This window comes from Miscanthus floridulus, chromosome 6 (assembly GCF_019320115.1).
Source record: "Miscanthus floridulus cultivar M001 chromosome 6, ASM1932011v1, whole genome shotgun sequence".
In the NCBI taxonomy this organism is placed as follows: domain Eukaryota; kingdom Viridiplantae; phylum Streptophyta; class Magnoliopsida; order Poales; family Poaceae; genus Miscanthus; species Miscanthus floridulus.
The window spans coordinates 79,820,503-79,892,591 of NC_089585.1; the positions used below are offsets into that span (position 1 = coordinate 79,820,503).

General features: G+C 43.3%; 2 protein-coding genes across 3 annotated transcripts; both read left to right on the forward strand.

Moving 5' to 3' along the window:
* The first annotated feature begins 9,323 nt into the window (after positions 1–9,323).
* Positions 9,324–40,265, forward strand: LOC136456203 (uncharacterized). 2 transcript variants are annotated; one of them, XM_066455988.1, is made up of 35 exons: positions 9,324–10,244; positions 10,686–10,830; positions 11,222–11,494; positions 11,603–11,770; positions 11,855–12,070; positions 12,327–12,421; positions 12,827–13,001; positions 15,337–15,740; positions 16,730–16,853; positions 17,755–17,850; positions 17,940–18,011; positions 22,692–22,829; positions 24,065–24,215; positions 24,296–24,657; positions 26,442–26,908; positions 26,980–27,276; positions 27,721–28,036; positions 28,288–28,365; positions 28,486–28,776; positions 28,854–29,051; positions 29,226–29,708; positions 31,103–31,264; positions 31,346–31,675; positions 31,759–31,841; positions 33,394–33,498; positions 34,181–34,412; positions 34,754–35,095; positions 35,187–35,288; positions 35,650–35,793; positions 36,570–36,658; positions 37,685–37,767; positions 37,895–38,010; positions 38,299–38,384; positions 38,594–38,693; positions 39,808–40,265. In XM_066455988.1, the coding sequence occupies exons 1-35, from the start codon at positions 9,532–9,534 to the stop codon at positions 39,871–39,873; spliced, it is 7,302 nt and encodes a 2,433-aa protein (XP_066312085.1). In that variant the 5' UTR covers positions 9,324–9,531; the 3' UTR covers positions 39,874–40,265. The 2 variants fall into 2 exon arrangements, with proteins under 2 accessions (XP_066312085.1, XP_066312086.1); XM_066455989.1 differs by lacking the exons at positions 9,324–10,244; positions 10,686–10,830 and having other exon boundaries at positions 11,355–11,494; positions 11,590–11,770.
* Positions 40,266–55,557: 15,292 nt separating this feature from the next.
* On the forward strand, positions 55,558–57,582 carry LOC136460743 (uncharacterized). The gene is made up of 3 exons (XM_066460326.1): positions 55,558–57,006; positions 57,091–57,320; positions 57,381–57,582. Exons 1-3 carry the CDS (start codon positions 55,558–55,560, stop codon positions 57,580–57,582), a joined length of 1,881 nt encoding a protein of 626 aa, XP_066316423.1.
* The last annotated feature ends 14,507 nt before the right edge of the window (positions 57,583–72,089 follow it).

A 72,089-nucleotide genomic window follows, 5' to 3' on the forward strand; every position in this document is an offset into this window, starting at 1 on the left:
CTATAAGTCATCCCCCTCGCTCACCCCCTCTCTCACTTAGGAACCGTCGGGGCATACAGGCACTCTTAGAGAGGAAGAGGAAAGAGGAGAGACAATAGTTGGAGAACAGGCAAAGGACTACAACGGAGAGCCCTCTCCCTCCCCCTATTTAAGGAAGAAACATGACAATCGAAGAGGGGCAAAAGATCAGAGCAAAAAACTCTCTCCCTTCCCCCATTCAATGTGGATGGGAAACGATGGGACACACCCTAACCGATGGGACGCACGCTGGCCGACGGAATGACACCGGGTTAGACGGAATGCCGCTAGGTGAGACAAAATGTGGACTAGGTATGGCCCACCACTATCGCATGATCGGGCATGAAAACTGAAATGTCACCACACACTGGCAGCTCTCCACATCCCTAGGCGGGACTTGGAAAACCCAAAGCGGGATCTCCATCGGGAGAGACAATTGGGCTTCCTAAGTCGATTGAATGGCTCAGAAAAATACACAGAGAGACAGGTAGGAAGCGAAGGGACACCCCATGTAGGCCATGCTGACTCCGTCATGAACAACGAGCATGGGTCCTAGTCGGACATTTCTGACTGAAGCTTTCCAAACCCCGTCACTTAAGTCATCAAGGTAAACACTACCAACCCCCTCTATTTCTTTATAATCATTTCATACATCCACACACGCATTCATTCCATACGCCCATGCCTCTCGGATGATTCGAGCCCTGAACCGCCGGGGGGCTCAGGAACTAAGCATCGCACGTGCAACGAAATACATCACAACGCTCCGTGTTGCGTCACGAAGCGGTAGTTGCCTCATTCGACATGAGCAACCAACAGAGCCAGGGGAGAAAAACATAGAAGAGCCCCATGTGGCCCTCGCCCAGTCTGACAGACAGGGTCATCTCAACCTTCTCGTTCGATCCTGAACCTCTTGCCAAACCCACAGAATCTCCATCGAGGGGAGGCCGTTAGGCCACCCAGGTCGGTCTCCAGAATGACCCAGATATCTGCTGGGTTGCAGGTAAAGGAGCAGTGGAATGTTACAAGAGGGCTATGCCAACCCTATCACAAACGATGGACCTGGATTCCACTTGATCATACCCGTTAGCGAACTCACCGAGCGCGTCACTCGAGCCCAAGCGATCGGGATAAGTGACAAAACTTAGCTCCTCTGGTTGTGAGGAACTGAGGACGGGGTAATGCACACAAACTCACATCGACCCCTACTAACGCCCGATAGGGCTCGAGGGCTTAAGACACAAAAATGCCTAGTTCTACGATCCTAAACTCGCCCCATCTAGCTACGCTCCAACTACGCACCAAAAACACCCGGGTCTGCGACCCCGAACTTGCCCCATCAGGACCCACGAGCTCTGGCTCGCCCAATCCCAAACTAACTAACTGACTACCTCAGATTGCACAGGTCACATCGAGGCCAGGATCCATGACTTTGACCCACCCAATCCCATGGCGCGCACCAATGCTAGGGTCTGCAAGCTTTGTCTCGTCCGATCCCTAAAAAAACTAACTACCTCGCCCGATCCCATGGCACACATCAACGCCAGGATCCATGAGCTCTGTCTCACCCGATCCCTAAAAACAACTAACCACCTCAGCTACATAATGACACCTTGATTAAAAAAACTCCATCTTGACTAAAAAACACGCACACACGCCCGCTAAAAAACACCCCCGGATGGTTCTGCCCGAACCACCCGGGGGCTCAGGGGCTACACCCACGGGTCCGCTCGCGCGCACCCACCAACGAAAACCTCCACCACTGGCAACACAGAAACCCCCCAGATGGTTCTACCTAAACCGCCCGGGGGCTCGAGGGCAACACCCATAGGTGCGCTCGCGCACACCGACCATCAAAACAAAAATCCCCTAGACGATTCCCTCCGAATCGCCTAGGGGCTCAGGGGCTCCTATCGGGTTCATAAACCTAGGGTCCCTCATGGACCGGCTTTCCCACAAAGGCTCGGCCCAAGCAGACAGCACGCAACTCATGGGCCAGCCCAAATACCTAAGCGACAGGCCGGGAGAGTGATCCAATCTCCGATCGGAAGGCCAGGCCGATGAGGAACAATGCCCGTTTTTTGACTCTAGCCCACCTCTTCGACCGGAGCGCTCGCTTCGGTCTCCAGCCCACCTCTAGACGGTCTCTTCGACCAGAAGGCCAGGCCAAAAGCACTGCTTTTGACTCCGATCCCGCACTCTTCGACCGGGGATACACAACGACCCTGCTCACTACTCTTCTCCAACTAGCACAATCAGAGGCTGGCTGGGACTAACTGACCGGGGACGCCCACCCGGAAAGGACCAAGGAACAAACAAAGAAAGCAAGACAAGGCGCTCAAGTCAAACCACGATACCAAGGACCGTACCCTGCCACCTATAGGAACAGTACTCTACAACCGCCTTGACACAAACAGTATTGTAGGCGCTGACATTTTCCTCTATAGTATTGTGGGCGCCATAAACTCCCATATGGTAAGCCCCCCACATGTCACTGGGCATCAATAGTGTTGTGGGCGCCAAGATTTACTGTACCGGGTGAACCCGGTGAAACTCCTCACATGTCTCTAAGCATCAACAGTATATGTAGGTACCAACGTCTGCCATACCCAAAGAAGATAACACTACCTCCCACATGCATCTGACACTCAACAATAGCATCAATAGTGTTATGGGTGCCTACCATTATCTCGTACCCGTCGGCGTGGGTAACAAGGCTCAGTAGCATATGTACCATCTCCCTCTCACTTGTAAAGCCATCCCCTTCATCTATAAAAGAGGATGCGCTCCCTCTAACATAGGCAGTTCCAAAAAAGGTCAATCCAGGCTCTCCAAGCCATCCCAGATTCATTAGATCAACTAAGTTCACTAGCTCACAACTACAAAACCGTCAGGTTCGGACCTTAAGCACATGCTTGAACACTTAGCTCGTAGCGGAGCTCCTATCACTCTCAGCCCTTCCGACCGGAGTCTGACCAGACCTCTTGTACACCCCATCTTTCTCCTTCTTGTTTGTAACCCCACTGCAAACTTCAAGCACCTAGACTCAAGAATAAAGTCACCGACCGACTCAAACTAGACATAGGGCACGTTGCCTGAACCAGTATAAACCCTGTGTCATTGAGTGCTAGGCCACCTCCGATCACAACGTACAGCAAAACTATAAATATTTACGTGTTAGTCACTTTCTGCACCAACACAAGATGCTTATGACATGTTTTAGTAAGTGATTTACAGCGTAACACCGATGGTGTTACATAAGCATACTTGAGATATGGTCTTTATATTTAATCCTAATTACTTGATAGTTTCTACTGAAATTAATTGGGGTAAAAATACATAACATATGATCATACAATTTTTTACATAGTATTCTTATGTTAGGAGGAAAGTAAAAAAATAGTAAATCTATTGTTTGGCACTTTTCACTATGCTAAACTATTTTTGTTAAAATAAGCCTATATAATTTGTTATTTTTGTAGAGGTAGATACACTTATCTAAATGGTATAAAATTTATACAATAGACTACTAAGATCATTTGTAGGCTACTATAATTTTCTTAGAATTTATTAAGCAATAAAAATATTTATCCTTTAAACCACCTTATTATCTAAGGAAATTAATAAATGAATATAAAGAAATTAGTTATGTTTCATCATGATATTTTCTATGGTGTTTGTGATACATATGGTCTATTGATGTTATTAGTTAAGCTTAGAAGTAATTGGTTTTATGCAACTAGTTAATTATCGCTTTATAATTCAACTAGATGGCTGCATGTATAGCTTCTATTTAGTGATGATTTCATGATGATAGTGATCTTTTCTATAAAAATGGTTACTAATAAAGTTGTAGATAACTTACTGATCTACCTTTTGTTCAATTTTCATCATCATAGGCCTTATGGTTTAAGAATTATGGTTGTTAGAAGTCTGCTGTCAGAAATGCTTGCTCTCTGGATAGATCTGAAAGATTGAATTGTTTGACTTAGATAACTGCTGAATCACATTAAAATGATTAAAATAAAGTTGTAAGAAATTTAATAAGCTTTCCAGAATATCCACAACCATATTATTTTGATGTGTATAACTCTAATTATGGTCAAAACAAGTGGTTGATATCTTGTAGTCCCGAAAATAATTTACATAAGTGTTTGTTTAAGTTACTAGAGATGAGATATGCACCTACTCAGTAAAAGTAAATGTAACTTGTTATCACGTTAATGTAATGCTATTGAAAACACTTATGAGGATGTATTCATCACATCATATCATATTATACATGTTATCATATATGCATTCGTGATATCTTATTTCATGCTCATATATATAGGATCGTCCAAAGGGATAACCCTTTTAGAGTACAACAAAGAAGAGGAGGAGGATCAACAGGAGATGCCTCAAGCCATAGCTCCAGGAGAAGAGGAGCAAACTCTTGAGGACCTCCCTAAGTGCCCGGATCATCGGCCAACCTCTTTTCTCAAAGGCAAGTCCTGGAGCATTCTAAGTCTCCTATGTTTTATAAAATATCACTTGAGTCCTTTATGTTTAATGCATTAGGTTATAAGAGTTGATTGGAAACACTTGATGCATAGAACTGCCTTATCTAGTTACATATACCTTTAAACATATGTAGGTCTAGGATCGAATATATGCTTAGCCATGCTTAGACCGGTAGAAGTCGGGTGATTTCCTATCATCTATGAGATATAGGTGGATATCGAAGCATGGTTGGTTATATTTGCTATCGTGGAAAAGAATCATGGGGTAATATAAATGGAGGCCGGGCAGAGTCTATATGTAGGTTGACTCATGTGATTCCGTTTATGCCGATTAAGGATTGTACTGTTGTTGGCACTTCTGACAAGATTGAACGCATGCCTCTCACTTAGCTAACCGGATAACTCATTCTGACCACGAAGCCGAGTAGCTCAACTTAGGCTAGGGGCCTCGTTCTATAAAAGTGCACACTCTGGATAGTAGTAAGGATGTGCGGGGAGGCAGACGTGAGCCCAAGGGCAGGCCGGGCCTAAACGTCCTGACAGCTAGTTGTCCCTGATTGTACGGCATTGATCGACCCCGTGAAATGTGGACCTAAGTTGTACCAAAGGTGACCTAAGGTGACTGTTGATCTAGTCTGTCTAGGTTTGTGTTAGGAATAAATTTCCAGCTGGTTGAAATTGATTCGAATCGCCGTCTCTTCCGGACAGTGAGAAACTTGGCTAGCTTCAACATTGTAGTAACTATGTTATGAAATATGATAGTTCGGTTGAACATGGAATTACTACACCGGCTATGATTACTATTGTATGCTACTAAATGATACACCACATGTTTGGCATATGTTAGTTGCTAATCTAGAGATGAATAGCTATAATTAACTTGATGACCGAATTATAATTGTACAACTAAATTAGTCGTTTTTATGCAAAATATTGTCAAGCTACCTCCACTTATAAAGCCTTGCATAATCCTTGGAGTCACCTTATTTTTGGTTTATGACGGGTAAGTCTAGCTGAGTACTTTCTCGTACTCACGGTTTTATTTCCATTGTTGCAGATGGTATAGTTTATCCTGGCTATTGCAAGAATTGTTTCTATCCTATCGTGGACGAGGAGTGAGCCCTCGGCAGACATCTCTTATTAATCCTTCTCATATGCTTTTGTGGGTGTGATCATGAGCTGGCACTGTATTTGAACTATGATGGTAGATGTTAGTTTCAAACTTTAATTTGCTTCTGCTACTATTTTACTTAAACTTGGTTTGTAATAACCTTAATTTGTACTCTGATGGATGAACTATGTTTGTGAACCTTATATAACGTGTGACATGTATGTTGAATCATGTACAATCTTGGTTGTATGTTGATGGTTAATCGAGACCCTTCATGGTACTCGACGGACTACCGGGTTTATATAGGCTCAAGTTTGACAGTGTGACCGTTTGCGGGCTGCCATTATTCTTGTGCTCTTATAAATTGGTCGGTTCTGCTACAGGTTCTGCCACAGTCGAGACCCTTGTCATGGATCCCATCCCATAGTGGGCGGGATCATACCCGCGTCCCATCGGTCCGTGTTCGGACGGTGGGTTTCGTACCTGTTGCTACCGTTGTGCGGTGCTGTCTCGTTGGTGTGGCACAGGGATGGAGTCTGACTAGACCATGGTGACCGCCATCCCCTCGGTTTTTGTGAGGTCAGTGTGGTGTGCTTGCTCTTGTCAGAGCAAGCGTACTTAGCCACGCTCGATCTCTCCCCGTCCTGCCCAGGGCTCATGACGGGGGAGAGGTCGAGCGTCTTCCGTGTGGTTAAGGCAGGAGAAAGGGTCGTGACCGACCCTGGCCTAGGCGTTGGCTTGGCGTGCTTGTCCTAGCTGGCCTTGGTCGTTCGGACCATTGTTAACCTGATGAGTTGCGAGCCTCATGGCCTGCCAACTAATCAACGCCTTGAGACATCCCGAGTTCATAAGCCCGACAGTTTTCTAATTCTAAATTTCAGTTATATTCATCCAATTTTTTTCCTCTTATCTAAACCATTGTCAATGTATATTTGTAGGTCAAGAAGTGGGTCAAATCAGCTCGAAGCACTTTCTATTGCTTCACGCGAAGATCGACCTACTCAAGCGAAAAGGAAGCGGACACCCATCAAGAAGAAGTTAGGCCTTCCAAAGAAGAAAGGCGTAGACATTCCAAAGGTGCCACTTGACAGCCCATCGATAGGTATAAGAAGCAAAATAGTACTTCCTAGCAGCTCTGCCATGAGCATGCGAAGCAAAAGAATGATCAGTCTTTGATTTGTGATATGCCTATTGAATTTGCTAGTTGTATGTGAGACCAATGCATGTTTGAATTTGTACTTTTGTGAGGCCTTATTTATGTGAGACTGAAACTATGGTGGATTTATGTGAGACCTATGGTTAATTGCAATGCATTTGTGAAATTTTAAAGCACATAATGTACTGTTATGTGTCCTATTTTCTTAATATTACTCCAAATATGTATTGTTATGTGTACTTGATGAAATACTCCAAATATGCCATACTGTTATGTGTGAATTTATTTGCTTAATATTACTCCAAATATACAACAAACAAGCAAAACTCTGTAATTTATTTTTTTCGCCAGGGGCAAAATGATCTTTTTACCCTTGACTTAACACCGTCAAGTGGCAAAAACGGATGGAAGGCCATAGAAGGAATGAAAGTTCGTTTCAGAGTCATACAGATAAGTTCAAAAAAAGGATCATACAAAAAAGAGCCATTTTTTATGGGGGCCATAGAGGTAAAAAGCTCTTTAAAATATCCTGTCCTAGTTTGGAGAGGTTGTCAAAGTTGTTTCATCCATTTTTTTTTGTAAGTATCTGATATCTCAACAAGGGCATGCTTGGAAAACGGGATTTTTTTTTAGAAATAGAGCTAATTCCTGTGAAATTTCTGCTCAAATCCTGTGAAATTTATGCTTGTTTGTGATGTGGAGGAGGTTTTTAAAAATCGCATTCTTTTCCTACCCAATAAAGATAGGTTCATTCTCTGTTAAGAGCCATAAGGATGAATAAATCGCTATAGGCGTTTCGGTAGTCAAAGTCGATGTCAATTTTATGTTTACTCTGTGGGGAGGCGTTGGACGAGGTATCCATAACCTCCATGTTTCGAAGGCAATAATCCACCACCAAGCCATGTTGTTGGTTGTGATTTAGGAATATATTTTGTTGTATTTAAACCGGAACGAGACGGCGGTTCAACATTTGACCCAATCAAACCACGAACCGAGAGGTTTACCGGTTCAGTTCCCGGTCCGGCCCCATAACTATGCTTGAGAAAGGATGACGTCCATGCTACACTGGAATGCCCTCACGACGTGACTTGAGAACAACAATGAGGGAGTACTTGGGTCTCCCTAACGAAGAATTGTTAGTCTGCTCATGGACAGGCCGGTCGCTATTGATTTTGGATAGAATTTCCTCTGAGTTTATTCCTGCCCCGCTAATGCTTTATGGAATTGTTGGAATGTCGATAATGATGTTTTCCAAGTAGGTGACCGTATCTCCGTTGAGAGATTGATTGCTTTTTTGAAAGGCTATGGGAAGAATGGTCGTCAATTCGACAACAGACAACCAGGGACTCGCATAAGAGGAAGCAGGTTGCATCGTCAACTGCTCTTGTTGCTATGCCTACGATAAGAGTGGAGGCAAGGAAGAAATGAACTAGGCCTTAAGTGCAACTATGAAGATTAATGCGGATGGTGATTTCCTTGTGCAAACATGGCAAGTGGCATGGACACCATTATCAGAGATGGCAACGGTGTCTCACTCTTACAGCATGGAGAATCTTGCACCACTGCATGAGACCAACGTTCTAGCTTGTCTGGAGGGTGTCCATTTGTCGGTGAGGTGACCCAAATGCGATTTTGTTTAGAGAGTACTCCATCCGTCTAAAAAAGAATGTATTGCTTTACGAGGAGTCAAAGAATCTTAAGTCTGACTAAGTTTATGAAAGATAATGAGGGTGTTCGGCTGGTACAGGTTTTCACTGTAGTTCGATTGATTTTGGATGATTTAATAGTGTTCTGTGAGAGAGAATAAGCTGAAACAAGCTGAAACAATCTAAGACCAGATCAGCCGAACAAGCTGATTATCTACATTTGGATCTTCAATTAGATTTATTATAAAATATATTCCATAATTAATCTAGAGATACTTGTTGCGCATCATACACATCAATACTTTTTATCATATATACTCGAGAAGCGAGATTTACGTTCTTTTTAGGACGGAGAGGGAGTAGTGCTCCAATATGGGGAGGATAGGTCATTGGTGACTTCAATTGTCGCCGAGACATGCCAAAAGAGAGGCCGAATCTTTATAAACCAGTTTTTGAGAAAACAAAGACCAAAATAAAGTAGCCCATGAGCTTGTGCATCTATCTATCTATTACTCTATTCATTTCAAACTATGAGATGTTTTAGTTTTACAAGATACATGATTTTATAATTTGGGAGAAAGAGAGTAGACTCTAAAGAGTTGTGTTTTCTTAGTGTTCCGGTGTGTGAACTTAAATACTTGTTAATTAAATAAATTTCACTATGGCCTCCTTAGTTAAAACTAAAAAAGCTGACTTAAAAAGGTAAAATAACATATACTTTTTATTTTTTTAAGAGGGAATGTATCCAGATTGTTTAGTGTACCTGGTCGAGTAATGGAATTTAAATTCCTATAAAAATGAATTTTGAGAATTCTTTTGACAGACTCTTGCTCGCCAAAACGGGAAAAAGAGAAAAGAAAGCGAGAGGTTTTCGCTGGCGTGGATCGCAATCGCCTTCTTCCTTCGTCTCCCCCCAAAACGCCCGGCACAACCGCACAAGCAAGCAAGCCCTGCAAGTCCTGAAATCGAACACTCCGGTACTTCCCCACACCGCGAAACCACTGCGGCTCCTATCCCCGCGCGCGCACCGCCATGCCCACCATCGCCTCGTGATCCCCAACCCACTGGCCGGCTAGCCGCTCGCCGACGTTCCTCGACATGGCGGCGTCGGAGCGGGAGGCCGCGCTCCTCACGCGCGTGGCAGCGAACCACCTATTCCTCGCGCAGTTCGAGCCCCTGCGCGCGGTGCTCCTCAGCCTTCGCCACCGCGCCGACCCGGGGCTCTCTGCGGACTTCCTCCGCGCGGTCGTCGCCGCGGGCGGCCGCGTCCCGGGCGTGCTCTGGTCCGCTCCCCCTGTCTGTCCGTCCCCGTCCCACCTCGCCTGGCTTGCCGCGCTCGAGCTCGCCGCCCTCCCCTCCACTCCCAATCCAGAGGCGCTTCGCCTCAAGGCAGAGTTCCTCGTCCTCCTCCAGCCCATCGCTGACGACCCCGCCATTGGCGCCGAGGCCAGCGAAATCCTCAGGAGGCTGCTGGATTTGGGGGTGACGAGGTTGAAGCGCGAGGTCGAAGGTGGAGGGGAGGCAGGTGCTGGTGCCGAGGAGGCCAACGTCTCCGAGAAGGATCTGAGAGGGCTGTGGGGAGTGTTCCTCGACAACGCCCTTGTGTTTGACGCATTGTGCATAGGCGTCTCGAGGCAGATCGCCTTGGACGGGGGTTTCGGCGTGGATGTGCTCCTATGGCTGCGGTGGAACGTGCAGCTTGCCCATCTGGATGCCGTGAAGACTCTTGTCGTGGAAGGTGATCTGGATGCTGCTGCTGGCCATCTTCGGTTTCTTTGCCTTGATCATGGACTGGAGGAGGATGAGTACAGGTAAGGGTTTAGTGGACTGCACATCTTTGTTTAGTACTATTTCATCATCTGATAGCCAGGGACATTAGCTAGAGCTGCAACCTGAGCCATTTAAACAAGTTGATCGTTTGTGGAATAGTAAGGCCAGTAGTAGCATTCAGTTACAGTCAGTGCCGTATAATTGAGTTGGCCAGGATTTAATGTAGCTTTACGGTCAATAGTAGCAGCATACATAAACTGCTAACGGCTAGCGCTTTGCAGAGCAGGATTATGTGATCAATTGTATGTTTTGAGATAGCACCATCATATTCAAGTTCCTGATTTCAGATCTAACATTTTCAATTGATTCCGGATTAACACATGCAAACAGTCAACTAATTCTTATATTATGCATATTGGTCTCAGTTTGGTTCTGGACCAATATGAATACATGCAATAATTACTGAAATTGATTCCTTACAGGGTTGTCATAGCAGAGCTTCTCAGAAAAGGATGGGCAAAAGCATCCAATTATGGTGGAACATGGTCTGAGTTGCAGGATAGAATAACTAAATTGTATGGAGCTGCTCTTCAATCTACTAGTCCCCAGCTCGTGCAACTCGTTCAGGTAATTACAAAATTCTCTGTTTCTTGCTGGCATTCTTCTTTCATTGAAGTGCTTAACTATGAACCTCTCAGCCTGTTCAATTTGTTTCCAGCTTTTCCTTTCCTGGTTGAGAACCTGCACCTTGTGTCAGAAAACCATGCTGTTCTCTCTTTTGTTATGGAAATTTGACTCAGCATTTTCATACAATATATACACAGAAACTTTAGTCCTTGAATGTCACATACCTGTATTTATTTGCATTTTAGACCAAAGATTTAGATGTAGATGGCCACAGTTTGAATTTATTCATTGAACATCACAGCACCTGACATAATTACAATGTTTACCTTCTGGATTACATTTTTTTGCATGCTTAATCTTGGATAGTGCTAATTCTTTGTATTGTTTCTAGCTCATTCTGGATAACATTCTTTCTGAAGAAATTGAAGATCATGATGTCTCTGATGCTAATGGGATGCCTCTTCCTTTCAAAAAATTTCTTGAAACATTGTTGTTGGAGAGGGATACTGACTCAGATGACAAGATCTTGTTGGACGCAGCTATAACATCCTGCAAGAAAGATCTGTACCATTATTGCCGATTGTCTGGAAAGCATATGCTTGAAGTAGTCTTGGAAACTGCTCTATCATCAATTAAGAGGGAGCAGCTTCTAGAGGCTGTTGATGTATGTCAATTTTCAAGGATAACCCTGTGTTTTTTCCCTGGTGGTATGAGCAAATTCCACTAGTTTGTTGACTCATTGATTTATCTTCTGGCAAGTGGCTTTCTGCAGGTTGTTTCGTTGTTCCCCCTTCTCCACCCACTTGTTGCTGTCTTGGGATGGGATATTTTGAAGGGTAAAACAGCTCTGCGGAGAAAGCTAATGCAGCTGTTCTGGACAAGCAAATCCCAAGGTCTACGACTACAGGAATATTCACATTACCGTAGCCCGACAGATGAGGTACCCCTTCTGTTGCTGAATTTTCTTCTTCGGTGGTAGTGTGCATAAAAAATATATGTGGACCGTGACAGTTTCTTTTGGCAGACATCCTGTGAGGAGTACTTGTGTGATCTTCTATGCTTCCATCTGGACCTTGCACGTTTTGTTTCAAGTGTTAATTCTGGCCGCCTGTGGAATTTGAGGAATTCATTGTTGTTTACCCAACAAGAGCAAGGTTCAGAAGTTAACAATGCAGAAATATTAGACCCTTTTGTCGAGAACTTGATACTTGAGCGGTTAGCTGTTCAGAGTCCCATGAGAGTGAGTCCTGGTCTCTCTCTCTTTCTCTCTCTCTCTCTCATCTAGCACGGTAGCAGTAGTGGGCAGAAAAATGCAGTGCAGGTCATGCATGTGTCCTCGTCTCAGGGGAACAAGTGGATCTCATACTTGTGCTCCACGTGTTTTGCACATGTTTGCATATATGACAATCACTACCATTGTGCTCAAAAGGAACCTTTCTCTTTCTAGCTGACGTCTTGATGTTCCTTCGAAATCACTTTCCTTCAATTTCATACAGGTGCTATTTGACGTAGTCCCAGGAATAAAATTTCAAGATGCGATTGAGCTTGTTGGTATGCAGCCACTTCCTTCAACGACTGCCGCTTGGAAGAGGTTCATAACCATCTCTGCTGTGACATTCTGTTTGCTACTAATGTTATATTCTCTCTATTTTTTGGTTTATTCTTTGATCCTATAATATCAATTATTATGATGCATATATATCTTCTATATTGTCTCCATGCTGAATAGTGAAGCTGCCTTTTGTCTTGCTAATGTTTTAAGACATGTTAGAAGATTTCATAATGTTAAGGTATAATAGTCAAGGGTATTAGTGTAATCTCCTAGTCTAGGTTTTACCTCTTTGTGTCACTCATGTACAATCATTCAATTCAGTCCCTAATATTTGTAACACATAATATATTACTATACAGGACAAAAGAAAAAAAGGATACTTTATGTATTCATAACTTATGCCGGACATCATGTTCTAATGCTTAGTTTGTTTCATGTTTACAGGATGCATGATATTGAACTGATGCACATGCGATATTCTCTTCAGTCAGTTGTGCTTGCTCTAGGAGAGATGGAAAAGTGTACAGGTGATGGGAATGATTGTTATTATCATAAAGCATTGTCATATCTCAGGGAGATGCAAAATTTTATGGAGGCTATCAAAAGTTCTCCAAGAAAGGTTGGCTCTTCTGTGATATGTTCTTATTCAGGTGCACTTTTTTTTAGCAAAGGCATTTTTTTGTTCCTCAAAGTAGCAAAATTGTGGAGCTATCAGTTCAATATACTATTAGGAGCAACCTAATACTTACTACTCCCTCCATCCCTAAACTGTTGTTCTCGCTTCCCGAGAAATAACTTTGACTAATTTTATATAAAAAATATTAATATTTATGGTACATAATTAATATCATTAGATAGATCATTGAATCTATTTTCATAATAAATTTATTTGGAGATACAAATGTTGCACGTATTTTCTACAAATCTAGTCAAACTTACGGCACGGAAACAAAAAAGTGAAAAACGACAGTTATTTAGGGATGGAGGGAGTATGTTTCTTTTTACAATGAGTGTATGCTTGTCAAGATTCAGATTTCATCATTTTTTTATTAATAACTAGTAATTGAATAATATGCCGACCTTGTGATACAGAATTTTTATCATAGAATGCGTACGTGAAAGAACTTCATGATTTATCTTCATATATGAACAATATGCTATATGAGGAATTGATAGTAAAATTTTAGTTTTAAAGACTGCCCATTCAAAACTGTGCCTTATATTTGGAAACCAACAAGATAGATTAGACTAAAATGAAAGCAAACTAGATATGTATTATTTATATAACTTAAAAAAAAACTAAACCTACCTAAGAGGAATTACGTGGCTTTATAGTAAGAAGACAATAGGCACCCATATTCGCCTTGGCGAGAACTTGAACCTAGGTAGTTTGGGGGTACAGCGAAACCCTCAACTAACTGAGCCAGGCTCATCTTCCTTCCCTACATAATTTAATATCCAGAAGATGATTCATGCTTTGTGTGATTTATCATTGATGTAAAGAGCTACCAAATTTAAGAACGTACACTTGTTTGGAAAAGGCAAATTATGAGATCTTAATATTCTCTGACCTTCATTGGCAGCTATGTTGTGAACGGATTGAGCTATTAATATTTATTAATTTATCAAGAGTAGCATAACTTTTATAACAACAACAACAACAACAACAACAACAAAGCCTTTAAGTCCCAAACAAGTTGGGGTAGGCTAGAGTTGAAACCCAGCTGAAGCAATCAAGGTTCAGGCACGTGAATAGCTGTTTTCCAAGCACTCCTATCTAAGGCTAAGTCTTTGGGTATATTCCATCCTTTCAAGTCTCCTTTTATTGCCTCTACCCAAGTTAACTTCGGTTTTCCTCTGCCTCTCTTCACGTTACTATCCTGACTTAGGATTCCACTACGCACTGGTGCCTCTGGAGGTCTCTGTTGGACATGTCCAAACCATCTCAACCGGTGTTGGACAAGCTTTTCTTCAATTGGTGCTACCCCTAATCGATCACATATATCATCGTTCCGAACTCGATCCCTTCTTGTATGACCGCAAATCCAACGCAACATATGCATTTCCGCGACACTTATCTGTTGAACATGTCGTCTTTTCGTAGGTCAACATTTTACACCATACAACATAGCAGGTCTAATCGTCGTCCCATAAAACTTGCCTTTTAGCTTCTGTGGTATCTTTTTGTCATATAGGACACCAGATGCTTGGCGCCACTTCATCTACCCTGCTTTGATTCTATGGCTAACATCTTCATCAATATCCCCGTCTCTCTGTAGCATTGATCCTAAATATCGAAATGTATCCTTTCTAGGCACTACTTGACCTTCCAAACTAATATCTTCCTCCTCCCGAGTAGTAGTGCCGAAGTCACATCTCATAAACTCAGTTTTAGTTCTACTGAGTAAAACCTTTGGACTCCAAAGTCTCCCGCCATAACTCCAGTTTCTGATTCACTCCTGTCCGGCTTTCATCAACTAGCACTACATCGTCCGCGAAAAGCATACGCCAAGGGATGTTCCCTTGTATGTCCCTTGTGACCTCATCCATCACTAAGGCAAACAGATAAGGGCTCAAAGCTGACCCTTGATGTAGTCCTATCCTAATCGGGAAGTCATCCGTGTCTCCATCACTTGTTCGAACACTAGTCACAACATTTTAAATTGTGCCTGATCATCTTGGTTTTACACAGCATAACTTTTACAATGTTTAAATCATCTTGGTTTTTTGTGCCGGATCATAAATATTAAAATATTAAATGGATTTTATTAATGTGAGATTAAACTTTTTGAAGCTTCTTTTTTGGTAGTGTTACAACTGATTTAAATTGTTAATGCAAGTTATTCCTGTATGATATCACATTCAATATTTTAAAATATTGTACAGATACAGATTCATCGGGGTTCCTTACTTCCTTATGCTATTAAGCTTCATTTTTCTATGTTACTTTGCAGATTTTCATGGTTAGCATTATATTATCCTTGATACACATGGATGACTGTGCCAAATTGTCTCAATCAGTTCCTTCTGAGTGCTATGTTACTCATGAATGCCATGATATTAATATCGAATCTGAGGGAAAGAACATGGTGGTATATTTTGTTGGGCTTTTACTTGATATACTTCGTCATAATCTCCAATTAAAAGGCTCTGATCAGGATCACCTTTCAAGTACTGGTCTGTCACCTGCTGGTAGACAAGCATTAGAATGGAGGCTCAAACATGCCAAACATTCCATTGAAGACTTGGATTGGCGTCTATCTGTTCTAAAACGTCTTCCACCTCTGTCTGAGCGGCAATGGAGTTGGAAGGAAGCATTAGTTCTTCTATGTGCTGCTCCTTCGAAGTTACTGAATCTGTGAGTTTTCTATGATGCAATTTGTTCTCCTGCTATATTCTGTTGTATTTACATTTTATGCTTTACCAAAGTTTCTAGTATTTCCCATGGGGAGGGGACTCTTCTCCCTCCTTTGTACTGTTCCTCTTTTCTCTCTTAATGAAATGATGCTCAACTCTCTTGTGTGTTCGAGAAAAAAAATGCTTTACCAAAGGATTGTCTTTTGATCTCATTGGTTGAAATTCTTTTGGGGCTACAAGTATCTACATGGTTTATCTTAAAACTTATAAGGTCAGTGAGTTCCACGGAGCTAGACATCACTGGCTGTTTTGTGGCCCTGCCTTGTCGTTTTTACCATTCCGAAATAGTTTCCTTTTTACGTACACATCAGTTGAAGTTCGTGTAATATTTGCAGAAATGTCATGGGAATGACTTCTCCCTGCACAGTTGACTGTCACTTATTTTCTCAGACATGTATAATCTCAGCTGAAACGCAATAACTTTTTGAACGTTATATGAAACACAAGAACTGTTATGCCTCATCTCCAATTTGACATGTTTGCTCATCTGTACCCTAAACAATGGGCTATTGTGCTCAATTCTGTGACTAGCTTACATTCCATTGGTCAATGCTACTGAGACCCTCTCAATGTAGCAAGAATAGTTCATATACTGATATGATTGAAGCATTATCCCATTGAAAAACAAACTGGATGAATATTATATTGATCTCCAGAATTTGTGAGTTTTCGTCTCGTTTTTTTGACATCATTAAATGTTTAATCCTTTAATATATCTTTACTTATCATGTAACTTACTCTTGTACAGTTGTAATTTTGTGAAATTTTATTAGTATTTTCTGAATCACGTTCTCTGTGTGTGTGTGTGCTTGTGTGCGCCCACACTCATATCGTGTGAGCATGCATGCTTCTGTGTGGCATATATCAGTATGTTATAGAACATGGTTGTTATGATATATACTTACTGTTCACCATTCAAATTATTGACAGATGCATGCAAAGGGAAAACTATGATATAGGAGAAGAAGCTGTACAACGATTTTCTTTACCTGCCGAGGATAAAGCTTCCCTTGAACTAGCTGAATGGGTAGCTGGCGCATATAAAAGAGCATTGGTATGCTTACTCATGCAGTCATGCCAAGTGCTTGATTTTTGTTTTCCTCGATGTACATCGCACGTAGAATTCTGCTGTTACTTATCAGCCTTGCTTGCTGGAAGTTTCTCTTTCAAACGGTCAGAGGTTAAGTATGGGGAAGATGACATATGCTACCTTGGTTTCAATCTAAAAAAGTGACATTTTGGACATCTACATAGTCTCCAGAATGCACACTGACCACTAATCTCTATCATAGTATGCTTAAAACCTACTAAGGGCCTTGGATACCATGTATTTTTGGGGTCCCCCCCTCCCCCTTCTCAAACACATAGGAGAGCTGCATATTCTTTATATTAAAGAGAGAAAACGGGAAGAGCCCCGTACATTCATGATTCATCCATCTTACCTCATCTAGGAGGTAAGAAGAGGTTGTAAGATTAAAATATAAGTTGACCACCTGCTTACATAACAGCCTGTTTCTTCTTAAGAATGACAAAACTAACCACTAGCTTGAATGCTTGATATTCATCTGTTCGATGCATGCCATGTTCAGTACTTCTTCATCCATCATGGCATGCAAATATTTCTTGTGGTGTTCATGCCATCATGGCATGTAAATCTTTCTTGTGGTATTCATGCATGCATCATGCTATACACACGTGTGCTGTAGATAATGCCTTAGTTCTCTTTTTTTACTGAGCTATACTATGGATATGTGGTGCTATGCTTTGGAAACTTGATCTGCAATAGTTAATATTAGATTAAAATGTATGAATTTCAATTTCCAGGTGCTCAGTTGATATTTCAAAAACAACTGTAGAAAAGTTGAATGTGATAAATTTATGGCAAACATATGTGAATTTGGTATCTAGGCCATATGCTTCTTAGTTTCTTAATGTTGTTGTCTATTTTTTTTCAGGTTGAAGATGCTGTGAATCGTGCCACAGATAATACGAATGCGGCACATGAATTGGATATTTTGTCATTACGCACACAGCTTGGTTCTTTAACTACAGTTAGGAGTTTACGCTTTTGTCTCCATTGAGTATTATTAATGATACCCATTCTTGATATTTGACCTGAAGAGTTTGTTTGAACTTTCAGATTCTGCTTTGTGTTGATGTTGCTGCAACTTCTGCTAAGTCAGGTGATATGTGCCGATTTCTTCTTGATGAGGTAAGCATTATCAGTTGTGCATTCTGTATCTCCATACTCTTGCATGCTTCATTAGTGCAGTATACTGCCTTGTCTCTTTCTTTTTGTCAAACAAGGTATTTGTAGTCTGTGGTACATGACCAAAAGGCCACTGATGCATGGTGTCTTATATACAACAACAACAACAACAACAAAGCCTTTAAGTCCCAAACAAGTTGGGGTAGGCTAGAGTTGAAACCCAACAGAAGCAATCAAGGTTCAGGCACGTGAATAGCTATCTTTCAAGCACTCCTATCTAAGGCTAAGTCTTTGGGTATATTCCATCCTTTCAAGTCTCCTTTTATTGCCTCTACCCAAGTCAACTTCGGTCTTCCTCTGCCTCTCTTCACGTTACTATCCTGACTTAGGATTCCACTACGCACCGGTGCATCTGGAGGTCTCCGTTGCACATGTCCAAACCATCTCAATCGGTGTTGGACAAGCTTTTCTTCAATTGGCGCTACCCCTAATCTCTCACGTATATCATCGTTCCGAACTCGATCCCTTCTTGTATGACCGCAAATCCAACGCAACATACGCATTTCCGCGACACTTAGCTGTTGAATATGTCGTCTTTTCGTAGGCCAACATTCTGCACCATACAACATAGCAGGTCTAATCGCCGTCGTATAAAACTTGCCTTTTAGCTTCTGTGGTACCCTTTTGTCACATAGGACACCAGACGCTTGCCGCCACTTCATCCACCCTGCTTTGATTCTATGGCTAACATCTTCATCAATATCCCCGTCCCTCTGTAGCATTGATCCTAAATATCGAAAGGTATCCTTCCTAGGCACTACTTGACCTTCCAAACTAACATCTTCCTCCTCCCGAGTAGTAGTGCCGAAGTCACATCTCATATACTTAGTTTTAGTTCTACTAAGTCTAAAACCTTTGGACTCCAAAGTCTCCCGCCATAACTCCAGTTTCTGATTCACTCCTGTCCGGCTTTCATCAACTAGCACTACATCGTCCGCGAAAAGCATACACCAAGGGATGTCCCCTTGTATGTCCCTTGTGACCTCATCCATCTCTAAAGCAAACAAATAAGGGCTCAAAGCTGACCCTTGATGTAGTCCTATCCTAATCGGGAAGTCATCCGTGTCTCCATCACTTGTTTGAACTCTAGTCACAACATTGCTGTACATGTCCTTAATGAGCCCGACGTACTTCGTTGGGACTTTATGTTTGTCCAAAGCCCATCACATAACATTCCTTGGTATTTTATCATAAGCCTTCTCCAAGTCAATAAAAACCATGTGTAGGTCCTTCTTCTTCTCCCTATACCGCTCCATAACTTGTCTTATTAAGAAAATGACTTCCATGGTTGACCTTCCGGGCATGAAACCAAATTGGTTCATAGAGACCCGCGTTATTGCTCTCAAGCGATACTCGATAACTCTCTCCCATAGCTTCATAGTATGGCTCATCAACTTAATTCCCCGGTAATTTGTACAACTTTGAATATCCCCTTTATTCTTGTAGATCGGTACCAATATACTTCTCCTCCACTCATCAGGCATCTTGTTCGATCGAAAAATATGGTTGAACAGCTTGGTTAACCATACTACAGCTATGTCCCCGAGGCATCTCCACACCTCGATTGGGATACCATCCGGTTCCATCACCTTACCTCCTTTCATCCTTTTCAACGCCTCTCTGACCTCAGATTCTTGGATTCTCCGCACAAAGCGCCTATTGGTGTCATCAAAAGAGTCATCCAACTGAAAGGTTGTGTCCATATTCTCACCATTGAACAATTTGTCAAAATACTCTTGCCATCGATGTCGGATCTCATCCTCCTTTATCAAGAGATGCTCCCTTTCATCCTTAATGCACTTAACTTGATTGAAGTCCCGTGTCTTTCTCTCACGAACCCTAGCCATCCTATAAATGTCCTTCTCTCCTTCCTTCGTACTTAAATGTTGGTAAAGATCCTCGTACGCTCTACCCTTTGCCACACTTACAGCTCGCTTTGCAGTCTTCTTTGCCACCTTATACTTCTCTATGTTGTCCACACTCCTGTCATGGTACAAGCGTCTATAGCATTCTTTCTTCTCCTTAATAGCCCTTTGGACTTCCTCGTTCCACCACCAAGTATCTTTAGCCTCGTGTCCCCTTCCTTTGGTTACTCCACACACCTCTGAGGCTACCTTCCGAATGTTGGTTGCCATCTTGTCCCACATATTGTTTATGTCGTCTTCTTCCTTCCAAGAGCCCTCTTTGATAGCCCTTTCCCTAAATACATCTGACGTCCCCCCTTTCAGTTTCCACCACTTTGTTCTTTCAATCTTAGCTTGTTTATCCCTACGGGCACGCACCTGAAAACGAAAATCTACCACCAAAAGCTTATGTTGAGAAACAACACACTCCCCTGGTATCACCTTGCAATCCAAGCATGCTCGTTTGTCCTTTCTTCTTGCGAGGACAAAGTCAATCTGGCTACAGTGTTGTCCGCTACTGAAGGTCACTAGATGAGATTCTCTCTTTCTAAAGAAAGTGTTGGCTATCATCAGGTCAAAAGCTACCGCGAAGTCCAGAACTTCCTCCCCCTCCTGATTCCTACTACCATACCCAAAACCTCCATGAACTGCCTCGAAACCTGCGCTTGTAGTACCTACATGCCCATTAAGATCTCCTCCTATAAAAAGCTTCTCACTACTAGGTATAGCTCTAACCAGGCCATCTAAGTCTTCCCAGAACTGTCTCTTAGCACTCTCGTCGAGGCCTACTTGGGGGGCATACGTACTAATTACGTTCAAGACCATATCACCCACGACAAGCTTGACTAAGATAATCCTATCTCCTTGCCTTCTCACTCCCACCACACCATTCTTGAGGCTCTTATCAATCAAAACTCCTACTCCATTTCTATTCGCGACTGTCCCTGTGTACCAAAGCTTGAAACCTGTATTGTCCACCTCCTTCGCCTTCTGACCCTTCCATTTAGTCTCTTGAACGCATAATATATTTACACGCCTCCTAGTCGCGGTATCAACTAATTCTCTTAACTTACCTGTAAGTGACCCTATATTCCAACTACCTAAACGGATCCTAGTTGGTTCGACTAGCTTCCTTACCCTTCGCACCCGTCGACTCTGATGCAAAGACCCTTGCTCATTTTTCACTACACCCGGGCGCCGATATAGCGCGCCACTAAGGAAGCGACGACCCGATCCTTGGTTACTTGACACCATGCCCAGATCACGACACGGCGCGTCACGGGGGTGACGACCCGGCCCTTGCCCATTTAACACCATACCCGGGTTCCGATATGGCGCGTCGCTAAGAGGGTTACGCCCCAACGATTTTCTTTCGGGTTTCATCTCCATTTAAGTGGCTAAGTTTTTACATTGGCTCGCCACGCCTAACACAACCCTCCTCCTTTACCAGGGCTTGGGACCTGCTATGCTAGGACACCAAAGGCGCCCCACCATAGGCGGAGTTGCATGGTGTCTTATATAAGTTTATAAAAAAATAGGAAAGCTATAAATTAGAGGTATATCCATATATGCTTGTTCAGTCATATACCCATATCTAAGTTTTGTTTTATTGGAAGATTGAACATATAGATGATTGAATGTGCCATTAAACAGGGATAATCACTCCCCTATCAGTTGTGCATTTGATTTTTTGATGATACCATCTACAGGATTATATTTAACACCTTACCTCATTGATACATGGTTTTGCAAGTCATAGTCCCTGTTTGGCATGGCTTCTCAGCCAGCTTTTGCTTAAAAACAAGTCAACCATATGCCGAACGGGTGGAGCCTATCCTGGCAGTGCTTCTCCAAAATTTGCTGGAGGTCGTTTTTTTCTGGCAGTGGAAATACCAGCTTCTCGCAGCTTTTCATCGCTCTCTACCAATATGCAGCGCCCCTCAGCCTGCCACACTGTCCTCCGCTGGTTGAGCTGCCTGCCGCGCCCGAGGTGCCCACCCCTGGTCGAGATTCCTCCACATGCCATGCCACCCTTAGCCCTCTGCCTGCTTCGCCATCCTCTGCTGGCCGAGATCCCCTCCACAAGCTGACCTCCATAGCAGTGGCGGAAGGAGCCAAGCAGCAGCGATAGCGAAAGGGTGGCATGGCACTGCGGCGGTGATGACTAAGGGTGGCATGGTGCTGTGGAGAAGATGACAGGGAGGTGTGACAGACGGAGGCAGCTCGGATTACAGTCACTGACATGTGGGTCCCACATGTCAGCATGAAAAAGCAGTAGAGAAGTCAAGAGTGCCAAACATCTGGCTTTTCATAATCAGCTTCTCCAACAAGCAGTTTCTGTGGGTAGCTGGCAAAAAGCTGGCTTGAAAATAATCTAAACTCGCCATGCTAAACAGGGGCCGAAATCCTACACAATGAAGTTGCCTGATTGTGAATGGTTTCAGCTGTTAGCAATGAAACCTACTGCGAGCGTTTTCTGCTGAAGGGCATTCTAACTATCAATTTGAATTGAATATATCCTTTGATTTATTGGATATTGCTTAAACTTGATCCCATGTTTGTTTTCTTTTTTAGTTTGGTGCTTGAATTCCTTTTGCACAATTTTGCCCTTTGTCAGTGATCCCAATTGGGGTGTTGTACAATATGGTCAATTTCAGTTATATGGCTTCATTGCTTTTGGCACGATATACATAAGTTGACATTATTTTTCCTCATACAGGCAACAAGCTTGTTATCTGAAATATTTCCAGGAAGCTCCCCAAAAGTAGGACCAACTTACTGGGATCAGATCCAAGAACTTGCTACCATATCAGTGATAAAGCGCGTCCTTCAGCGTCTGCATGACATCTTGGATCTGGTAAGCTTTTATTTTGTAAGTAACAAACTAGACATCTGTAAACCGTGCTTGGATCATTTTGCTTGACTTCTTCCCCTTGTTTAGTTTTTCTCTGTTGCGCCTCTGGAAAAAGTAGTAACTGATGTTATTTGCCATTTTGTCACCCAACCATATATTAAGGGCCTCTGACTTCTTTACATGGTTATTAGTAGCATAATCCCATGATAGTTTCTATATAAGCAGATAATTAATTATTGTCGGTGTTTTGAGTTACCACCGACGAGTAAATTTCTAGTATTACGCGTCTGGCTCGGATGGTGTTCTTAGAGGACATGAGGTTTATACTGGTTCAGGCAGAAAGTCCCTATGTCCAGTTCGTCGCTGCTGCTCGTGTTACTAGCACTGAAAGTTTGTAGTAGGGGTTCCAAACGAGCGAGAGAGGGAAAGGATCCTAAGTCTCTGGTGAAAGGAGTGAGTGGGTGCTGAGAGCTCGATCGCTGCTTGGCTGTGCGTTCGTGTCGTGCTCTTGTGCGGATCTGTATCGGATCTTGATGGGTCGATCGGTTCGGGATCCCCTTCATGGGGTGCCCTGCTTTCCCTTTTATAGGCCAAGGGAAAGCGCGCGTCATAGCGGAGGAAAAGGAGAAGAACAAGAGAGAGGAAGGCATCCAGGATCGCCGGGTCCTTCTCCTTCATGCGGGTCCCGCCGACCCTGTAGATGTCAACAGGGACGGCTCCACGTCGCGGTCCTATCCATCACTGGCGCCATGCGCAGGCGTTATCCGCCGGTCATGGCGCTCCACTCCGTCCTGGCGGACGTTGTGGTGAACTGACGCGCCTGGCAGTGTTCGTACGAGGGTTAGGCAGAACAGCACCGGTACGCCCGACGCTGTTCTTAATGTAAATCCTCAGGTATGGTCCGTCGTGGCCGTGGGTTACATCGGGGGTGCCGATTTCTTCCTTTGTGTCAGAGTTTTGACCCAGGCCCATACGCTTGGACCTGGAGTGGTCGGCGGCGGTATGGGTCCCCGTCGGGCGAGACGGAGCCCGTGCACCTAGGGGTCGGTTGGAGCTGTAGGCGCGCTCTTGACTGCTCGGTTGAATCAATGTTGATGACCATTAGCTCCTCCTCTTCGGGTACCCTAGTATTGGTCCTCGACAATTATGTTTGTGTCTTTGATTCCTATCTTTCAGCATCCAATACATTAAACCACCATGCACTTTTAAATACCGAGATACCTTTTGTTCTCATCTAGGAAGCTCTTCCATCTCTTCAAGTGTTTTTTACCGAGATGAGCATCTCTTCGTCAACGGAATCTAGCAGAGTTGGACAAAAGCAACGTCCTCTTGGGCTTCTGCACCAAATGATTGATGACGCCTTCAAAGGAAAGCGACAGTTTTTGAGTGGTAATGTCTCAGTTGATACATCTGAATGTTAAATCAGTTTGCTGTGATGTTCTGGCATGCAATTTAACATTCTATTTTAGGTAAACTTCACAATGTTGCTAGAGCTATTGTTGACGAGGACTTTGATAGTGTTTATTCGAAGGAAGGTGTCAACTTAGACAAGAAGGATGTTCTGAGTTCTGAAAAAGGTGTACTCCTTGGTCATGGGCTTAGAATTCTAAAACAGGCATCTAGGACTGACCTTGCATCTTCAAATGTTGTGGAAAGCAGTCCAGAACACAAAGGTTCTGCAAACAGATATCTGGGCCCTGTATCTACCAAGCCGTCAACATATTTATCAAACTTCATAATATATATTGCAACCATCGGTGACATAGTTGATGGAACTGACACAACTCATGATTTCAACTACTTCTCATTAGTCTATGAATGGCCGAAAGATGTAAGCTCAATTCTGTACCATCTCTTTGATGTTTTTTTCTTGTATTCATACTTTGAATGAGAATCAACATATTCACAAATTTAAATTGATATCCAATGGTTTCAAATGCATCTCATTTATACGAGTGACCAAAAGGTGTAAGCTCAAATCTGTGCCCTCTATTTGATCTTTTTTCTTATATTCATACTATGTTGAATGATAGTATTTAATTAACATATTTGATATTTACCAGTTATAATTGTAATGGGGACAAGCTTACTTGACCCCCTCAGGTATTGCTCGTTCACTTAACCCCCTCTAGTAATAAATCAGGTCTTCAACCCCCAAGCCTATTGACTATGAAAAGAAAAAAGAAAAGAAAAACTCTTGGGCGGTTCCACTGACATGTGCTTTCTTCTCTCCTACACTTGGAGCCACTGCCAGTTTTTTGTTCTCCTTCTGCTTTCCTTGTTGAATTCACACCTTTCTTTGTGCGTCCGTTGACATCCAAAGGGAGGCAGCAGTGCAGAAACAGAAGACTGGAAATCTTTCACCTGGATGGCCACAGGATATAATTTCCCTAACCCCCAGCTAAAAGATGAAATATCTGCTCAACAGATCATGAAGCATTTGTTACACATACATTAGCTGTTTCAATGGAATTTTAAGTAGATGAACAACAATACCTGAGAGGGGTTAAGTATTCCTAATTGGAAAATATGGACTGCAGAGTGCAGACGACGACTTGTATGACTGACTCTTAACTGATTGAGTAACTAATTCAGTGACCGCTTTCTTTTATGGGTGCGTATCCTGTGAAAACAAGACAGAAGTTGGAAGCTTGAAAACCCATCCCGAAAACGTACTTTGAAGTCTTGCAGTTTTTTTGAAATTTGGCACAAAAGTCTAGAAGAGCTTAGGCTTGGTAGAAGATGAAATGTGAACAGTCATTATGCTTAAATAAAGGTACTTTAGCGGATTCACTCCACCTACAGGTCTTTTTGAACCCTATATACACACCCATTACCCTGTTGTAATGGAACAATTGCCTTCTATTTTCATTAATTGACAGTAAAGAATAAGTATTTTTTTTTTGGGTAAGAAACAGGTCAGCGCTTTTATAGGGGTCCATGTCTCAATGGATGAACAAGACTCTAGGTTTTCAGATATTGAATATTTTGTTTGTTATTGAACGCTTGGCTTTGATCTGTAATTGACAATATGAAAAGTAAAACATATTTACCAACCAATTTGCAGCTGTTATTAGGGGGTCCATATCTCAATGGATGAATATTTTCTAGGCTTTCAGATATTGAATACCTTTTTGTCCTGACTCTTGAGTGAATTTGTAACCTCAGATTAAACTTTCTTTCTTGTGTAACATAACAACTGATAAATGTGCATTAATTTTATTGGGTACTCCTGGTTTTCTGCTAGTAGCTTATGTGGGTGACTGTCTAGATAACATTCAATGGAACGCGGCATTGGCAAGCCCTGTTCAGTTCCATGGTTTCATGTTTGACCATAAATTTTGTGCATCAGAGTGAAATAACTAACAATTATCATGGTGCATGATTCAGCAGTATTTAAAATATATCTGAAAAGAAATATAAACTTAGTAAGATGCCACACATAAATGAAGATGTGTTTGTGAAGACATTAAATGGATTTGCATTTGTACATGAAATGAACTCTTATTTTGTTATTGTAGTGTCAAGACGATGATAAATTCATTTTTATTAATGTAATTTATCGTCTTTATGCATATGGTGCCAGTTCTCTGACAAGTTTGTTTTGGCATGCAGCTATTAACTCGTCTAGTTTTTGAGCGTGGAAGCACTGATGCAGCGGCAAAGGTCGCTGACACAATGGGTGTTGATTTTGTGCATGAGATTATATCAGCATGTGTGCCACCTGTTTTACCTCCACGAACAGGACAAGGATGGGCTTGCATTCCTGTTATACCTACCATTTGTAATATTAGTTCAGAAACCAGACTATGCGCCATTCCAAAGTCTCTTCCTGCTGCTCAAGGATGGACTGCACATGATTCGTCCTCGTCTTCTCGTCAAGAACCCCTCTATCCTCTCCAATTGAATTTAGTGAAGCATTTGGCCCAGTTATCTTCAGTAAGAGCAGTTTTGGCATGTGTATTTGGAAGTAGCATACTATCTGGGGACAATGAATCATCTCCTACTAATGTGAAAGATTCAACACAAGCTCCTGAAACTGAGAGATCATTTTTTGAATTTGCTCTTGAGCAATCAGAGAGGTAATGATTAGGCATTTTAAACTATTACATGCTAACCTGTTTCATGTTTTAACTATCAAAGTTGTTTGCAGATATCCAACCTTGAACCGGTGGATACAGATGCAGTCTAATCTTCATCGAGTATCCGAGTCTTCTGTAACAGATAAATGCGAAGTCTCTTTGCATCAATCCAAAGGAAAGTTTTGTATGAAGCGAACCCGTGAGCCTGACAGTGATGGTGAATCAGAGCTTGAAGAGGCTGTCATAAGCGGGAACACCACTTCAAGTTCACTAGAATCCACTAAACATGAAGACACTAGGCTAGAGCCAACAACTTTTATTTCATTTGATTGGGAGAATGAAACACCATATGAAAAAGCTGTTGAGAGGTAACAGGATTTCATGTGTTTTTTTTCCTATCATCTGTTTTGTTCTGCATGTTGAGATTTTCTCATTTGCAGGGCAGATACTTGCTACTGTTGTGCATATGCATATAAGCTCTTGTTTTGCATTGATGTTTCACCTGTAAAGGGTATATGTCCATTTTACCTTTATGGATGCCGTTTTCTTTTTTGTTATTTTGGCTGGAACTCTGAAAATGGCTTTTGGTGAATTGCCTCTGAAACAAGCTGCACCTATATAAAATCATGTCATGAGTAATTTTTAACATTTGGGTGTCATCTTGCTAGCATGCATTTTCTTTATAGCAGTCATCTCTTCGTGAATATGGCATTTGAAGAAAGACAACAAAACATTTTTCCAAAACTAAGCACACTGAAAAGGCTATCCATGATAATCTTTATGTGAAGATTGGTTGTAATGTGTCTCTGCAGGCTAGTTAGTGAAGGAAAACTATCTGATGCTCTTGCCGTGTCTGATCGTTGTTTGCGCAATGGAGCATCTGATAATTTGCTTCAGTTGCTCATCGAACAGAAGGAAGAAAAAGGTCAAGGCACAGGACAAATTCATGCATATGGATCTCACAATCTTGAGAACGATACTTGGCAGTACTGCTTGAGGCTGAGAGACAAAAAAGTTGCAGCTCAGCTTGCTCTAAAGTACCTGCGCAGCTGGGACCTTGATGCTGCGGCCAATGTCCTAACTATGTGCATGTGCCACTTACCTGAGAATGATCCTATGGGCAGTGAGGTAGTTTCACTTGCATTTATTCATATTTGAAGTTAAAAAAATATCTGAAAATCATACTGTATTCTCTGTCTGATTGAACCATGATTATACATGCCCGCTAAAGATGTTTCAATACATATAGCTTAAATGGCTTATCTAGCTAATTATAGTATTTCACATGACAATCTGTGGTTGAGTGCTGTAGAGATCTGTCACGCCATAGGGCAACTATTTTATTTCTTTATAATTTTGGCCGCATCATTTTGTAACAGGTGTTGCACATGAAGCAATCTTTACAGCGGTATGGTCATATTATGAGTGCTGATGACCACTACACCAGATGGCAAGAGGTAACCTGATATGTTCTTTTGCTGCATTATTGGAAATATAAATTCCTTTTCTTATCATAAAGACACTTTTTTTTCTCGAACATGTCTTTCTTATCATAAACTATTCTTGAATATTGTTAGGTTGAAGCTGATTGTGAAGATGACCCAGAGGGCTTGGCACTCCGTCTTGCTGCCAAAGGAGCTGTTTCCGCTGCTTTGGAGGTTGCTGAAAGTGCCTCTTTATCAATTGATTTGCGGAGGGAGTTGCAAGGCCGCCAGCTTGTCAAACTGCTAACCACTGATCCACTTAATGGTGGAGGCCCAGCTGCAGCTTCAAGATTTCTGTCAACCTTAAGAGATTCCAATGATGCTCTTCCTGTAGCCATTGGTGCTATGAAGCTATTACCTGACCTGCGTTCAAAGCAGCTTCTTGTATGTTGGCAAACCTGGTCACATTTGTAAATGCACTAAAGCATGTCCCGAGATGACATTCGTTAATTCTGTTTCAGGTGCATTTCTTCCTCAAGCGTACAGTTGGGAATCTATCAGATGCTGAGATTGCACGGCTTAATTTGTGGGCATTAGGTCTCCGTGTTCTTTCCTTATTGCCATTGCCATCGCAACAGCGTTGTTCTTCTCTGCACGAACACCCTCAGTTGATTGTAGAAGTACTTTTGATGATGAAACAACTCCAGTCTGCTTCTTTGGTATACCAACTTGACTATTTTTGTTCTTGTTTGCTCTCATCTCTATTAAATATAAAAAAAAGCATTTTATCTTATTTCTGCAGTGAGCCATGAAAGCTGTTTTACTTGTACTTGTCTGTGCTCACTTGTTTATGCTGCTGTGCTAATGGAAGGTTTCTTATTTTGTGGCTGCAGATTTTGAAAGAATTTCCTTCCTTGAGGGATGATAGGTTAATTATTGCATATGCTAAAAAAGCAATCTCCATTAATGTTAGCTCAGCTCCTAGGGAACGTCGACTGAATATCTCTGCATCAAGGGCAAAACAAAAAAAGGCCACAACTCCAGCTAAAACAAATTTTGTGCAAAGTTTCGGTAACTTTCAGAGAGAAGCACGCAAAGCGTTCTCATGGGTCCCCCGTGATAGTGGCACTAAAACACCCCCAAAAGATATTCTTCGGAAAAGAAAGAGTTCAGGCTCTGGTGGTGATAGATCCTCTTGGGAAGCAATGCCTGGTTTACAGGAGGAGCGGACACCTGTATATCCTTCTGAGGGGCAAGAAAGAATTCCTTTTGTCTCTGCCCCTGATGAGTGGGTGCTGACGGGAGACCCTGACAAGGATGACGCAACTCGTTCATCCCATAGATATGAAACCTCTCCAGATATCACACTGTTCAAGGTAGATCTTTTATTCCATATCACAGTGTCAAGCTTTTATGCTCTGCAAATGCTAATAATCTTCGTTAATTTTATTTGCATTGCTCTATATTTTCTTCTCGAACTTGCACTGGTCTAAATTGTCTCCTGCAGTTTTCTTTTTCTTGTTAGGCATTAAGGACCTAGCTAGTTAGCTTTCTAGCAGTGTAATCTAACTATTTTGACTTCTTGATAGGTTGTATTGTTTCGACCTACATTAGTGTTTTGCTAAATTGAACTTGGTTTTATTTATTCTTGTCAAAAACATTGTTTTCTAGTTATGTTTGTTCAACTGTTCTTGTATGGTTTTATGTAAGGTTGTTTTGTTATTATGCTATTAAGTTTGATCCTTGATGCTTGTTTTAGTTGTCTTCGCGCTTGTGAGTTCTATGGTGCTGAGAAATGGAGATTTGATGCAATTAGTACTGTGGTAGAACAGAAGAACCCAATGATATGCACTAAGATAAAAAGACTATTTTGAACTCAATGTACAATACTACAGTTATGCTGTGGCCATGGTTGAATTTGTTAGTTTTGGCAATACCTAACTTAAATTTATTAAGTTTTACATCTATAGGTCTCCTTATATATTTGCAATTTGTCAAATAGTGTGGTAGATATAGTTTCAGCCTTGTGCTTTGAAAAGATTTTCTGAAGGGAAGGTGATTGGGGAGTTTATGCTCCTTTTATACACTTTCCCATCACTACTCTTCCTGCAGGTGGGATTGAAGATGACTTTTGTGGAGGAAAAGTTTTTGAAGCTTCATAGCATAGTCCCCTCTAGGAATTATGTGTAGCTTCTGATATACGAATATGCGTAGGAGAGGATAATATGAAGTATATCTTGAGTCTAATTGTCATAACATGATTGGGTATGAAGTATGATTAATGGTTTAAAGTGGATGTACAGTTGCAGTTGCTCTTCCTGAAAGTCACTAAGCATTAGACAGGGCAAAATAAGGACTGTAGGTGCTAATAGATGCAGAGGCTTTACTTTGACTTGTTTAATTATTTCATTGATTTCATTATGGATCTCCACAGTTTTTATATCTGGCTTTACAACTTGGTGTTCTTTCAGATAACTGAGCAACTACTCCTATAAATGACTTTTCTAACAGGTAGTTAAAAATGTTAGAAAAAGGTAGTCTATAGCAGTACTTTTTTCCTACTCAAGTTTTATGAGTGGGCATATGTGGCAGTGCCTGTTAACTATCTTTACAAAGCTAAGTTGGTCAATATTCCTGTACAGAGTAGGTTAGCTAACTCGCATGTGGTTCAGCCTTATCTTGTGTTGTTAAACTGTTAGCGACATTGTATGCATTGCAAAATTCATCTCTTATGATCTATTTCAGTAAGGTTTTGTAAATCTCTTTGTAGGCATTGATATCATTGTGCACCAATGAGTCAGTAGCTGCAAAAGGTGCACTTGAATTGTGTATGACTCAGATGAAGGTTGTGCTAAGCTCCCAACAGTTGCCCCTTGATGCCTCTATGGACAACGTAGCACGGGCTTATCATGCAACGGAAACTTATGTACAGGTTTGAAGAATGACAAACTGTATGGCACTCTGTAGTTCATAACTTGTAGATCAACTGAGACTCACTAGTGTATATTTCCAGGCACTCTCTTATGCAAAGAGTCTACTTAAAAAGCTCGTTGGTAGTAGTGATTTGTCAAGTGGCTCTGAAAGAAGTAAGGAAGTTGATGATGTTTCTGTGGACACTGGCAGTTCAAGCACTGGGAGCCAGTATCTGGATGAGCTGTCTGATCTCCTGGCTCAAGCAGACATGTGGTTAGGGCGTGCAGAGCTTCTTCAAAGCCTGCTGGGATCAGGTATTATTGCCTCGCTGGATGATATAGCTGACAAAGAATCTTCAAGTAGACTACGTGACAGATTAGTCAGCGGTGAACGGTACAGCATGGCTGTATATACTTGTAAAAAGTGCAAGGTATTGAACTTACAATTTGTTTGTGATTCTTACTACTTCATACTGGATAGTAAGGCAATTTAATGTTGTGATCGATTTTTCAGATTGATGCTTTACCAGTATGGGTTGCATGGGGCCATGCATTAGTTCGAATGGAGCACTATGCTCAAGCCCGTGTGAAGTTCAAGTAAGGGAGAATTCTTCTGTATTTCTTGTTTTACTTTTACTTGGTACCAAAATAAACGATAAGATATTGAGGGGAAAACATAAATATGTAACTTAATAATTGTATGTGATCACGTGGTTCTCCTAAGTTGACAAAATCAAGTATCATTTTCTTTGGTGGTTGTAAGCAAGGATAGGGCTCTTGAATAATAGATTGATTAGAGAGGTATATGGTACAAGCATATATAGGCAAGGATTCCTAGGGTTTGGTTTATAAAAGTATAACAAATCAACAGATATCCTTGCCTATGACTAATCATCTAAGATGTACAACTACACTTGCTCCTTGGCAGCAGTGGCTGCTTTGCGCTCGGCGTCCAGGCTGAGCGATGGCAGTGTCATGAGCTGCCTTGGTGTCCCCCGTGCGCTTCTTGGCGCCGCAAGCCCGCAATTGGCAGCGGCGGCGGCGAACCGTGCACATTCCTTTGCATCTGACTGCGCTTTGGTGGCAACAGCAGCGGTGGGGGACAAGACAGTCACACTGGAATAAAGAGCCGCCTGGGATGGTTGGGTCGCACATGGAGAGGTTGGGTGAGAGTAGGGTTTGGGTGGAACCGTGGAAGTGTTAGGTTGAGGATCAACCCTCTGATACCATGTAAGCAAAGATATGGCTCTTGAATATTAGTCAAATTAGAGAGGTACATGGTACACATATATAGCCAAGGATTCCTAGGGTTTGGTTTATAGAAGTATGACCAATCAATGGTATCTGACTAACCATCTATCAAAATGTACAAGAGGCACAAGGACTATGTCCGCCTGGCCAAAGGGCCCAGCTGACTAAGCCTATCATCTGCGTAACAGTTGTGTTTCATCAGATGGAAGTGCTTCTCCCATAGCATGTTCTCTTAGATTTAGGATGTTGAATAGTTATAATAAAAGGAACCAAGGTTTGGTAACCAAACTGTACAAAGTGGACTCAACGAAATAAAAGAGGAAACTGAAAACAGGGTGAGAACAGGGAGGGGGAGGACATCAGCTCAAGAGATTGCAGATGGTTCCTTTAGCCTGTGTGCTTGAAGGAGGATGACATCTGTATTATGTACTTACCGTAACTCACCTTATTTTCTTCATCGTCTACAAACTATCTTTCTGACTGGCAAGTATTATCTGGTTACGCTTACCATTTTTTTTTAAAAAAAAACATCTGCTTTTGTCCATACTAGAGTGCATGTTGAGAACAGTTTCTGTGTAGTCAACCTCTCAATAAGTGTACATGGATTTTCCACTGTTATTGTTTCTTCCCTTTTGTTTATAGAAACATGGTGAAATCTTTTTATGCTACTTTAACTTAATTTGCCACTGAGCTAAGATTGCTGAAAAAGCTGCAATGCAGATTGAATGAGTGAATTTGTTCAGTAGCCACTGTCAAAGAGGAGAGGGTTGCAAAGCTGATCTAAAGCACACTGATTTTCACATTTTTATTAACTTGAGCATTTCATTTAATTTGTCAACCAAGGTCGTGCTTTTCATTACTTTTTTGTGTAACATTTGCATTTGTTTTTTTTTCCCAGGCAAGCACTTCAACAATACAAAGGCGATGCAACTTCTATTGTTACTGAAATAATCAACACAATTGAAGGAGGGCCTCCAGTTGATGTTTCTTCTGTACGTTCCATGTAAGTCGTCAACATCGATGTTTCCATGTTTACTCTTCCTAGGTTCTTCAATTTGTTGGCCCTGGGGAACTGGTGTTCCCATCACCAAAAATATGCTTAGTTTAGTATGTTGCTATATTTAAAAAATTCCATAAAAAGATCATGTATATTAAGTTAGCATACAAAAAGTTCAATTTCACAATCATCTTTGATACTGAGATTTTAAAAAACACAAGTGCTTGTTAGCACATGATGAACACAAGCGCTACATGTTAGTATGTGATGAACGATATAGGTTGACTGCTTGTGTACTTGGATTCTTGACATCTACGATGAATTAGGAGCTATATTTTGCAGGTTTACCTGACTTTTATGTGTGCCACATATTTTATGAATATTTGGAACACTGCAACATGCTGAATTCACACAGTGATGCCTGAACGTGTGGATACGAAACCTGCTCTCATAGTTTTAATTTGGATTTACTTTGTACTACCTCCTTTTACAGTTTTGAATGTCAACACTGCCTCGAAAACACAACTTTGACAGCTAATTGACACAGTAATATGTTTACAAAATCCAGTGAGATTTGTAATACTATAGTACTTTCATTGGTTTTTGCATTTCCAATCTCAATTGCCACACCATTGTTGCATTTTGTTCCTTTTTTTTGGGTAATTTTGCTATTGAACTTGCATCGCAGGTATGAGCATTTGGCAAAGAGTGCGGCAACCATATTTGATGATTCCCTTTCTGCTGATGCTTATCTTAATGTTCTGTACATGCCATCGACATTTCCACGATCTGAGAGGTCCCGACAGTCCAGAGATCCTATAGACAACCAATTCACGTCTGCTAGTTCCTACCTTGAAGATGGCCCTCGCAGCAATCTTGATAGTGTTCGATATGCTGAGTGTATTCATTACTTGCAAGATGTAAGATTTGTACCCATTAATATGCATGCCACTTTTTGTTTAGTCAATCAAATTTTGTTCTGTAGGGTTACCCTGGAGTTTTCTTTTCACTTTCTAGATTCCCCAGTTCCACCATGCATATGAACACCTGAATCATGTATCCATTCCTTCTCACCCTTCTCATCTAGAGTGACCGATTTCCTACAGAATTTCGGCAATCTGAGCCACAATCTTGTACCCTGTTTAAGTTTTGGTCTCGTTTACTCCTTTTGATTGCATTTTTAGAAGTTGGATCTGATTCGATAATTCATCAGTTTATATTGATTTTTTTATTAATAATGATTTCTCCTGGATTCTTGCAGTATGCGCGGCCACAAATGCTTGCTTTCATGTTCAGGCATGGCCATTACACTGAAGCATGCTCTCTGTTCTTCCCATTCAGTCAACCAACCACAGAAGGGGAAACATCTTTGTCTTCAATTCCGAGCGATCCTTTAACAACTGATTATGGGACAGTTGATGACTTGTGTGATCTCTGTCTTGGATATGGAGCTATGGCTGTTTTGGAGAATACAATACGGACAATAACACAATCGCCCACATATCATGAGGCACACATGATTCAGTACATGAACACAGTTCTCACTCGCATTTGCAACTATTGTGAAACACATAGGCATTTTAATTATCTCTACAACTTCCTGGTACTGTCAATATCTATTTGCATCTTTCTTTGGATTCCATAGGTTCACCGATTTTGAGGCAATTTATGGTTACAATGGTGTGATGTTTCAGGTTCTAAAAGATGACCATGTTGCTTCTGGACTTTGTTGTATTCAATTATTTATGAATTCAATGTCTCAAGAGGAGGCTTTGAGGCATTTGGGACATGCCAAGGTATAATTACATCTTATGTTCATTGTCTTTACCATCATAATACACTATTCTGAATACATGTATATGTATGATAGCACAGCCAACCATGTGCATTGTTGACATGTATTTTGGAGAATGATTCTTTTGGATATACCAATTGCATAACAGTTAGGGTATAAAATCAATGTGAGTTAAGTCCTGAAAAGTTCCCATAATGCTTTCTCGATTTACCTACATCTAATTTCAGGTTCCAAAATGTGATCTTTGTTTCACAACAATGAAAATTCGGAATGATGAATCAAGAAAAAAATTTGGACCATGGTTAAGTACAAAAGTAAATATTTGGTTGTGTATTCTTATGCTCAGTTTCTTATGATTGCAGACACATTTCGAAGAAGCCTTATCTGTACGAGATAGAACAATCGAGGCTACAAAGTTGGTATTGCGGTCTGCTCGGAATAAGAGCGCACCTGGAAAAATGACCAGGGAAACAATAATGAAATATTCCACTCGTGTTTCCTATCAGGTGAGGGAACTGCCGGTTTCTGTCTTTTGCTCTGGTGCTTGGCTGGAGCTTCAAAGCTCCAGGAGCTGGTCATGGGTTGGGTAGAGGGGTTGGTTTGAGTAGCAGACTGGTTGTGAGCCCCCTGCTGAGGTCGTCGTTGTTTTTGTTATTGGCGGTTGTTGTTTTTGTTATCAGCGACTAGTACTGGTTGTATTTCTATTTTGCAATCTTATTTGGCCTCGTAGAGGACATTGAAGCGGTTGCTTTGTATGGGGCTCTTTATCCCCTTTTTCTCTCTAAAAAACTCGACCGGGGGGGGGGGGGTTAAGACTGCCCCCGCAGCATTACAAATAAGAAGAAGGACCTTCTCACCCGGCCGAGAAAACCCCCGCCCCCACCCTTACACGGTGGCTTTCCGTCGCCCAAGTGAGAATGGGCCGGTGCCCCCCCAGTGCTTTGGTTATGGGGACGGACGAGGGGATTTTTTTAACCTCAGCCTGAAATTCGCTCCCACGGGGAGTCGAACCCAGGACCTGAGGAGTGCCGCTGGGTCACCTAACCGTTTGAGCTAGGCGCCCTTTGGCCCCCTTTTTTTTCTCTCTGTAATATGATATAAAAGATGTGCAGCCCTCCTGCGCGTTCAGGGAAAAAAACACATGGATTATGAATTTAAGAGACCCAGCTAAATGTCTTGCATAAAGCCAACGTGACTGTAGATTCTGTTAGCTCTATATTTAGTGTAACTTTGCAAATTTTGGTTCAAATGGCTAACCTAATTGTACATGTTGGCATTGTAGATGGATGTGGTGAAGGCCCTCAATAGTATAGATGGTCCTCAGTGGAAAACTTCCCTTTTTGGGAATCCAACTGACCCTGAAACTCTGAGGTTTGTATCATCTATTTGCCTTATAAGGTTGAATCCTTTTGAAATGTTCTAGGGGACAACTATATTCCCAACATCAACTGTGGCAAAGTTGGATTTACATTTTCCAGATCATGGTTTAGATTAAATGTACCATGTAAAGCTGTTTTCAGTGTTAGTTCATTGCAAAGTACCCGAAGTTTGTCCTCTTATTGTTCATATATATACTGAATGATTACTTAAGCTTAACCAAAGTGGCATGTTTCGATGTGCTTGGACCCTGCCCATGGACACGGAATTTTTTCCCTTGAACACACATGAGATCTGCGTATCATTTCATATTTCATATAAGAAGAAAGAAAAGCACACACAAGGGTGGATGAGGAGCTCTACTACCCAATACTCACAGGAACACACCCAACACAAATGATCTCAGGATAACTGCTGAACAGCCTAGAAAGGACCAGAAACGACCAGTAACCTGGCAAAAATCACACACCCATAGAAAGCGACCTGACCAGGAGCTCTTGGGAGACTCTTAGCTCCAGCCAAGCACCACAAGATGCACTCATTTGACAGCCTAGTTCGACCTCCTCATTGTTCCCATTGAGACTAGGCCTTATAAGTTAGATTCTTCAGATTTTGCTATTCTGCTTATGAGCATTGTTTATTAGATCAGAGTTTTGTTACATGGGGATTCACTGTTCTTGTTTATTGTAATCCTCCTGTGTATATGGTTAATATCATTTCTATTGGAATGGCACATATCTCAACCATTACTAGTATTAATTGCAGACCATATCCTTTGCTTCATGTTAACATACATCAGTAGCCTGACAGCTGGCTGCTTTTGATTAGGCTAGATCAGAGGAGATTTACTCCTTTTATGTACACTCACCTGTATATTGATATTATGGCCTGCAGCAGTGGGGAACTTATTCTGCCTCCCAGTTTTATTTGCTTTCAAGTTCAACGCACTTAGTCAACTTGTCCTTTTCTTTATCATTTGATGAAACTACTTTTTCAAACTGTGCACTTATTATTTTGCAGGCGAAGGTGCATGGTTGTTGAAACTCTGGCTGAAAAGCATTTTGATTTAGCTTTCAGAATGCTTCATGAGTTTGATCTCCCAGGTATAAATATTGGATTCTGTATGTGCTCATTCTGTTCATTTGATACTCAGAATTGATGTTTTTTTTTGACATGTTCTGAAGTATACGTCTCTTTACTTCAATTAACTTATTGTCTTCTTTGGTTCAGCTGTTGATATTTATGCTGGTGTAGCTGCATCCCTCGCAGAAAGGAAAAAGGGGGGCCAGTTGACAGAGTTCTTGAAGAATATAAGGGGGACTATAGATGATGATGAATGGGATCAGGTTATAAGTGCTTTCCTTTTTGACAGTCTCAATTTTACCTTGTAGGATTTAACACGAGAAATAATATGAACATTCTTTGCATTATATTATATTATTCATGGCAAGTTCTTTTGGAACTTTAAGTTCTGCTTGTTAACATACGAGCTTTATCTAAATGTGTAAGCATGTGTTACTCTTAGCTCATAGCTCAATATGTCAAATATTTGTATTTAACACTATAATCTTATTTGGCAGTTCCTATTGATGTTCTAACTGATTGATTTACTGAGATATTTGTTAACTTGCTAGGTTCTTGGTGCTGCTATAAATGTTTATGCCAACAAGCATAAAGAGAGACCAGATCGCCTCATCGACATGCTAATCAGCAATCACAGGTAGCCACTGCTAACAACAGAAATAAAATTTTAATTAGTGTTACAGATGATTTTATTACCTAAATTGCAGCATTTTGTTGTCTGTGGACAACAAAGTACTGATCTCAGTGTTTCATGCCTGGATAATGCTTACTGTCAGTAAGCCTTGGTGCTTATAATGAATTCCTTTTCTGATCTTGTACTTTTCTAAACAATTTATAAACTTGCAGGAAAGTACTTGCTTGTGTTGTCTGTGGACGTCTAAAAAGTGCGTTTCAAATAGCCTCACGAAGTGGAAGTGTCGCTGATGTTCAATATGTTGCTCATCAGGTCAGTTGTCTTCATAAATTTACAGATGTTTCCTACTTATTATTAATTATCGAATGAATTTGTGTCATGTTGCATCTCTCTACTACCATCAATGACTTATACTCCCCCTCCCCCCTTCCAAACTATAGTTCAGCTTTATACTACTCCCTCTCACAAAATTACTGTTATTTTAGCTTTGAAAGTACCACAAAGAGTGTTGTTCACGAAAGTCAAATATTTGTCCTGGTTCATTTGTTTAAGGAAAAATACTCTATGGAAGTGCATTTTTTGGGGTGAAAAAGGTGCTGCAGTGATGGATATCAATTGCCGTGCGCGTTGTCCTTTGTGGCTGTATCAATGACAGGACGTATAAAGCATGTCCATTAACTCTGCACCAGATGTAGTGATTACAACGTTGTAGGAGTGTGCAGGTCATTTTGCTTCTTTCCTGGTATACGCCACGAAAACGACAGCATATTTGGGACGAAGGGAGTAAGTCAAAACTTTGACTAAGTTTTTATTTAGAAAAATATATTAGTATCTACGAGTTCAAATAAACGCACGAAGGCATATTTCATGGATTATTTAATGAAAGTATTTTGATATTATAGATGTTAATCCAATTTTCTATAAACTTGGTCAAGGTTAGAGAAGTTTGACTTAGGATAAAAGTAAAGTGAACTATAATTTGGAACTTGGGGAATAAGTTAAATATTTTCCACTCATCAGTTGCTATAGTATCTGGTTTGGTCCCTTAATGGGCAGGGTCAAGTCTGAACCTTTTCTAGTTATTTGTTTGGTCTGTGAACTTTAAGAATCATGTCATTAATCATGTCCATGAGGAATTTCATTGGTCTCCGATTAGAAAATGTTGAAGTCTGAAGTTTTCTTGAGTAATTGACACAATCACACAAGGAAGGCCACCTATTTCTGCTGCGCAATTATCTAGAAGTTTTGATTTAAGTCTAAAAATAATACACTTATAGGTTTAGGGCCTGAAATATATGTGCCCTCGAAGTTGAGCGACAAAAAACATGACTCCTCCCAAGAGATATAGTACTTATACCCCCCTTCTCGCCTCTGTATTTTTATTTGGTTCTGTTTTCTGAGTCCATATTACCTTCTTTTTTTGTAGGCATTACATGCAAATGCATTGTCGGTACTTGACATGTGCAAGCAATGGCTCGCTCAGTACATGTGATACCATAGATGCTGACTTGCTGCGAGAGTTCTCATGTGAAGACAGAGAAAAACAAAGTAACCAAAGCAAAGGAACATAATTCTTGTCTGGGGCGATCATCTGAAAGCTGAAGGTGTTCAATCCTCATTCCCCATCTCAACATCTTTCCACTTTGTGCAATACAATGCCTCCATGTATATATGCCTCTTAAGTGCCTATTCGTTGTACTATCCCTTGTGGAGAGGTTATGCCTCTTGCATTTTTGGTCTCTGCTATGTTGTAAAGCTTTGTAATTCCTTTGCTTCCCCATCCAGTGGGACGAGTTTAATTGTAAGCGCTTGGCAGCCCACAAAGCAGCCAGTGCCAACTTTTCCTTGCTCGCACCGATCCTTGTGAAAATTTTTGCGGTTGAATTGGGTTAAATTCTTTGGAATAATTAAATCCTGCATTTAGCCTACTTCACTCCTTGTGTCTATAATGCGATTCTAATGATCTACCGCATAAAAGTTTAACACCCTAAGTTCCAATCATAATCTAGCATGGCAATTCTAAAAATATAAAGATAAAAATTGAATTGCTCAAAAGTAAATGCTCAAATTAAGAGAAAGAAAGCAGCGATGTTTTGTCCAGGTATTGAAGAGTCGTCACTCCCTACTAGTCCTCGTTGGAGCATCCGCGTAAGGGTGTAGCTCTTTTTTAATCTGCGCAAGTATCAAGTGCTCTTTATGGAATGATTCTTCGATGCTCCGTTGCGGTGAATCACCCACAACAGATCATAACTTGAGTTGGGTCATCCACGAGTTTCGTCGGATGATCACCAAACTTTCATAACAAGCACAAACTCTCACATGATTACAACAAGGCTAATGAGAAGGGTGGATGCACACTTGCTACTCTTCTTGAGCTAATGAGGTCTTAATCTTGGATTATCATATCTCAATCACCTCACTAGACTCTTGCTCTCCAAAGCATTCTCAAGGGTGTTTCTCAACTGATCAAATGGGCAAGAGACCTCCCTTGGATGAATAGATGAAGTATTTATACCCCTTCATTCAAAACGAACCGTTAGGAGGTTGCGTCAGCGTTCTGTGGGGTGACCGGACGCTCCGGTCAGTTCTCCCCGCCATAGAGCCGCTAAGTTGTGACCGGACTCTAACCTGCGTCCGGTCACGAAAACTGCTCTCTGGACCCTTACTGATGTTGACCGAACGCTGGCACCCAGAGTCCGATCACTTTGCTGTTCAGCGTCCGGTCAGCAACCGAAACCTGACAGGCGTCCGGCCAGCACTAACCGGACGCGTCCGATCAGGATTCTCCCTCTCTGGAACCTTATTGGAGTTGACCGGACTCTGGCACACAGTGTCCGGTCACTTTTTACTCAGCGTCCGATCGCAACCAGACGACTTCTCCTTGATCAAATGACCAGACTCTACTGCCAGCGTCCGGTCACAACCGGATCAGCGTCCGGTTAACATTTGACCCTCCATTCACTTCCAACTCGAAATCATATGTGAATGAAGTTTGCTCCAATTAATCTTAGGGCTACTCTGGAGCTACCTAGTGCTAGATTTGATAAGTGTGCACCACACCTAACCCACTAGACTCACCTAAGTCAAGCTACTAGTCCATACCCCCTTAATAGTATGGCCAAAGGAAAAACAAAATCCTAAACTACTCTAAGTGTCTATTCAACACCAAACGACACTTAGAACTAGTCCATCCTTTGAAAACCGAAACGATTTCCATCGTAGGGGCATGACAACTATGATTGCCCAATCAATTGTTATTACCATGACCTAACTTAATTGCCTCTGTAAAACACACGTTAGTCATAGTAATCACGTATTGTCATTATTCACCGAAACCTAACTAGGGGCCTAGATGCTTTTAATCTCTCCCTTTTTGGTGATTGATGACAATACAACCTAGAGTATATAAAAGAGATGAGGTTTTCAATATGCTTGGTTCATATAAGCTTTTGACAATAAGAACAAAAGAGTTAGGCAAGCTTATATGACCCAAGCTTATATGACCCAAGCCAACATGGTGTACTCAATAGATATAAAATAAGCATGAGTACAAGGAATAATGCTCATTTGAATCGGAGGAAAACGCGGAAGCAAAGCAAATGAGCATAACCAAGTGACATGACATATAAATAGATCAAAGTAGAGAGCACACATGTCACATATCACATAAATATCACGCTCACATGTATATAGTTCAATGCATGAAAGTAAACATGAATGCATAATAATGTATCACACATAAAAAGCCAAAAGTAATAAATAAGCTCCCCCTAGATATATCGCTTCCCCTAGATCTAATCATACTCGATCCCTCTCCCCCTTTAGCATCAAGCACCAAAACCTAAGAGTCAGTCGGTAGGGCTGAAGTAGACGAGTCGGGCGCTGAGGTACGGTGAGCGATCTGAAACTAGGTAGCATCATCCTCTGATCTAGAGCTCTGAGTTGTCTGACCCTCTATCGCTGGAACTAAAGCTGAAGCAGTCTGGGTTGGATCTAGGACTGGTGCGGCCTGGGACTCTACAGGTATCACGGAAGCAGGTGGCTCTAATGATGCAATAGATGAAGGGAGCATCTCTGTAGTCCCAGTAACTGGAGCGATTGTGGAAGGTCCATGGACATGTAGCTCTGGCAGTGTAGGCTGCCTTGTTAACTCACTTAAAGTAGCACCAAGGCTCCTAGAGACTAGGATGTCAGTCACAAGCACTGAGGAGCTCTGAGCCGGTGTGAAGCCTATGATAATAGGTATGAAGGAAGGACCCTAGGCTAGCACTGGAGAAGCAAACCACTAGGACACCTGCTCTGTCGGTGAAGCAAACTATGTAGCTGGCTGTCCTTGACTCTGAAGCCCACTGGGCTATAAAGCTGGAGTCACTATGGTGGTGACAGGCTAGCCGAGCTAAGGTGTAAGCTGTGGCGGTGCAGACCCAATAGCAGTAACGACATGTTGCTTGAACCCGAGTAACTGCTGCTGGATAAGGAGCTGCTGCTGCTGCATGGCCTGCTATTGTTGCTGTATGGCTTGCTGCTATCACTGGAACTCATCCTGTCTGGCCTAAACCTGTGCAAGGGCAGCTGCGATCTCCTGGGCCTGGCGTGCCTAATCCCGCCTCATCCGCTCAAGAATAGCAAGGAGCGCAGGATCTGTCTGTGGTGGAGCTGAGCTAGAGCCACCAGCCTCACTGTCATGTCATCGAGGAGGCATCTGAGGGATAGCCTGGTAGTCATCATCTGAACTATCACTGGGGTCGCTCTCGACCATACCCTCCTACGGAGCATCTAGCTACTTCTCCTCTGTCGCTGCTACGCCCCTGATGATCTCATCCTGCTAGGCTACAGTCTTTGGCACCTCTGGGCGACGACGCGGCTGACTAGGTGTCCTCGCTGCACTGTGGCAGAGCATCTAAGTCATGTTATATGGTGGAAACTCTGTAGTAGCTCCTGTGTACTCAGCCATAGTCTCTGGGGACTTCATTGTAACTGCCTTGCGAATCAAGAATGTGATCTAGTGAGCATAAGATAGTTGTTTATGACCTCTGAACCCCTCTGCAAGAGTATCCTCCATCTCTGATAGTATGACATCCCAGATATCAAACACTGTCTGCTGGATCAGAGAGTTCACCAACCATAACTGAATGCGAGTTAATCCCTCGCGATATCCCATCCTCAGAACTAGGGTCCTTCTCATGATAGCATCAAGCAGCCTAGCTATAGGAGTAAGATCCCTAGGTATCCTGCTTGACCCCTCACCAAAAGGCTCCATGAAGCAGGGTCTGACCAAGTCTATGGGTGGCATAAGACCGCCGTGAGGGCGTCTAGGAGGCTCTGTCTGACCAAAGCAAACCTCATGCAGGCGAATGTGTAACAACCCAAAAATCCACACACCAAAAATCACAACTACAAATTTTTTGTTGTTATCCTATGCAATGTTGAGTGACATTTGTAGGAGCTAACCCTAAGTGTTGCATTAGTTGTAACCCAACTAAATAATTTCATGAGCATGGCATGTCATTTGTTAATTATGTTTATTTAAATTCTAACAAATAAAGTGTTGCATACATTGTTAACTCAAATTGTGATTTGGATTTCCATTTGCTTTATGTTATGCTTAACAACTCCTTTAAAGAAATAAACCATAAAGTAATTATTAATCCAACCAAAGAATAAATGCGTAAAGAGAAAACTATTCCCATTTTTGTATAACAAAAACTCCACCAGATCTGAATTCAAATTCTAAAGCAAAATTTGAATTCAAAACAAAGAAGAAGAAAAACAAAATAGAAAAAGAAAAGGAAGAGGGAAGCCTCACAGCAGCCAGGCCTGCTCGGCTTCGTGGCCCAGCCAGCCTGACCGCGCCCGCCTTCCACCCAGCGCGCGCACGTGGCCCACGAGCCGGCCCAGCACGTCGCTCACGCCCATGCGCCCGTCTGCCTTGCTTACGGCCGCTGCCACTGGACCCCACTCGTCAGCCTTCCTGTTCATCTTCTCCGCCCACGCCTTAACTGCCCGCGTGACCAGAGGCCGACAGCACTGGTAGGAGCGGGCCAGGGGGTCACGCGAATCTCCTGGCCTTGTCCCCTTGGCACCGCGCCCACGCAACCACGCATGGGCCATTGGATGCAAAGCACGCGCCTCCGATCGCCCCTCGATCTCCATCCGCCATTCACCGAGCTCCATGGCCGAGCTTCGGCTATAAAAGCCCCGGCCTCGGGTGCCCTAAGCTCTCTCATCGCCTCGCCGCCACTGTGTGGTCGTCCACTGCGCACCCGAGCCAAGAGAGAAGAGGGAGAAGAGGAAGAAGAAGGGGGAGCGCCAAAGTCGCGTGATGTCGCCGGTGTTGCCGGAGCGGAGGACGTCGCCTCGATCAAGCACGTCGACGCTGCGCTACGCTGCACTGCACTGCGCTGCTTCTGGACCTACACGGCCACAACCCGCCACTGTGTCACCATCCTATCTTCCACGACACCAAAGGTGAGCCCCGGCCTTCCCCTACTCGCCGCTGGACCTCACTGTGTCGGCCATGGCGCTCCACACCGGGAGCGCATAGGCTAGGGCCATCTCCGGCCTCTGGGTACACACGCACTCACACGCACATCCGCGACCACACTGTGACCGCCCCATTAGAGCCCCGTAGTGCTCTTGCGTGCCTCGCCGTCGTCACCATGCCGTCGTGGCCGCCGGGGAGCCCCTACCGGCCACATGGGAACCCGAAGCCTCGCCTTGAGCCCCTAGATGCCCTCGTCGCGTCCCCACGGATCCGTAGAAGCCCTTATTCGCCCCGCCGAGCCACCAGGGAGCCTACACGTGCGACCTCACCGCTGGCGAGCACCGCCGAGCCGCCGACCGCCGTGGCCAACGCCCTAGAGAGCCCCAACCGCCACCTAGACACCACCATCGTGTTCGCCATGGTCTGGGGAATCTTTCCCCCACCCTAATTAGACGCCAACGCCACCGTGGCATCATGCCAGTGAGCCCACCACCAGCGGGAGCATGCCGGGATGGAAGCAGAGGGCCTCCTCTCGTCGGCCGCATGCGCCTGCACTTGGTGCACATGAGCCAAGCCGAAAGGAAAAGACAGTGGACTCGGTCCACCGTAGACCTGCCAACGGTCCATGGACCGTGAACCTGAGTTCACCGTGGACCACACAGTGCAGGCTGCATGGTAGACAAAGCCCAGTGGGAGCCCATGGCAACGACATGGCAGTGCCACAGCATGCCACGTGTCTGGGTCGACCCGGCCCAGACCGGCCCAACCCGAGCCCGCCAGAGCCTGTTTGAGACCCAGTCCGAGTTGACCGTTGACCGGTCAATGTTGATAGTTGACCTGGCCCCACATGTCAGTGCCACAAAGACTCGGGACCCACATGTCGGTAAGTGACGTCATGCTAACGTCATGTCGACGTCACACGGGTCCCACCTGTCAGTAACAACACAGCCAAGGTGACGTCATGCTGACGTCAGTAGCACTGGCCCCACACGTTAGTGACCCTGATCCATTGATCGTTGACTCATCCGTTGACTTGATGTTGACTTTGACCAAACCCACATGTCAGTGACTCAAGAGCCCCTGGTCCCACCTGTCGGACTGATGACGTTGATGACGTCGTGCTGACGTCATGATGACGTCAGCAGGACCCCACTTGTCAGCTCAGAGCCGAGCCGATGATGTCATGTTGACGTCAGCATGCCACGTGGACCAGTCACAGCGTGACACGTGTCAGCCCAGGAGTAATTCAGCCTTTTTCTAATTTTAGAAATGAATTAAACTTTGGAAATTCATAATTTATTCATACAACCTCAGAAAAATACGAAACTAGGACCAAAATTCATCTAAAATCAAGCTCTACGCAATGAACCCATGTTTGAGTGCATTTGGCTCTTTTGAATTTCCATTGCTTCTTTGTGCTATTCTATAGACATCGTTAACGTGACTGTAATGCGATCGTTTGCAGACTCGGAGGAGAACCAGACGGACAAGGATCGTGAGTACCGTGAGGAGTATGGAGATGACTACACTGAAGGTGCCACATCCTACCCAATCTCGTAGCACCTATTACGCATGGCTAATATAGAACTGCTATTATTTAATTTACTGCTACAATCATACTATGATAGGACTTGCATGATAGTATGCTTACTTGAAGGCCTTTGCCTTGACGCAACCTTACCCCTGCATACCCTGCTATTAGGCTAGATACACGCTTACTGCTATACATATTACTTATACTTCTACTACGCTTATACTACATGCGTGGTGGAAATTGGTGTTATCTGGACTATGGGGAGAGTGCTGCATGTGTGACTTGGGTGTGTGAAGGGTGAGGGTGGTGTCGACCAAGTTGGAGTATAGGATGAGCCTGGGGCAAGTCTTGCCATGTGGTGCTACCTGGGCACCCCTAGAAATGGATACCTATGGTGGATAAACGGTATATGAGGTGTCCCTGGGTGTGAACCTGTGATGGGAGGAGCCCGGGGTGGAGGTGCTATGGTGGCACGATGAATGGAAACCCTGATGAATACATTCTAGCTTGGTCAACCCTAAGGACTTACTAGTACTCAGATTCATCGGGAAGCCTTACGTACCACTCGCCCTATATGGTGCGGGATGGCCAGACTACTTGGTAGGATATTGCCACTACTACTAGGTTGATAGCGGATAGTGTAAGGAGGTACGAGGCGTGGAGGATTTCCCCCACACCCTTCCGAGACTTCATGGAGACCTTGTGGACCTGGCTCATGACTCACAATTTCAGCCACCCTAGATTAGACTTGGGGTGTACCAGGGCTGAATGGTAGAGTGGCATTATCCTAGGCTAGCAAGCGGCCGGAATCAGCCTAGTTGACGACAGTCAGTGAGGAAGGTGGATCTTGTGGTTATGTAAAACCTCTGCAGAGTGTATGGTTGATCAATCGATACATATGCCGACTTGTCGGCTATGGACCTTTCTTGGGTTTTGCTTAAACTAGATAGTGAGATGAGTCCTTCTCTTCTTCCCCCGTGAGAGAGTGTCGGTTGCAGCCAGGGGCTACGGACCTTGAGATAGTGCCGAGAGGGAGTTGGCCTGTCGACTGAGCGATGGTATGGTGATGGTGTGGATGGTGGTAAATCGATCCCAGGATCGAAACCTGGCTCTAGAAAGGGAATGGGGTGGAATGGGTGTGGGAATGGTGTTAAAACTTGACTATACTATTATATACTTGATATGCTAATATATGTATAGGAAACCCTAGCCTTATAGGATCCTTTTTTATTATATCCAACTTGCATCCAATTTCCACAAAGCAATGCTCATAGGGTGGGAGTGGCCAGTACAAATCGTACTAATAAATTTTGGCACACAGGTTCTGCTGTGGAGTATAGCTCCGAGGAGTTTGACGGTTGAGGGTTCGTGCCTACGTTCGAGTTTGGCGATCTTATCTTCAAGCTGTTCTAAGTGAATGCTACTTTTGATTCCGCCAATGCGGTGATGTAATAAATTATGTAATTCTGCACTATTTGTACTCTGATATTATCGTTGTATGGATGTGGTATTCGACTGGAATTTTGGTAATATGATCTACAATGGTCTTATTATACTTCGACTCTGTGGATTTCCCTTTGCGGAAATCAGGTCGCTTCAGAATGGGTGCCTCTAGAATCCTAAGAATCTCTCTGACCCTATAGCTCATCAGCCTGTAGTCACGGCCTCTAAATGCAAAGTGAATGAATCTGTGGCCTGGGTCAATCCAAAGTGAAGCATAGAACTCACGGACCCATGATGGAACATATCTGCCAGTCCATCCAAGTAAGTCTGTCAGCCCTGGTAGATAAGTAGGTGACGGCGGATCTGCTCTCTTGCTGCTGCAATAACTAACTCAATGGAGCAAACTCGCTGAGATCTAAAAGTCCTAATGCAAGGTCCTAATGGCTAGAGGAGGGGTGAATAGCCTAATAAAAATTTCTACAACAACACTTAACCAAATGGTTAGACAATTATGAGGCGAAGCGAGTGTTGCGCTAGCCTACTCAAAATGCAAGCCACCTACCACAATTTTAGTTTAGATAGTGTCAATTCACACAAGATCAATGACACTACCCTATGTTAGTGTGCTCTCAAAGACTAACTAAAGAGCCATACCAACCAAGCATGCAAGCTCTCACAACTAGCTACACTAAAGAGCTTGTCAACTAGTTTGCGGTAAAGTAAAGAGAGTGATCAAGAGGGTTATACCGCCGTGTAGATGAATGAACCAATCAATCACGAAGATGAATAACAATGATGACCAATCACCTTGGAATTAATGATGAAGACAATGATTTTTACCAAGGTTCACTTGCTTGCCGGTAAGCTAGTCCTCGTTGTGGCGATTCACTCACTTGGAGGTTCACGCGCTAATTGGCTTCACACGCCAAACCCTCAATAGGGTGCCGCACAACCAACACAAGATGAGGATCACACAAGCCATGAGCAATCCACTAGAGTACCTTTTGGCGCTCCGCCGGGGAAAGGTCAAGAACCCCTCACAATCACCACAATCGGAGCCGGAGACAATCACCACCTCCGCTCGACGATCCTCGCTGCTCCAAGCCGTCTAGGTGGCGGCAACCACCAAGAGTAACAAGCGAAATCCACAGCGAACCACGATCACTAAGTGCCTCTAAATGCAATCACTCAAGCAATGCACTTGGATCACTCCCAATCTCACTATGATGATGAATCAATGATGTAGATGAGTGGGAGTCCTTTGGCTTAGCTCACAAGGTTGCTATGTCAATGAAAATGGCCAAAGATGTGAGCCACAGCCGGCCATGGGGCTATAAATAGAGCCCCCATCAAATAGAGCCATTATACCCCTTCACTGGGCAAAACGCGCTCTGACCGGACGCTCCGGCGGCTACGAAGCTGACCGGACGCTCCGGTCAAAACTGACCGGACGCTGAAGCCCCAGCGTCCGGTCGTTTCCAGTAAGCTCCCCGAGGCATGTTTTTTCGACCGGACGCGTCCGGTCCACCTTGACCAGACGTAGACCAGCGTCCGGTGCTCAACCCTACCTACTGTGCCGTCTGACAGCTCGACCGGACGCAGCCTTCCAGCGTCCGGTCGCTGAGAGACCCAGCGTCCGGTCAGTAGACCGACGCCAGCATCATTTCGACCAACTCCATTTCAACTCTAACTTCTTCACCCTTGCTCCAATGTGCCAATCACCAAGAATTTTGCATCCGGCGCAATAGAAAATAGACATTTCATTTTTCCAAAAGCGGACCCAAACCCATCTCAACCCTGCAAACACCTTGTGCACATGTGTTAGCATATTTTCACAAATATTATCAAGGGTGTTAGCACTCCACTAGATCCTAAATGCATATGCAATGAGTTAGAGCATCTAGTGGCACTTTGATAACCGCATTCAGATACGAGTTTCACCCCTCTTAATAGTACGGCTATCAAACCTAAATATGATCACACTCTCTAAGTGTCTTGATCACCAAAACAAAATAGCTCCTACGGTTTATACCTTTGCCTTGAGCTTTTTGTTTTTCTCTTTCTTCATTTCAAGTTTAAGCCCTTGATCATCGCCATGCCATCACCATTGTCATGCTATGATCTTCATTAGCTTCTTCTACTTGAAGTGTGCTACCTATGTCATGATCACTTGATAAACTAGGTTAGCACTTAGGGTTTCATCAATTCACCAAAACCAAACTAGAGCTTTCAACTGTTAAGATATGCATTGTAGAAATCCTCCTGTAGTGGTGTATAGAATCTCTCTGAAGCACGCTCATCCCTCTTTGGTGAGAACCAGTCCTCAAACTACACGAACCTGAGTTGTTGCACCTGCTTGGTTGTGGCTGCCCTTAGATCAAGGTGAGTCACTAGAGGCAGACCCTATGGTCTGGGAGGCAGACGAGAACCTCTCCATTGTGTCTCTGGCCTCGGTGTCACCTGAGCACGAGTACAACCAGAGCATTGTAACTATGGCTGAGGTGCCTGCTCTGTCTCCTTAGTCTGCTCTGCCTGTTGGGTACCATCTGATTGCTTTACTAGCTATGCCTGCTACCATGGCTCTTCCTGAGGCCGACTCTCCTCTAAAGCGACCCGCCGTCCTTAAAGCATGACAGTCCTAGCTAGACTACCATGATAATGCTAAACCTGCTCGACGGTGGCCCTCTAAGCTGGTGAAAGCTGGTCTACAATGTGAACACCACTCCGAGCTCCTCCTCTTTCTGCACGCTCTACGATGGCTACAACTGCTGCTCCTCTCTTAGTGTCAGTATCTGCAAACTTGCGCTTCTTTGTCGTAAGCTTTTTCGCCTTGCCTTTTGTCTCAATGGATAGGCGAGGTGGAGGCCTCGGATCCTCATCACTAGGACCACCTCTGGCATTCTTGACACGTGCCATTGCTGGAGCTAAGACGAACAACTACCACTGACAAGAATCAACTGCCAACTATCACTTTCGAGGCTTGGCCTCAATCCGTACTCGTGAGCTTGGCCCTAAGTTAACTGACAACTGCCAAAGTGACCTTAAAAAACACCGACTCACTGCACGATAGAATAGAACGGATATATGAATAATTACAATATACATCTAGAGACACAAAACCCTAAGAAGCAAGCAATGGATATGAAATTAGAGGCGATGGCTTGCTACCTGATGAACCGGTAAACCAAAGAGCAGAGGAACGAATCATGGGGAACCACCGAGAATCGCCTAGGGTTGGGGTTGCAATGCGGTGGCCGATCAATGCGGTGAAGGGGCGATCGTAGGCGAGGCTAGGGCATGGACACGGTGGCACTATTGAGGGTGGTGCTAGGGCATGGCGGCGCAGAGCAGAGGCGTGGATGCAGCGGTGCTAGGGCACAGGCGTGGCGCTACTGTGTGGTGCGACAGTGTGAAGCAAGGCGTGAGCGCGGGTAGGTGGCGTAGGAGGTGGCATGGCAGATGGCGCGGAGAGGGCACGGCAGCTGCGGTGATGGCACGGCGTGACTGTGCTTGTTGAGCTTCTTTAGCATCTTAGCGGTTCTTCCCACCATGAGAGCAAGACTTGCATCATCAATTTCATCATCACTTGAGCTCTCATACTCAACTCTTGCTTTGCCCTTCTCTTGGCTAGCCTTGAATACCAAGTCTTTGTCTTTCTTCTTGGTAGAAGAAGAGCCATCTTGTAGTGTGATGTGCATATACATCTCATGAGCATTGATCTTTCCCAAGATTTGAGTTGGTGTAGCGGTGGAAAATCACCTTGATGAAGCACGATCACAATGTGTCCATATTTGTCATTGGGGAGGACACTCAAGATCTTTCTTACAACATCGGATGATTGCATTTGTGTTAGTCCAAGCCCATTGACTTCCTCTACAAGAACATTTAAGCATGAGTACATTTCATTTGTACTTTCTTTAGGAAGCATCTCAAAAGAATTAAGCTTTTTCATGATCAGATTATAGCATTCCTCATGCTCGCTCTTAGTTCTCTCATGGAGCGCACAAATGTCTAACCATAGTGCATGGGCGTCCTTGTGGTTCCACACACGGTTAAACATATCTTTGCAAAGGCCTCTAAAGATGGTGTTTCTAGCCTTTGCATTCCATTTCTCATAATTGACCTCATCGCCTTGAAGATGTGCGGGATCCCTAGGTTTTGGGAAGCCTTGAGAGGCGGCTCTAAGAATTCCAACATCTAAAGCTTCTAAGTACGCCTCCATGTGGATTTTCCAATAAGGAAAATTATCTCCCTCAAAGATAGGATGAGGACCATCCCCATGGAATATCTTTCTCTAGTCGGTTAAGCCTGAATACATGAGCACGAGGCTTTGATACCAATTGAAAGGATCAAGATGCCCAAGAGGGAGGGTGAATTGGGCCAATTCTAAAATTGTTTGCAATAATTAAACCCTACACTTAGCCCACTTCACCCCTTGTGCCTAGAATATGATTCTAATGATCTACCACATAAAAGTTTAGCACCCTAAGTTCTAATCCTACTCTAACATGACAATTCTAAGAATGTAAAGACAAGAATTGAATTGCTCAAAATAAAGAGAGAAGAAGGAACACAGTGATGTTTTGCCGAGGTATCGGAGAGTCACCACTCCCCACTAGTCCTCGTTGAAGCACCCGCGCAAGGGTGTAGCTCCCCTTGATCTGTGCAAGGATCAAGTGCTCTCTACGAGTTGATTCTTCGATACTCTGTCACGCTGAATCACCCACAACCGCTCATAACTTGAGTTAGATCATCCACAAGCTCCGCCGAATGATCACCAAACTCCCAATCACCACCAAGCCGTCTAGGTGATGGTGATCACCAAGAGTAACAAGCACGAACTCTCACTTGACCATAACAAGCCTAATGAGAAGGGTGGATGCACACTTGCTACTCTCCTTGCACTAATGAGGCCTTAATCTTGGATTCTCAAATCTCAATCACCTCACTAGGCTCTTGCTCTCCAAAGCACTCTCAAGGGTGTTTCTCAGCTGATCAAATGGGCAAGAGACCTCCCTTGGATGAATAGAGAAAGTATTTATACCCCCTCATTCAAAACTAACCGTTAGGAGGTTGCGTTAGCGTTCTGCGGGGTAACCGGACGCTCCGGTTAGTTCTCCCCGCCATAGAGCCATTAAGTTGTGACCAAACTTTGACCTACGTCCGGTCACGAAAACTGCTCTCTGGACCTGACCGGACGTGTCTGATCAGGATTCTCCCTCTCTGGAACCTTACTAGAGTTGACCGGACTCTAGCACCTAGCGTCCGATCACTTTTTACTCAACGTCCGATCACAACCAGACGACTTCTCCTTGATCAAATGAACTGACCGGACTCTACTGCCAGCGTCCGGTCACAACCGGATCAGCGTCCGATCAATATTTGACCCTCTATTCACTTTCAACTCGAAATCATATGTGAATGAAGTTTGCTCCAATTGATCTTAGGGCTACTCCAAAGCTACCTAGTGCTAGATTTGATAAGTGTGCACCACACCTAACCCACTAGACTCACCTAGGTCAAGCTACTGGTCCATACCCCCTTAATAGTATGGCCAAAGGAAAAACAAAGTCATAAACTACTATAAGTGTCTCTTTAACATCAAACGATACTTAGAACTAGTCCATCCTTAACCTTGTCGCCCATCCTTTGAAAACCGAAATGATTTTCATCGTAGGGGCATGACAACCATGATTGTTAATCAATTGCCATTATTATGACCTAACTTAATTGCCTCTACAAAGCATGCGTTAGTCATAGTAATCATATATTATCATTAATCACCAAAACCCAACTAGGGGCCTAGATGCTTTCAGTGATGCTTCGGTAGCTTATGGCATGTCTGGATGAGATTCTAAAATCTGGATCATGGATAAAAATAATCGTTGAGGTTTCTTGGATTTTGTGCCTATGTGATACATAGTAGAATTCTCTAGAATCCTAGGGTGTTTGGATGAAATTTTGGGATTTTTTTTTCTATCCAGATTCTTAGAATCGCTGTGGATCTAAATGCTACCTTAGATGAGTCTTGGTACTGATGGTATAGCACCGTGTTTTTGAGGCGTCGCCTAATCATCGCCTAGGCGCTAAGGCATGCTCGAGGGCCTAGGCGTCGTCCTCGCCACGACCTTAGCCTGTATGGCATCCGCCTCAGTAGATTAGGCGTCGCCTAGGCACGAATGGCATCGGACAGACGCCTAGAGCTCTCCAGCAGACGCCATAATCTAATTCGCAGGGGAGGGCGTGAAATCGAGTGCATGTCTGTGGGAAATTGGACGCGGCGTGGGGAAGGGGGCGAAAATGACTGTCGCGTGGGGAAGGGCACGAAAATGACCACGGCCTGTAGTAAATCGACCACGCGGGCGCGGGAATTGCGACCTACGCGTGGGAAATCGACCACCTGAGCCATTACCGCGAGGGGGGCGAGGGGAGACCAGGAGAGAAAGAGAGAAGGTGGCAGGCGGACCTCTTGCTCCGCTTCACTGCTCCTCCGCTCGCTAGCTCAAGTCCACTGGCCAGCCTCCCCTTCCGAGAAGAAGCTGCCCAGGGCGAGGGGAGACCGGGAGAGAAAGAGAGAAGGCGGCGGGCGGACCTCCTGCTCCGCTTCGCTGCTCCTCCGCTCGCCAGCTCGAGTCCACCGACTGGCCTCCACCGAGAAGAAGCTGCCTCCGCTCGCCAGCTCGAGCCCCCTCCAGCATTTGCCTCCAGTCATGCGCTGTCGCCTGTGGTATGCCCCTGCCTACTCTGCTTCTGTGAATATAGTAATGCCTCGTATGCCTGCTGCTCTGCTTTTGATCTGAATATTGTATGCCTCGTTCTCATGCTCTACTATTGACCTCAATTGGAATATTGTATGCTCATGCTGGATGCCTGTCCCTGCCTCCTCCCTTCTCTAATATTTATTCTGCACTCTACTGTCTGCTCTGCTTTTGCTGATGCTTGCTTTTTATATTATATGGGTACTCACATATACAAATGCCTGCTTGTGCTTGGGCTATCACACACCCTGCTACAACACAAAGCATAGATCTTTCTTTGATCCCAAGACTAATCCAGCAAGCAACATGGCAAGCACAGTTGAAGTACCTGAGTATGATCCCAAGACTGATCCAGCAAGGAAAGCAAAGTCCAATGATCCAGGCTAGAAATATGGCTACTGGCAGGACCCTGCTAGGAGAGACTGGGTGACATGTATCCTATGTGGACATGAGGGTTCAGAAGGCATAAAGAGGTTCAAGCAACATTTGGCTGGTGGATATGGAGATATTATCCTTTGTCCAAAAGTTAGCACTGAAATCAGGAAAGAGATGGAAGCTTACTTGCAAAAGAAGAGAAGAAGGCCTTTGTACTTGGATGGTATTGAGGAGGATGGGGAACCAGAAGATGAAATTGTGGAGGTAGCAGCTGCAGATGTACAAGCAGCAGCAGCAGCAAATGCGACACCAAAAGTGGCTGCAAAAAAACCAAGTTCTGGGACAGCCACTAAGAAAAGGCATGCTATCTTCCAATTCAAGGCTTCAACAGCTAGCCATGTCAATTCTACACCAAAGACACCAAAGACCAATGCAACAAAGTCAGTTGTTGGTATGCTTAGAAGAACACCTGAATAGATAGTAGATCAAAGGCGTGCAAAGGACTTTCAGCCCACCATTGAGTCTAGCACAAAGACTAAGGAGGAGAAGCAATATGTGGATATGCAATGGGCACTGTGGTTCATGGAGTGTGGTGTAGCCTTTAATGTAGCAAATTCAAGGCAATTTGAAATTGCTTGTGAGGCAATAGCCCAATATGGTTCAGGGTACAAGCCTCCAACTAACCAGCAGCTTGGTGACCCTTTGCTCCAAGAATGTGTTAAGGTGACAAGTGACATGAGGAAGGACCATGAGCAGGCCTGGAAGCAATATGGTTGTACACTAATGTCAGATGGATGGACTGATATGAGAGGGCGCCACCTGATTAATTTTCTTGTGAACAGCCCTGAGGGAACGTACTTTCTGGAGTCAGTTGATGCATCAAGTGAAGTTCATAGTGCAACAATGCTAGCTGATTTGTTACAGGAGAAGATTGAGGACATTGGAAGGGACAATGTTGTTCAAGTTGTGATCGACAATGGCGCTAACTATAAGGCTGCTGGTAAGATCTTGATGGATAGGATTCCCACACTATTTTGGAGTCCTTGTGCTGCACATTGCTTGGATCTGATGTTGGAAGAAATTAGGAACTTGAAGGCATTCAAGAAACCTATTGCACGTGCTAAGCGTGTCACCAACTTCATTTATAGGCATGGAAGGCTTCTTAGTGCAATGAGGGCTCAAACAGGTGGGACTGATCTTGTTAGGACAGCAAAGACTCGATTTGCCACATCATTTCTAACATTGAAGAGTTTGTACAAGAACAAGGATGCCTTGAAGAGCTTGTTTGTTAGTGAAGCATGGACTGGGAACAACTTGTGTACAACTGCAGCAGGTCAACAAGTGCAAGACATTGTGCTATTTACTGAGTTTTGGAACTTAGTAGAAGATTGCCTAAGAGCTTCAGCTCCACTCTTAATTGTTTTGAGGGCTATTGATGGTGATGAGAAGCCTGCAATGCCAGAGGTGTGGGCTCTAATGAATCATGCAAAAGAGAGGATAAAGCAAAGCTTCAATATACCAACCAAGGATGGCCTACTCAAGAAGATCATGGAAATTATTGAGAGGCGTTGGGTGAAACAAATGGACCATCCATTGTATGGGGCTGCACTATATTTGAACCCGGGAAAATTTTTCCCTCTGATAAAAGCTAATGATGATGTCACTGTTGGGCAACTAAGAGGTTGTTTTATTGAAGTGCTTGGAAGAATGATACCAGATGTGGAAACACAAATGAAGATCAATAGGCAGACCATTGAGTATGAAGAGCAACGTGGAGAAGCCTTCTCAAACAAAATGGCAAAGGAAAGCTATGACAAAATGAATCCTCGTAAGTGCTGTTTATCTCAGCTTGTAAATTTCAGCAACTTAATTGCATTCCAAACACCTAATATGTGTTGTCCTTTTCATCCAGTTGATTGGTGGCGTTCTTATGGTGGCCGAGCCATTGAACTACAAAGACTTGCTAAGCGTATAGTTAGTCTTTGTGCTTCATCCTCAGGATGTGAGAGATGTTGGAGTACCTTCAGTCATGTGAGTATCCTTGTGACTAACAGTTTATATTTAGATGCATACAATCTGATTTTTTGTTTTGCTTCCCATCTGATTTTTTTGTAGATGCATACAAAGAAAAGGAATAGGCTGCTGCACAAGAGATTGAATGATATTGTCTTTGTTTCATACAATCGGAAGATGAGAACAAGGTTTCAGCTTAGGCGTGAGAAGGCAGGCAAGAAATATGACCCCTTGGTCATTGAGGAGTTCAATTGGGACAATGAATGGGCTGATTCATTGCATGTGCCTGTTCTGGGTGCTCGAGGGTCTGATGCTGTCGATGACCTCACATGGTAGCATGTTGATGAAGCCATCGGTGCATCACAAGCGCTGCAGGGTTGTAACCTTCCTAGGAGAGCTGCTGCTCCTGTTCAGTATTATAGACGCCCCAGAAATGTTCCTGCTGCTGCTGCTGCTGAAGATGGCGAAGAGGAAGACGAAGTTGAAGACCCACATGATGATGCAGAAGTGAGCGAGTGTGAAGAAGCTGGCAATGTTCCTGCTACTGATCAAGACGACGCTGCTGATCTTGATGAGTTTGATGATAGATTTTGAGTGCTAAAACAGAGATTTGCACTCAGCCCTTTTGTGTCCTACACCCTTGTCCTGCACTCATGTTGTATGGCTTTGGTGTAGTTGACTAGTAATTAGAATGCTTTAGAGTCCAGTACTTCAGACTTTCAGTCTCTAAGTTTGTGGACTATTAGAGACAAACTATGATGTCATTTGTCATGCTCATGCATGAACTAATGCACTAAGCCACTAATGCTTGCTAATTTGTTGTATTGCCTCTTGTGTATTGTTTCTTATTTAATTCTCAGCAGCTGGTAACAATGTAACATGTTCATTTACATTTCTTCATGTCATAGATTGCTGAATTTTGGAATTGTCATGTAGTTTGCTTCAAGGGGGATGGATGCTACATGGGAGAAGAGCTTTTGGAAAGGGAAGAAAGGAACCTGGGCTCTAGAATTGGGAACAAACCAGGTATGTATGTGCTGCACTTACTATATAAAACTCTAGCTTACAGCGCCTTACAACGTGTGTATGGCGTCGCCTAGGCGTCCGCCATAAACGCCTAGGCGTTGTGAAGGGGGTCGGGCGCCGCGCCTCACCGCGGCGCCCGCGGCGCCTCAAAAACATTGGTATAGCATGCTTTATTAGGTCTCAGTGGAGCTTTCATGTCCTAGTTTGTAAGACTTACGTGTTGGAAACAAGGTAGATAAAAACTCATTTCTTCCGTATAAAATTTTCATCATCTCTTGTATACTATGTTCTGCTAGCTTGTCTAATGTCCATAAAACTCTCAAGAAACCTTCATTGAGGCGGGAGCTGTCTCATTGTCCTCATCCTAACATAGAACCATTCTTTGTATCGTGCTTACAATTGTGAATATAATTAATTATTTATAGCTGATAATATAGGTACTCTAATGTCTGATTTTGGGAACAAGGTTTTAAATAGCGGCTAAAATATTTAGCGGCTGCCTCCTTCAGGAGCCATAAAAAGCTATAGGGACATAGCGCAAGTTCTTTTTATTTAGTGGTTTTATAGGCAACATGAAAATTTTAATTAATTACGCAAGAAAATATGTAAGGAGATTTTATGAACATAAATACTTAAATGCATATGCATATCTCTAGAAGATGTCTACGGCTCTATTACTTAACATTTGTTAGTCAATCAAAAATACTAAGGCTACATGGTTTCAAAAAAATATTAAGGCTACAGGATTAACATATTCATCAACAACCACAATCAATAATTCAATAATTATTTGTTGGTTCACTATATCATTTATTAAGTAAAGAAAATAATGGGGAGTAAAAAAAAATGAATACTTGTAATTAGCAATGCTAAAAATATCTTATGGTTAACTTAAATAGCACATAACTAAAACGTCATTAATTATAAGCAAAACAATTAGTAATATTGTAACAGGTGGACTGTACAAAAACACTAGGCTCCTGCAGCACTATTTCTATGGTTTCTGTAGTGAACGAACAACGTTTTTCTCTCACACATTTGAGCATAAGCATCAACATAAACCAAAATTTCAGCGAAACAACAGGGCCTATAGCAAAACCCACATCTCCAACATATCTAAAAAAATACTCCCAAAAATAGGTTTTTCAACCTTTGCAAAATATATTGGGAGACATAAAAAAGCTACAAATCCAACAGTTTCCGACGGTTTCCAAAATCTCGCGCCTAAAAGATAGAGTGGATTTTACATTAGGAATCCTAAACTATTTCTAAATTACACTAACCACTTTTATACTTTATTTCTCTCTTGTACATTTGCATCAGGAACCCTATCCTACTTTTTTTTTCTTTCCCTAGTCCTTCCACCTCCATATTGGCGTGATGATACGTACGTGTAACTTTACATGCGTGGCGGTGTTTTTTTTTTTCAAATGCCAAAAGATTGGGAGGTGGGTTTGAGAGTTGTTGGAGATGAGTTTTTTTTGTTTGAATTTTAAAATTCCTGAATTGGAAGACTGTTTTGAGTACTCTTGGAGATGCTCATAGGCTTAAAAAAATATATGAGGCATCACCAACTAGGTTGACACCGTGCTAGTACATTGACAACCATTGGCTTGCGACTTTATACCTATATATGCCATTATTGACTGGCCTTCAACTGGATTTCTCCTCACTGTGTTGCCCTGACCACTCAAGTCCATCCAGGTGATGGCAAATATCCCAACTCCTCTGGCGACCGGCTCCAAGTGCATCATTGATTGTCGCCAATTGACCTTGCGAGCTGGTACAACCGCGTTAGGGTTTGTTTGGTTCAACTGCACACAGTGGAAAAACTTTTTGTGAGGTATATGTTGCAGAAAAGTTGTAAGTTTTTTTTTTGGTTGAAACTGCTATGAATCCTATCCCCTTATCTCTATCTCCTTTAAAACAACTCTTTATTTTCACCTATTTGAAAAAGTACAAAGCTGAAAGTCAAAAATGAAGTTGAAGTTGCTACAAAATTATACTGGATAAAGCCCCTGAAAAAGCATCTTCTAGTTCCACCCATTTTGACAGCATAAACATTTTTCATATCATAATTTTAGATCTAGTTTGGCAGAGCTCGACTTCTCTTGTAAAACAACTTCTCTGATGGAGTTGGAATGTTTTAAAAAACATTTAGCAAAACCGACTCCACTGGCAATTTTATAATAATTTATGTCAAATTTAAGAGGAGCCAGAATAAAACCGCGTTTTCATGGTTGCGACTCGTTAGTAAAAACAGCCCTGTCATCCATTAAACTCCTTGCAAAGACTCGTTTTTTTCTCGAATTGATTGATGTTTGACACGACTCCACGACAAAAGTCTGTTCCTGACGATAAGCTGACCCGACTGCCTGAGCACCCTAGGGATGGGTCAGTATGCATCGTAATTTTTCGCCTGAATCGCCAAATGTCGATGTGAAACTGAGCTAACTAAGCCGATTGAGTAAAAACCTAGATACTCGGGCAACTAAATTAAGACAAGTAAATTCATGCACATAATCGGCTGACCAATCCGACTAATTGAGTCGAGTGACATTTGTTTTTTTTTAGGGTGTTTAGTTGGGTGAAAGTTGGAATTTGGGCTACGGTAGTACTTTCGTTTTTATTTGGTAAATAGTGTTCAATCATGGATTAATTAGGCTCAAAACGTTCGTCTCGTAATTTCCAACCAAACTGTGCAATTAGTTTTTTATTTCGTCTATATTTAATGCTCCATACACGTATCGCAAGATTCGATGTGATAGATACTGTAGTATTTTTTGGGATTTTATCTAAACACGTGCGTAGTTTGGTTCCGCGAGCGCCCACAGTTGCGTGCGGGGCGAGGAAAAAGGCGCGCGATTCTGGCGTTGTCGGGCCGTGCGGATTTGCTGCCGTGGTAGTGAGTTGAGACGTGTGTAGTGCGGCACTAGCGAATCGCGGAGGTGGTGGTGGCCTGAAACAAATGAATCATGGCGCTCGGGCGCCGGCCGTGGTGAATCGCAAAGGCACTTTACCTCGCCTAGCTGAGCCTTCTGACCGTCCGGTGCCTCTCGAAAGAAAGAAAGACCAAGCACAGCACGGGAATTTTTGTTTTTTTTTTAAAAAAAGGAACCCGTTTCTGTCGGTCGCCTCTCTTCCTTTTTTTCCCGCCGGTGAAATGCGTTTTCTTGTGCGTGTGAAAGACGAAAGCTTCCCGAAACACGTGAGGTCGGTGGGAGGGACTGGACTGGACTGGACCACCTGGCTTTGTCTCGAGCAGACAGAGCAGTCCCGTATGCTCGCTCGTCTTCGTTCATATACACGTATACGTATGTACGTAGCCGTAGAGTACATCGTCATACGCTCACAGTGTTTGTCTGCAGCGTACACTACCAAACTGCCATCACCGCGGCGTCACGGTGGTTGTCATCATCCATTTGTTTATATGTATCGCTTCTACGGCAACCACCGGCGGATCGATGGAATCCGGTGTTGAGTACGATGCGTATATGTACCGGTACGCGATTACTCCTAGATTCGAAGCAACCACTGCAAGTTTAGTTTAAACAAGTCGATCCCGAGTGAGGACAGGGAAAGAAAGAAAGGGAGCCGCACCGCAGCGGAAAAAGCGTCGCAGACCACCGACGGTGGCAGGCGACCGGCGACGGACGCGTGGGCTGCCGCTGCCTGCGACGCCGTTCGGGAGCTGCCTGTGCCGTTGGTTTGGTTGCTCGGGTTCGGCCTTCGGCAACGAGCAACGCAGCCTTATAATTTGGAACGGAGGGATTATCTAATAAATGAATATATCTGATAGCTTCACTTGACAGGGTGTTAAATAACCTTGGAAGCGAGCTAAGCCAAGCCAAGCCAACCCAGCCTGATCGGTTTTCGACCAAAAAGAATATGCATGGTTTGCGGTTGGAGGCTGCCGCTTGCCGTGCCGGCCACCGGTTTTGCTTGTGCCACTGCGGGCGGTGCGGAACGGAGCGTGGCGTTTCTCATCTCTGCTTTTCGTCAGATACTACTACGTAGTATATCTATACCAAGAGATCTCCTATACCAATACCACCCGATCGAGCATGTGTACGCGTACATGGCACACCCGATTTCATTCCTAGAGTAATTAATTACCTTTATTAAATCAGTAGCCTATTCTCGTCTGACAACGTAATACGTACTCTGGAGCAGTAAGTTGGAGAATTTATCAAATCTCGTGACTCCAAAGTAAATGCAGAGCTGCCCTCCTCCAATAGACACAGGCAGGCGCGAGTACGTGGAGGAGGAAGCATCCTCTGGCACACCCCACAGCCAACTATTCCCTGTCAAAAAGAAGCATATTATTTCTCGACTTCTCGAGAGAGCAACCGATTTGAAGTTTGATTAGACTTATTATAAATAGAATAGTATCCACTTTGACGTCTTCAAATAAATTTATCATAAAAATATATTGCATAATTAGTCTAATGATGTTTATTTGATAATATCATGAATGTAAGTACTTTTTATATATGTTTACTTAAATTTGAGATTAATTGGCTTATAAAGAAGTGTGATGTTTATTGCTTTTTGAATGGCGAGTATCTATACCTAATAATAAAGAGGCAAAATTTATGTCCTACTTTTTTCCCTGCCTCCTTTGAATTCTTTTTTCAGTCCGGGTTCGAATTTCTTTTCTAGTTCGGTTTCCGTCCGTATTTTTAGGTGTGTTCCGTCCTCCAGCACGTCCGGTCCTTGGAACTTGGAAGTCCCAGCGACAAAAAAAACTAGCCTGTGAAAAATACGCCTAATAGTGTTACACCCTTGGTGTTATACCGTAAATCATTTACTAAAACATGTCATGAGCATCATATTTATGTGTTAATGTAGTTAATAAGTGTGTAGATCAATTTCCGTAACTCAAAACGATCAACAAAAATATGAAACGAAAGTTGATTCAATAGTCATGCTATATCACTTAAGGTTGAAAACCAATTTTTATTAAGCAAAGATTCTATTAAAAACATATATGTGTCACCTTAATAAAGTTGGGAGTACAAACTTTGTATATGACAGTGAAATACTTGCGGTCAAAAAATGATATTACTAGCTAATATTTTCACTAGCTTAGAAATCACAAATAGAAATTAAATTCAGCTCAAAAACTTAGAAATTTTCAAGTCTGCTGACAGCCAGACATTGCTCTGTTTAGCAATTTATTGTGAGAGATTGGATTAAAGGGTGCTGTACTGTTATAGCTCGATTTGGTAGTCTCTTGTGCCATCTTGATCATGGTGAAGACGGTTTAGGTTTAAGATCAGCCGTTTGGTCGTGTTAAGCGCTTTAAAATTCATGAGCGTTACCGATTTTGGACCGGTTGGCCACGTGGCCGCGATCACCGTGCTCGGCGTCGCCGCGTTGGTCGCGCGTGGCCAGCCGTGGCCGCCTCTGGCCTGGCCATGTCTCGGCTGCCGCTGGCCCGTCGCGCGGAGCCGCTGCTACAGCCGCCTGCCCCGTCCCGCGCTGCGTTGCCGTCGCATCGTCATCGCGTCCGCACCGGTCCGCTGCATCTCTGCACTGTTGCGGGCCCTGTATGTGTCGCCTCTGCCGCGCGCACGTGGGCGAGTCACCGTTGCCATGCCATTTATGACACTGCAGCGCGCGGGCGACGTCGGTCGGATGTGCGCTCGCGTTGTTCATAGCGCCGGCGCGTGGGCCTCCCGATCCCGCCAAGGCGTGGACGAGCCGAGCCCACTTGCCGTGCCGTCTCTCTTTTTCTTTCTTTTCTCTCTGCTTCCCGCCGTCGTCGTGTCGCGTCACGGTGAAGCCAGAGAACGAGCACCTCATCAATTTCTCGTGTTCGCGTCTCCGCCTTGACGTCCCGTCTCCAGCAGACCCCACCCCGCCTTGATTACGGCCAGGCCGAGCTCCAATTTTTAGAGCTTTGCCCGCCATCGTGCCGTTATGAACCGTCACCGCCCACGTCGTGGCCAGCCTCGACCACTTCACCTCGCGCAAATCCCTCTGCACCACTAGCTCACCTTGGCTCCCTCTCCACCGTGCGCACACCAGTGGGAGTGCTACCGCCTCCCTGCTGCCGCTGACATAGTCGTGTCCGTCATGGCTCGTCGTCGTGCTCATCGCGCGCACGTGGCTAGCCCTGGTCAGGTAGTCACCGGCCCAACCACCACTTCGGCCAGGTTCGCGGTGTGCCCCTAGTGCTTATCCCCTATCTCTACTGTCCTGTTAGCGTTGTGGCTCACTAGAACATGGCTCCCGCCGTTGCAGGTTGTCCGCTGCCGAGGAGAGCCCGCTCTGCTTCACCCCTATAAGGAAAATGGACCCTAGGCCTATTTACTTTGGATTTTGGTGTTTGATGACCAACACAACCAAATTAGACTAATGAATTTGCAAGTGATTGTTTTGTAGTTTAATAGGATGCAAGACGTGACCTGGACAAAGGTGATGTGATGATCCGATGACCAACACCATAAGCAAGACCTTAGGAGCATAAGAAAAGACCTAAGATATCAAGCAAAGTCTAAGCACGAATATAGGAACCAAGCCGCATGCAAGATCGCGAAGAAATGAGCTCGCAACAGCAACCGGATGCTGGACCAGACGCTGACAGAAAGCGACCGAATGCTCCTATCAGGAGGCTCGGCAACAGCAGCAGTGACCAGATGCTGGACTAGACGCTGGTGGCAAACCGACCAAACGCAGGACAGTAGCGTCCGATCGAGTACATAGAGGTTCCAGAGCGGCGAACTTGCGACCAGACACGTCCGGTGGCAAGTGACCGGACGCTGGCAGCGTCCGATTAGTTGCTCACGGCTCCAATGGTTGAGACAACCGGACACGTCCGATCAGGACGACTCTAGCGTCTGGTCAGTAGCATAAAGCAGAATTTCGTCCCCAACGGCTACTTTCTCAGTGGGGCTTATAAATACAACCCCAACCATCCATTTGGTAAGTGTGGAGCTAAGAAAACATAACAAGGGTGTTGATACACCGTTTTAGTGATCTCCACTTGTATAGTGCTTAGTGTTTGATTAGGTGATTAGCGTAGGTGCTTTGCGAAGTGCTTAGGTTGATTAGAGCACCGCTTATGCGCTTGCTCTAGGTTTAGGCCTAGTGTTTAGTGAGGTTTGCATACCTCTTACCACTCGGTGCTTACGCGCACCATTGTTGTACATCAGAGAGGCTTGTAGTCTTGTGAGATCATACCAACTGCGTTTGTGGTGTGGCCGCCACCGTGTATCGGAGGAAACAAGGCCCGTGGCGTGTCGGCCAGAAGCTTGATAGTGAAGACGGCAGGGAGCATCTAGGAGAGGCTTGTCGAAAGGCACGTTGGAGACCCACTTGTGCGTGGGGAAGGCCCAAGGCTATCCATGGAGTTACCCGACCGGGAGCTTGGCCCTTGCGAGGGATTTCTTGTGAGGGGCTCCAACGAGGACTAGGGAGAAGCTTGCGTGCTTCTCGATATCTCGGTAAAAATACTAGAGTCATCGATAGGAGTTTGCATATCTTTACCTTGCTCTTTAGCTTTCGCATTTACATTGATTGTATTACTCTTTTAGCAGTAGAGATAGCAATACACTAGTAAAACCATAGTTGCACATTTAGATAGTTTATCTATTGTATAGATTTTGCTAGGGTTAGAAAAAGCGGCCATAGTTTGGAGTTAGAATTTTAAGTTGCCTAATTCACCCCCCTCTTAGGCATCATGGTCCCCTTCATTTGGTATCAGAGCCGGTTGGCTCAATTTGGACCTTTGGCTTAATCGCCGTTGAGCCGATGCTATTTAGAGTGGTTGGGATGGATACCTCTAGGTCTCCACACTTTGATGGCACTAACTTTCCATACTATAGAGCTAGAATGGCTTGCTATCTTGAGGCGGTTGAATTAGGAGTTTGGAGAGTCACTCATGATGGGATAAAACCCATTAAGAATCCCGATAAACCCACGAAGAGTAAAGAAAAGGAAATACATTTCAATGCTAGAGCTAAGAATTGCTTGTTTGAATCTTTTAGCGTGAATGTGTTTAACCAAGTGTTCACTTTAAATACGACACATGAAATATGGTTAAAACTCCAAGAGCTCCATGATGGCACAACAAATGTCCGTGAGCAAAAACATTGTCTAGCTAAACAAAATTATGATTCCTTTATAATGAATGATGATGAGCTTGTTTGTGATATGTATTCTCGATTGAATCTAATTATCAATGAGCTACATTCAATAGGACTAACAAAGCTAGATAATGCGAACATCATGAGGAAGATCATCTCCATGCTACCACAAAAGAAATATGCAAGTATTATCACCATCCTTCACAACATGGAGGACTTGAGCACCATGACCTCGGTCATAGTCATTGGCAAGATAGTGGTATTTGAAATGTCACGCAAGATGGGTCAAGAAGAAGCCTCTTCATCAAGCAAAGGTAAAGCTCTCACATGTAGCAAGAAAAAGAAGATGAAGGGCATGCAAGTTGAGACAAGCTCAAGCTCAAGCTCCTCAAGTGAAGATGATGAAGAAGATGAGAATGATGATGATGATGATGATGATGATGATGATGATGATGATGATGATGATGATGATGATGATTCAAATGATGATGATCAATCTTCCTCCTCCACCTCCGACCTTAATGAAGAATCAATCAAACTAATCAACAAGGTGGAGAAGATGATCCAAAAGAAATATCAAGGGTGTGCCCATCCAAAGATATCATTTTCACCAATCAAAGAAATGAGCAAAGAAAGAGAGGATGCTATGAATACGGCAAGTTAGGGCACTTTGTAGAAGTTTGTCCAAATAAGCCCACACCCAAGATAAAGAAGAAGGCGTGTAAGAACCAAGCCCTCACATCAATAAGGTCATGGAATGATTCTTCAAGTGAAGAAGAACACCATCACAAGAGGCGAGGCCACAAGCACTCATCATCAAGCTCTTCTCATGTGTGCCTTATGGCATGAGGTAACGAAAGCTCATCCTCTAGTGAGAGTGATAGTGATGATAAAATGCTTTCTTATGAGGAAATTGTGCAGCACAATCTTAATTATGCTAAAGTTTGCACTAGTCAACAAAACAAGCTCAGAAAATTAAAAGAAAAACTAGATAGTTCATAAGAAGCATACAAAACTTTGCTTGAACAATATGAGAACTTTGCTAATCTCAATATTGAACTATCTACTAAAATTGAGCAACTTGAGGCTAGTGCAACAACAAATGCATGCACAATCAATGATGAGCAACTTGTAAAGAAAAATAAAAAATTAAAAGAAAAGTTAGCTAGCTCACAAGATGCTTATAAAAGTTTGCTTGCTAAAATGGAAACCATGTGCAAACATTGTGATGAGCTAACTAATAAAGTTGCCATCTTGAAGCCGTTAGTACAACCCCCACCAAGGTGTCTAAAAAGAAAAGTTCTATCTTTAACATGTCTAAAAAGGATGCCTCTACTTCTTGTAATGATTTATGTTTAGACTCACCTTTGTGCAACTAAGTTTATGTTGAGAAAGTTGTTATAGATACATGCACACAAGAGGTTGCAAAGGAGAATGAGCAACTCAAGCAAGAAGTAGCTCGCCTCACCAAGGACTTAACTCAAGTGAAAGGCAAAGCGAAGCAAGGCCAACTTCATCAAGATAACACTGTCAAGGGAGTGAAGAAGCTTGATGAAGGACAAACCATGGTTTGCTACGTGTGCCATAAGGAAGGGCATAAGTCCTATGAGTGTACGATGAAGAATGGGGGAGGAGCAAAGAAGAAAGAGAAGAAGCAAACAAGCAAGCTCTTCAACACCTACACCAACAAGGTGGACAAGAAGGCCTCCACACCATACTTGTTAAAGAAGAAGAAAAATGACAAGGTGGTGGTCATCAAGGTGAACAAGCAAGCCAATAATGGGGTCAAACGCTTTTGGGTGCCAAAGGAAATTATTTTCAACATGAAGAGCACCAAGAAGGTTTAGATCCTAAAAGGGAAGTGAGAAGTCTATTGGACTTTGGGGAATTTGGAGACTTGGTAAAAGTATGGATGCATTTCATGGGGTGCATCATGATGGACAAAATCATTGTCAAGTGGGTTAGTGAATACTATGGACCCAAATTCCCCTTCCCATGTTAGGTAACTAGATTCAATTTACTTCAATTGGTATTAGATTTAAATTTTCCTACAATTGGTATCTTTTAGCATCTAGTTACTCTTCATGCCTAGTTTGCATTTGCATTCTTATATATTTTGTCATGCATACACTAGGTATTTCATATGGTAGGCTTGCTCGGTTTCATTCTTATTCCTTGGAGCAATCCTACATGGTTTAAAATTTGTTTAGGAGCACGGCATATAGCTTGTCCTTCAATTATTCATCTAATATGTGCCAAAGTCCAAATTGTAGATAATTTCTCCGGAATATCGCCTTCGAAAATGATTCTCACATTCATATGATGTCATCTTTCAAGTGGTATTTTTTTATTCTAAAATCAATATGCATGTTTCCTACAAGTATTCCATACTTGTGTGCACAAATATAGGGGGAGCTTACTCTACAAGTTGGATGCTTTGAGACTAACACCTTTTCAAGCTTATCATGTGTGTAGTAGTCTCATTGCAAGGAAAATGGAGTCCCCGGAGTTAAGCATCATACTTCAAATATCCACCACCGATTGCAAGTGGTAGAAATCAAAATTGATTTCTACATGTGGTATTTCTAAACCAATATCATCATGTTAATTTCATTTTGATATTCATATGCTTTCTCCATGCATTATATAGATTAAATTCCCTTGTGCAATACTTTGCCAATTATGCATATGCTTTGTCTTCTACCATATGTATGCATATATTTAGAGGGAGCTTAGTCTATATAATGTGAGAGTCAAATTTTGTGATCTATTTCACTCTACACACAAAGGATCATAAGGTTTGACCCTCCCTTGTGCTACTAATATCTTCCTTTTTGGTGTTTGTTTCCAAAGGGGGAGAATTTAGAGGACCAAAAGCAAGCATTAATTTGTAGCAATGGTCCGAGAAAGGGAGGATAGTGGATTATGGATTAGCCTATGTAATGGGGAGAATTTGTAAGAAGCAAGGCTTAAATCCATAATACCACATGGGGACATTTGCAAAGGCAAGATGAGTTTTTATATAGTCTTACAAGTAGTATCTTTTAGCATCATATAATCTTGCCCCTTGCATTGCATCCTAGCAAGTAGGTAGTTTTTAAATTTCAAAATCATATTATTTGCTTGCTTTGGTCGTGTTGTCATCAACCACCAAAAAGGGAGAGATTGTAAGGAAAATGGACCCTAGGCCCATTTACTTTGGATTTTGGTGTTTGATGACCAACACAACCAAATTGGACTAATGAATTTACAAGTGATTGTTTTGTAGTTCAATAGGATGCAAGATGTGACTTGGACAAAGGTGACATGATGATCCGATGACCAACACCTTAAGCAAGACCTTAGGAGCACAAGAAAAGACCTAAGATATCAAGCAAAGTCCAAGCATGAAGATAGGAACCAAGCCACATGCAAGATCACGTAGAAATGAGCTCACAGCAGCAACCAGACACTGGACCAGACGCTGACCGAAAGCGACCGAACGCTCCTATCAGGAGGTTCGGCAACAGCAGCAGCGACCGGACGCTGGACCGGACGCTGGCGGCAAACCGACCGGACATAGGACAACAACATCAGATCGAGTACAGAGAGGTTCCAGAGCGGTGAAATTGCGTCCGGACGTGTCCGGTGGCAAGTGACCGGACGCTGGTAGCGTCTGATCAGTTGTTCGTGGCTCCAATAGTTGGAACAACCAGACACGTCCAATTAGGATGACTCCAGCGTCTGGTTAGTAGCAAAAAAGTGGGATTTCGTCCCCAATGGCTACTTTCTCAGTGGGGCTTATAAATGCAACCCCCAAACGGCCATTTGGTAAGTGTGGAGCTAAGAAAACATATCAAGGGTGTTGATACACCATTTTAGTGATCTTCACTTGCATAGTGCTTAGTGTTTGATTAGGTGATTAGCGTAGGTGCTTTGCAAAGTGCTTAGGTTGATTAGACCATCGCTTATGCGCTTGCTTTAGGTTTAAGCCTAGTGTTTAGTGAGGTTTGCATACCTCTTACCACTCGGTGCTTGCGCGCACCATTGTTGTACATTGGAGGGCCTTGTAGTCTTGCGAGATCACACCAACCGTGTTTGTGGTGTGGCCACCACCGTGTACTAGAGGAAACAAGGCCCGCGGTGTTTTGGCCAGAAGCTTGATAGTGAAGATGGCAGAGAGCATCCGGGAGAGGCTTGCCAGAAGGCATGTCGGAGACCCACTTGCGCGTGGGGAAGGCTCGAGGTTATCCATGAAGTTACCCGACCAGGAGCTTAGCCCTTGCGAGGGATTCCTTACGAGGGGCTCCAATGAGGACTAGGGGGAAGCTTGCGTGCTTCTCGATACCTCGGTAAAAATACTAGAGTCGTTGACAGGAGTTTGTATATCTCTACCTTGCTCTTTAGCTTCCGCATTTACATTGATTATATTACTCTTTTAGCAGTAGAGATAGCAATACACTAGCAAAACCATAGTTGTACATTTAGATAGTTTATCTATTACATAGGTTTTGCTAGGGTTAGAAAAAGAGGCCATAGTTTGGAGTTAGAATTTTAAGTTGTCTAATTCACCCCCCCTCTTAGGCGTCACGGTCCCCTTCAACCCCCATTCGTGTAACCACCGCCCATCGTCACGCATCGGCCCATAGGTAAGCATCGGTCCCCTATCTAGGTCTGCAAGGGTCTCGGGTGGCCGGCGTACCGTGTAGTGCCACCGCCCGCCGCGCCGGTGAGCGCGGGGCGTCCTGGGGACCTCTCCGGTGCGAAGGTAAAAATAACCAAAGGTTCCGTTGCAAAGTCGTTGTCTATAGAAATAGTACATGTAGTGTTCGCGTGATTTTCTAGTAATACGAGGGCTTTTTTACAAGAATGCGCACGCACGCAGGGCTTCCTCACCGTGGGCCACTTCGCGTGCGTGGGCCGGTGCCATGTGGGCCGCACCATGGGCCACCGTGCGCTCACGCGTGCGATGCATCTCGTGTGGGCCGCGTTGGGCTGAAATCAGTTTAGCTTTTTCGTGTAGAATAGAAATAGCTTTTCATTTTAATTCTGAGCTAAATTTTGGTAATTAATATAAAATAATATAGGTATCCAAAAATTGTAAAACAAATTTTGTTAAGTTCCTAAAATTGTGCTCTATTTGTTAGTGTATTTAGTTCATATATATATATATATTGATACTAGGAGCTATTAAATCATTTGAGAGTGCTTAATATTATTAGGTTAAATATTGTAGAAATTTTTATGACAAAATGGTGATAGCTTTAGCTTTGAAAAGTTTATAGTAGCTTCATGGTGTTATTATGTGCTCACTATAATTTTTGTAGCTTTAGAATAGACTTAACATAAGGGTAGCTAAATGCTTTTTGTTTCAAATATACATTAAATCATTAGTAGAAATAAAGATATATCCTTCATTTGTAAAGCTAGGTGTTTGTTAGTTAAACCCAACACTTTGCTTGATGAAAATGATAGTTAGCTTAGTATCTTAGTCATTAGAGCTAGCTTAGTAGTTTACCATGTGTATTCTTATTTTAGGAGTTGCTGTTGCTAAAATACTAAGTGTTGCATCATCATCGCATGCATATAGAGAATGAGTTGGTGGAGATCGTGACCATCAGCGACCACGAGTTCAAGGAGGTGATTGAGGAGTATGAGGAGGAGATTCACGTGCAGGAGGAGGTCCTGGAGCCACTACTGACTGACTGAGCTGACACCCCTCCTGCCCAAGGCAAGCCCTGGTGCATAACCCTTATTCTGAATAATCACTGGATATATATATATATATATATATATATATATTATTTGTGATGTGCATTTACGTTATAGGCTTATTGTTGAAACTACATGCATAGATATACCTACCTATGAGTCCTACTAGCTTAGGTCGAGTAGCTGCTATGCTTAGGCTATCGGTAGCGTGAGTAACCTGCCGTTACTCACAATAGGTGATTATTATTATCACTCTCATGGTAAAATGGTGAAAGGAAATGGAGATCGGGT

Coding starts and splice junctions, on each gene's coding strand:
- LOC136456203 (XM_066455988.1), top strand. CDS start 9,532: ATGGCGGCGTCGGAGCGGGAGGCCGCGCTCCTCACGCGCGTGGCAGCG. Junction 12,422..12,826: donor ACGACTGCCGCTTGGAAGAG/GTTCATAACCAT, acceptor TCATGTTTACAG/GATGCATGATATTGAACTGA. Junction 29,052..29,225: donor AACTCCAGTCTGCTTCTTTG/GTATACCAACTT, acceptor TTGTGGCTGCAG/ATTTTGAAAGAATTTCCTTC.
- LOC136460743 (XM_066460326.1), top strand. CDS start 55,558: ATGGAGTGTGGTGTAGCCTTTAATGTAGCAAATTCAAGGCAATTTGAA. Junction 57,007..57,090: donor GTTGGAGTACCTTCAGTCAT/GTGAGTATCCTT, acceptor ATTTTTTTGTAG/ATGCATACAAAGAAAAGGAA. Junction 57,321..57,380: donor GCTGTCGATGACCTCACATG/GTAGCATGTTGA, acceptor TAACCTTCCTAG/GAGAGCTGCTGCTCCTGTTC.